At 41.7% G+C, this 64,889-nt stretch overlaps 3 protein-coding genes across 5 annotated transcripts in view; 2 read left to right on the top strand and 1 right to left on the bottom strand.

Moving 5' to 3' along the window:
* GOLGB1 (golgin B1) overlaps positions 1-11,158 on the top strand; it is an 85,080-nt gene extending 73,922 nt beyond the window's left edge. For 2 of the 3 annotated variants that reach the window (XM_005875366.2, XM_005875365.2), the window contains 5 exons: positions 4,366-4,509; positions 5,514-5,611; positions 6,070-6,204; positions 9,448-9,553; positions 9,840-11,158. In XM_005875366.2, the coding sequence (XP_005875428.1) occupies positions 4,366-4,509; positions 5,514-5,611; positions 6,070-6,204; positions 9,448-9,553; positions 9,840-9,974 (618 nt within the window). In that variant the 3' untranslated portion in view covers positions 9,975-11,158. Of the gene's footprint in view, positions 1-4,201; positions 4,289-4,365; positions 4,510-5,513; positions 5,612-6,069; positions 6,205-9,447; positions 9,554-9,839 lie in introns of all 3 variants that reach the window. The other variant, XM_014546993.1, reaches the window with a different exon arrangement.
* A 2,306-nt stretch (positions 11,159-13,464) lies between these two features.
* HCLS1 (hematopoietic cell-specific Lyn substrate 1) lies at positions 13,465-43,908 on the top strand. The gene is made up of 14 exons (XM_005875364.2): positions 13,465-13,596; positions 15,866-15,949; positions 16,507-16,580; positions 23,501-23,630; positions 27,379-27,489; positions 29,438-29,492; positions 36,854-36,964; positions 37,851-37,906; positions 38,557-38,626; positions 38,897-39,108; positions 39,834-39,944; positions 40,698-40,953; positions 41,098-41,160; positions 41,362-43,908. The coding sequence occupies exons 2-14, from the start codon at positions 15,866-15,868 to the stop codon at positions 41,496-41,498; spliced, it is 1,470 nt and encodes a 489-aa protein (XP_005875426.1). The 5' UTR covers positions 13,465-13,596; the 3' UTR covers positions 41,499-43,908.
* Positions 43,909-44,849: 941 nt separating this feature from the next.
* Positions 44,850-63,949, bottom strand: FBXO40 (F-box protein 40; the record flags this gene model as incomplete). The annotated part of the gene is made up of 4 exons (XM_014546947.1): positions 44,850-46,491; positions 49,135-51,048; positions 51,941-51,973; positions 63,824-63,949. Coding segments are annotated over 4 exons (2,289 nt in total), but the record flags the coding sequence as incomplete, so codon positions are not given.
* Positions 63,950-64,889: the final 940 nt, after the last annotated feature.

The following is a 64,889-nucleotide window of genomic DNA, read 5'->3' as shown; positions in this document are numbered from 1 at the left end:
ATCAGCTGCCTCCTGCACACTCCCTACTGGGTATGTGCCTGCAACCAAGGTACATGCCCTTGACCGGAATTGAACCTGGGACCCTTGAGTCCGCAGGCCAACGCTCTATCCACTGAGCCAAAAAGGTTAGGGCATAGAAATAAACATTTTAAAAAAACTTTTGTTGAGCCCTAGCTGGTTTGACTCAGTGGATAGAACATTGCCCATGGACTGAAGGGTCCCAGGTTCAATTCCAGTGAAGGGCACGTACCTCCATTACAGGCTCTATCCTGGCCCAGGGCCTTTGGGGAGGCAACCAATCTGTGTGTCTTTCTCACATTGATGTTTCTCTCTCTGTGTCTCTTCTCTCCCTTCCACTCTCTCTAAAAATCAATGGGAAAATATCCCCAGGTGAGGATTAACAAAAAAAAAAAAAATTTTGTTGATCCAAATGAATTGGTAAAATTGCAGACTCTTTGTTGGGGGAATTATGTCGGAGTTTTTAGAGGGGCTCCAGAGAAGCTCCTACCCAGTTCCCCTACCAGCTAGTCAGTTATTTCCAGAAAGTTCTACCCTTCAAAGCTCTGTAACACTTTTCCCCCCCATAAACTAGATCCTGCCTCAACCCAAAAAAAAATTTTGTTGATCCAAATGAATTGGTAAAATTGCAGACTCTTTGTTGGGGGAATTATGTCGGAGTTTTTAGAGGGGCTCCAGAGAAGCTCCTACCCAGTTCCCCTACCAGCTAGTCAGTTATTTCCAGAAAGTTCTACCCTTCAAAGCTCTGTAACACTTTTCCCCCCCATAAACTAGATCCTGCCTCAACCCTGTTATATTTGCTCTCCTGAACATTAGACTGTGACTCTCTCTCTGGGCATTTATCTTTCTAGGACAATATTTTAAACTGCAATTCAGTGCTATTAGTAGATTATGAAGTCATTTTAGTAGATAGCAAAGATTTTAATGTAAATGTTTTATTGAAGTAAAATGTGCAAAAAAAGCACTCAAATCATAAATGGCATGGCCTATTTCCATAAAATGAAGACACCTGTGTAATCAGCACCCCACTCAAGAGTTAGAACATACCAAATCCCGGAAGTCCTCGTGTCCAATTCACTGCCACACCCCCACCCCCTAGAGCTACATGTAAGTGGAATCATGTTTTCTCTTTCACATTGCTTCATTTATTTTGTGAGATTCATCCATATTGTTGTATATAGTATGATTTTTCGATTCTCATGTATTGCATTGTGGACATATACCATAATTATCCTATTCTACTGTTGAAGAAATTTGGGTTTCTCCATTTTGGAGCTATTATAAACAGTGCAAATAGTATTTTTTATTTAAAAAAAGATTGAAAATGTGTATATATTATGTAATTAAAAGTGTATCTTGTTTTCAGAAACTTTAGTTTCAGTTATTTATGGACTGGTTTCTAGCTCATAATCCAAGTTATGTTTTCTTTAACAGCTTTATTGAGGTATACTTCACATACCACTTAACAAAGTAGGAGAAACATTGCTTTAGGTCGCCATAATTCTGGGTGACAAAGTTCTTCCTTTAGAAATCAGCTCTAAGAAAGGTATCTTCATCTCTAGCATCATTCATTCATTTATTCATCAAGCAAATAGCTATTATTTGCCTTTTACGAGCCTAGCCATATGCTAGGTATTGAGGATACATATAACCACTTATGGAGCTTGCATTCCAGTGAGCTTAGAGCCTCACTGTAACTGGTCCTAGATAACTGGAAGAATTGCTTCTTGGGCCCTAGATTGGGATTGTAGTAGATGGGCTGTCAGCATAGAAAGGCTCCACTCCAAGGCATTGCCCTTTTCTTATGTGGATGCTCAGACTTCATATGTATTTGAACAAGCATGTTATATGTTTATATGTAATGCAAACTTGAAAACATGAGAGGAATGATTACTGCATACTGTAGTCTAGATGCTGTCCTCCATTTTTACAAGTACAGACATGATGAAATACAATAGCTTATGAGCTAGAGCAGAAGTCACAAACTTTTCCTTGCAAGCCCAGATATTAAATGCTCTGTCTGATAAAACTACTCAGCTTTGCAATTGTAGCACAAAAGCAGTCATAGACGATGCATAGACAAGTAGAGTGGTTATGTCCCACTTAACCTAATTCAGAAAAGGTAGTAGGCCTTGGATTGTGGTTTGTCAGCCCCTGTGGACCTCTGTAGTTTATTACAGACAGAATAATATAAACATTGTATAGGTCAGGGGTCCTCAAACTTTTTAAACAGGGGGCCAGTTCACTGTCCCTCAGACCGTTGGAGGGCCGGATTATAGTTTAAAAAAAAACTATGAACAAATTCCTATGCACAATGCACATATCTTATTTTGAAGTAAAAAAACAAAACAGGAACAAATACAATACTTGTATTTGCATGTGGCCCGCGGGCCATAGTTTGAGGACCCCTGGTATAGGTGGTTTATATGAGGGTAGCTTATTGTAAATAATTAGACTTCTTCAGTTAGGGGGTTTGTACACTTCTAGATATGTCAAAGAAAAGAGTGTTAGGATTTTTTCCAATGCTGAGGGATTTTGTTTGTTTCTGTTTTGGGGTGTTTTGTTTTGTTTTTTGGTATGGTTTGTCTCCTATGTTAGGAGAAAGTTACTCCTTGCCTCAGAACCCAGTAATTGTCATTATACCAAGCTATCTCTGTCTTCAAATTAGTTTGTCCTTTCCTTTACTAACTGTCTTTTCTCCTAAGAAAAGCCCATAACTTGTTTAACTTCCTTGCTGAACTCTCAGTTGGGGCACCATCAGGTAGCAGATAGAGCTCAAGAACATACTTGAGTCCTGGTCTGCCATCTACCAGCCACATGACGTTAGGCAAGTCACTGCTCATCTCTTTGTTTGTCATTTATAAATGTCTCTCTCAAATAAGAGAATAATTTTGAAAGTGCTTTGTAAACTGAACATTGCTCTTCAGAGGTAAGGTTATTATGGTTTTCATTCTGGCTATGCAGATGTTTTTGTTATACCATGTGGATTTGTTGTTCTAATTTTCCATATGCATCAAATGTCCTTGCAAGTCATCATGTTATCTCTAGAAAAGTATTATATTCTTTTCTCTGAACATTGATTCAACTATTTTACTTAAACATTAACCCAGAATACTGACAACAAGGAATCTCAGGAAGAGATTGAACACACAGCTAGGCACACCAGTCTCCTTTCACGTGGTAGACAGTTCTACAGTGGGTACTTCGGAGAGACATCTCTGTGGTTATTAATGTATCTGGATGTTAATTATTACTAAACTTAAAACTTGACACCTACAAGTGAGGACTTAGAATTAGAGTTCCAGGAGACCAAATTCAAATCAATAGGTAGAAGCTCCGAAGAGTAAATTTTTTGCTCAGTATTAAAAATAATTTTCTGTCTTTGACATGGTGGAAAAGGGATTACAGGAGACCAAATTCAAATCAATAGGTAGAAGCTCCGAGAGTAAATTTTTTGCTCAGTATTGAAAATAATTTTCTGTCTTTGACATGGTGGGAAAGGGATTGGGCTGCTTTGTCAGGTAGTGAGTGCCCCTGACACTGGATGTGTTCAAGGAAAGACTGAATAACTACCTGTCGTCACTCATGTAGCAGAGAGGAGTCCTGCATTGAGTGACTGAAATTTTCATACCTGTGAGAGTCTGTACTCCCAGTATAGTTTCTTACATGTATATCAGCATATTAAGATCTATTCTATTTCCCCCTCCTACCACATATTATAATTTTTTATTCTGTGTTCTTGGTCACTTGTAACTTTTTACAGCATTGAAAAATCTACCCAGAAATATTATTGTATGAATTTTTTTATGACAGCTGTATCTCCAGCCATCTATAACTCTAGGGGTTATAGTTATTTGTTAGTAACTTCACTTTGGACCCAAACTACTGCCCTTCTCTTATATACCTGGGATAGCCTCTATTAGGTTGCTTGTGGCTTCTGCTTCCTGGTTCTTCAGTTAATGTACTGGGCACCATAAATAAAGTTTCTTGCTACTTCCCCCAACTTGTTTTCCTTTCTCAGTCAAAAAATTATGAGTTTTCTCACTTTGAAGGAACACACAGTGTTATTGTTGCTATTATTGAAATAAAGGCCTTGTATTTTAAAAAAAAATTAAATCCTTTAAACTCAGGACAGCTAACCTAAGGACTGTTTATAATGAAACAGCCCCGTCCTCTGTTTCAGTTTTCTCAACTGCTCGAAGAGAAGAATACCCTTTCAATTCAGCTGTGCAATACCAGTCAGAGTCTTCGCGAGAACCAGCAGCACTACATGACCTTTTCCCTTTAAACTCAGGACAGCTAGCCTGAGGACTGTTTATAGTGAAACAGCCCCGTCCTCTGTTTCAGTTTTCTCAACTACTCGAAGAGAAGAATACCCTTTCAATTCAGCTGTGCAATACCAGTCAGAGTCTTCGCGAGAACCAGCAGCACTACAGTGACCTTTTCAATCACTGCACGGTCTTGGAGAAGCAGGTCCAGGAGCTGCAGGCGGTGAGTAAGGAGAAGTGGAGAGGCTGGGAAAAGTATTATGAAACTGAGTTTCAGTGAGAAAGTAAATGGGCAGCATTAACGAGGCTGCTGTGTGCAGGGTGAAGGTTAATTAGGTGTGATGGGAGAAAGTGAGAGAGAAGAAGGGAATTATTAAATGGGAATAAGTGGTAGGAAAAATTGAAGGGATTAAAAGAAAAAAGATGAGTGAGGTGGTGGAAGATAAAACGCGAGTGGAAAACAGTGATGATTGAGGCTTTTAGAATTCTGAAACTAGGAAAGTTTTTATTTTGTTTCAAGAAATAAGAAGATTTGGGCCTGAGGAACAAAATAGTTAGAGCTGCCCGGCCGGAGTGGCTCAGGGGTTTAGTGTTGAGCTATGAACCAGAAGGTCACTGTTCTATTCCTGGTCAGGGCACATGCCCGGGTAACAGGTTTGATCCCCAGCGTGGGGTGTGCAGGAGGCAGCTGATCAATGATTCTCTCTCATCATTGATGTTTCTATCTCTCTCTTCCTTTCCCTTCCTCTCTGAAATCAATACAAATAGATGTTTTTTAAAAAATAGGCAGAGCTGTTGGGGGCAGTGGACAGCAGTTCATTGTTGAAGTTGGCGGAGATTGAAAATCATTATGGAGTTAAATAGGGCATGGCAGGAGGAGAACAGGTTTGGGAGGGATTGTTGAGCAAGGGAAGATCAGAGTAGCTTCTGGAAAATTCGTGAGCCTCCACTGGAAGAAAGCAGATTCAGTGTTAAGCCTTTAAAGGTTTAAGAGAAGAGATTCAAGAATGGGAATCTGGAATAAAATTAATGAGAGTTTTATGTAGGAGATTAATGTATTAGAGCTGAAGATTCTCACTTCTAAATCTGTACTTGAAGAGAATTGCAAACACGTATTCCTCTCCAACATTTCTTATTCTCTTTGATGTTAAGTGAGTTCTCCTTTTGCTCATCTACAGGTTCTTAAGCACTTTCATCACTGAATTGCTAAGCTTATTCTTCTTCTAGGGGCCATCGAGTTTGGATGTTGCTCCAGGAGCTCCCCAGGAAAAGAATGGGGCTCACAGGAAGAGTGATCCTGAAGAACTGAGGCAGCCACAGCTAAGGTAGGGAGGAGCTTGCACCCCTGCAGCATGCATTACATACACAGAAATTGGACAGCCGTCTAGATTGAACTGAAGTCCATTGTATGGATCTGATATATCGTCTTAATCTTATTGGTCTCGAAGAATTGATGTGAGGATTAAATAGTAATAATTCTAACTAACAAATTAAGTATGAAAAGTTTGTAAAGCAAAAACAGTAGCACCATCACATACACACACACCCCACTAATTCTGTGGTATTCAAATGAAAGCTATTCAGTCAATCCCTAAAATCTCTTAAGATATCTTCTGCATCTTTATTTAATTGCTCTACATCTATGCTTTTAATGTCTTATTTGTGTTTGAACAAGCGTCTGTAAATTTTTCTGCTTTATAACCGTATGAAAACTTGGAATCCCTTGCATCAGCAACTGGGTTCTGCATCTAGTGATGCTGTTTGTTTTCCTTTTGTCCTGAAGTTTTTCGGAAGCCCAAAAGCAGCTGAGCAACACTAAACAGGAGGTGAACGAATTGAGGAAGCTGCTGGAAGAAGAGCGAGACCAAAAAGTGGCTGCTGAGACTGCCCTCTCCATGGCCGAGGAGCAGATCAGAAGGTAAAGGGCTGAGGGAGATACCTGTTTCCACCTCTGGTCCTTTCTGATCACACTCGTGTACATTCCAGCAGCTAGACTTAGGAATAATTAGGGTGTAATCCTCATCTCAAGATGGGTGCTCAGGGACTTTAGGGTCATTGTAGTCATGTGAGAAAACTACTTTCGGAATCTAGGAGGCCTGCACTTTCCAAAGCAGTTGTTATTAGAGAATAATAATAATATCATCTACCATTTATTGACAGGTTATTTCATGTGGGGTGAAATAAGGTATCTTTTATATCCTAACAATAACTATATGTCATATAGTATATGAGGTAGGTGTAGGATTCTTTGGAGAGCCAGTGAAATGGCAACCCCATTCCCTATCTAAGATCTGAATCAATTGAATTTTTTTTTTTACAAAGATTAAAACATATGGAAGATTAAGAGATCACTTTATAAAGCTGAAATAGAAGAATTAGCTTTTGTTTGTTAGCAAATGCACTTCCTAACCCTGAACTTCTCCTAGTCCCAGGCAGTGACAGGCCGGGGTAGACTTTCCTTGCAGAAGAAGAACCCACACTTGTGAAAGTAGAACATTACAGCACGTAGTGCTTCTTATGGGAAGTTTGTGCCAAGTGATTTGGAAGAACAGCTGTGTGTCCCCAGTTCCTTATTCCCAACTCACCAGTCAAGAGAATCACTATGCATGAGAGTAGAGTGGCCGCGATTATTTTGAGTGTCCCTTTCCATGGAAAGAAACATTAAAAGCAGGCACTTTGTTATAAACGGGGTCAGGGGGAGCCACCTACATATATTGCCTCTTCCCTCAGAGAGTAATATTAACGGCTTGCAAAGCTTAGGCGGCAGAGGCGGCAGTCCCAGTGAGCAGTTCTTATTTGAGATACCTTTCTTTCCCATCCAGCATATTCACAGCTTCTTAATTTTCATCACTCATTTGGGCCTTGGTGTGCAACCTTGAGGGTGGGCTCTTGAGGGATACCACACAGCCATACTGTCTGCAGGGCATTTTCAGGCCTGTGTACCCATGGCTGTTTCTCTGCCACTTGTTAGGGACTTGCTTAGATCTGTGAAACTCAGCCCTTTGGGGGAAATCTCTTCCTCAGGTGTAATTAACTGGTCCCAAGCCAACTTGAAACTGCATTGTTCAGGGTGACTCTCAAGTCTGTGGACAAGCCACATTAACCCAAGCTTAGCCCCTCCAGAATTTCCTCTTTGGTCCTGATGTAGAATGGAAATCGAGGTAGCCAATCAAGTACTTCTACCTAGGCCTGGTACTGTCAGATTAATCCTAAAACTTCTCATGCGTCTGTATTCGTGCCGAACTCAGTGGACTTGCAATTTAAAAGCAGCCAGTACTGCCGTAGCCGGTTTGGCTCAGTGGATAGAGCGTCGGCCTGTGGACTGAAGGGTCCCGGGTTTGATTCCAGTCAAGGGCACATGTCTGGGTTGCGGGCTTGATCCCCAGTGGGGGAGGGGGGAAGGTTGCAGGAGGCAGCCAATCAATGATTCTCTCTCATCATTGATGTTTCTATCTCTCTTTCCCTCTTTCTTCCTCTCTGAAATCAATAAAAAATATATTTTTAAAAATAATAAAAGCAGCCAGTACTCTTTGGCTCACCAGTACTTACATCTCATCCTTCCTCAGCCTTGTCTTTAGAAGTAGACAGACTGACTGTATAGTACCATAGACCATGCTGTTCCAGATTAAACCTGCCCCCGAAAAGTTTATCACATGGGAGTACAGACACTCAGCCTGGCTCTCAAGAGGAACAAGGCAGGATGGAGCAAGGCTGTGCTTTCCAGTTTTTCTTCCCAGACTCAAAAATCAGATTTTAAAGTATTCCTGGTCTCAGGGAGGAAAGTGTGTGGCCTGCAAAGTGAGGCCAGGAGTAGTAGGCTACTGGATAACCCTTCATATGGAGGAAAATCAAGAGTAAAGCATTCCATTCTCCCCACCACATTAAAGCATGTATCCCTATGGGCAACTGCTTGACCAGATGTGCTGTCACCTGCAGCCCCTTTGATACAACTCTTGTTTTTGTGAAGAAACCATGGAGTGGGTGTAAAGGCAGCTTTATTACATAGAGAAATTCCAGTATTAAATAAGGAAATCAGAAAAAAAAAAAGAACAGAAAGCAATAAAGGCTGCCAGTTCAGTTCAATTATGGGCCACTTTTGCTTATTAGCCTTTAATAAATGAAAAAAAATTAGTGAGTTTCTCTGAGTCGGGTGTGATATAGTGGAACAGAAAGCAATAAAGGCTGCCAGTTCAGTTCAATTCTTGGCCACTTTTGCTTATTGGCCTTTAATAAATGAGAAAAAATTAGTGAGTTTCTCTGAGTCAGGTGTGATATAGTGGGGAAAAAAGAGCATGTTATGATGGGGAAATGAGACATTTTTGGGGGACTAGCAATCTGAATCTGTGCCAGTAACCTAATGCCCATTCTTGTTAGCCTATAGTCTAATCACTGCCCCTTCTTTAATTATCTGATCCTGCAAGACCTGTTTACCTAAGTACTACTCCCACTTTAGAGAGGCCATAAACCATGAACAATACACAACCTCCAGACGGAGTTATCAGCACTGGCACCAGGCCAGGCCTTTAGATGTGGTCTCACAGCCCCCACCCCAACACACGGGGCTTTTTGCAAAGCCCTCGAAAGGTCCGGAAGTCCCATCCCATATTTTGGGGACAAGGAAACCAAAGGGTATAAAGGGAAAGCTTCCTCCATATTGGCTTGCTCAGGATTTGGAAAGAAACAGTCTCCCCTGAGTCCTGTACCGATACCTGGGAAACATCTAAAAATAAATGGGTTTTTCCTGTGCCTCTGGTACTCCTGCGTATTTTTGGGTCGCCTGGTAAATTTTGTAACTGTTGTTTAGAGATAGGTGTGTGTTTTGAATTCTGCTCTACCTCTCACTGGCTGTGCCACCATGGGCAAGTAATTTCACCTCTTCAAGCCTTACTTTGAAGGAAGTAACACCAGCCTCAAAACCTGAAGATTAAACCTGGGATATAAAGCACCCAGTCCAGCATCTGATAGGCAGTAGGCAGTCAGTTCCTGATAGTTTTTAATCACCTTTACTGTCTGCCTGGACATCCTTGCATGGGGACAGGGGTGTGAGAGCAGCCTTTGCTGCCAGTCCCTTGTGCTACATCACGTGGCAAGATGACTGAGACGACTTCTGATCACCTCACTTGCTATGAACCAATGCCATGCTGCTTCTTTCCCAACACAGGCTGGAGCACAGTGAATGGGACTCTGCCCGGACTCCTATCATCGGCTCCTGTGGCACCCAGGAGCAGGCAGTGTTAATAGACCTTCCAGGCAACAGCTGTCGAAGGGTAAGAGGGGAAAAAGGATAAAGAGAGAGTACTGTCCCATACTGCAGGGCTGCTGTGCTGAGGCAGGGGATCAAGGAGAAGGAATGTGCAGTTCCGGACACTGAACAGCTGATGGGGCTAAGACTGGAAGGATAGGGAAGGTTGGAGGAATCTGGTGGAATTTGCCTATTTGTTGACCTTCAGGAAACTTTCTCTCAGAATATCTCTTTTTTGCAGGGGTTGGGGAAGGAAAAGGGACATTATCTCTACAGGGTAAAACTCTCTGACTTTCCAATTTTTCTTTCAGTCACGGAGTGGTGCTGGATGGAAGCGGGTCCTACGTTCGCTCTTTCATTCCCGGACCCGAGTGCCTATGCTGGCTGCCATCTACTTTTTGATGGTTCATGTCCTGCTCATTTTATGTTTCACGGGCCATTTATAAACTTAGTTCTCACCTTTTGGAACACTACTCTTGGAATTTGGAATTCCCTCACCTCTAACATCAAAACCATCAATTCCAGTGGAATAGTCATCTTCCCACTTACAGGTCTTCTCTCCAAGTCTCCACAGAACGTGCCTGCAAAAACAGAAGTGGATGGAGCACAGGTCAGAGCTGCAAGGACCATCGAGTCTGCGTTTTTCTACTGCCCACGGCCAGAACCTTTTTGCATAGTCTGAGGAGGCCCCACATTTGGTTGCTGGGCTTAACATTTTTTCAGATTCCGTCAGGCCTTGATCTCTTGTGAAAGATGCGGAGGAATGTTTTCCAGCCAGGAGGGTGGCTCCAATAAACCTAATAATCTGAAGTCCAGTATCATTCATTTCTCCTGCTTCAGGGGGAAGGTGGATTCACTATAACAAAGTTCTGGTGAACATTATCCCAGGGCTATCTGACTAGGTCAGGTCTCCTGGTGGGAGCTGACGGGTTTTAGCTGTTGGATCACAGGAAAGGACATCTTCCCTGGCTGTTCAGACAGCATTGGAGTAAGACTTGTGATCCTGAACTGTAAGGATAGGATCCCATTGCTGATGCCCTCTATCACGTGTGTACCAAGGTACTGAGTGGCCCGTGCCTTTCCTTTCACTGAAAGGCAGGAAGAACTGATTATAGACAGCGGGATTCAGATGCTTCTCATTTTGTGTTACCCAGATATGCCTCGAATGTGGGCCCTACGGCAGTACACTAGGAGCCAGTCCTAGGTGAGGCACAGGCTCTCAACCAGGGGGATCTGGCTGCTCTGGGGACCACTCCTACTTTGCTGTTGGTAACAGTTATTCCACTTTTTCAACTTCATATTCATCTGCCCTCTGTGGTAACAGAGCTAAGGAAAACGGAGGGAGAATATGGAGAAGACCGAATATTTAAATCTAGGCCTGAGAGTGACAGCAGGATCAAATTTCATTTGTGCCTCTTCCCCAACCCCTCAACACCTACCTGTTGATTATTTTCTCATTGTACACATGATGTCTTCCTGACTTGCTCTCACCACCCAAAGAATAGAAAACACTGGTGAACTGACTGATCTGTTCTAATCATCTATTCTGTAGTGACCATATCTTGGTCACCCCAACCAGGAACTTTCCTGAATAAATGTAAAATAATAAAATTATTTTCAGAATGAAAAACTGGTGGTGGTGTGTGTACATGTGTTTGCATGTTAAGGGGAAGAGATGTAGGAGGGGGTAGCCAGGAATGGATACAGGGGTAAAAAGCTCTACATATTTCAGGTCTCCTGACTAGCATCAGTAATGGCTACATGTGTCCTTCCAGCTTAACCACTAGACTGCAGCCAGGGTAATGAAGTAGAGTGAGGAAATTTCATCCAAATACTGAACCAAACAAGCTGGGCCTTAAGGCATGAGATTGATGCAGGTTTGCACCTGGGCCTGGGAAGACTCTTACCTGGTGCATATAGAAAACATGGGGCCCCTAGGGGGTCCCTCTGGGCGGGAGTAGGGGAAGGAAAGTCTAAGGCATAGTGGATAGGCATTATTATGTTTTAAGCTGCTGCTTGAGAAAAGCTAACACTTTCTTAAGGTACAAACATTGAATCAAGTCAATCTGTCTTCAATGCCCATGCTGTTTCTATGTGCAACAACTCACTGCTTCTCACTGGGAGTGGACTTGGGACATTTGCTAAGTAGAGATGAGAATTCTTGGTGTCATCTCTAGTTAAATTTTATAGTTTCTCCAAAAAAGTACCTGGATGGTGTATCACAGCATCTAGTTGGATCATTCCTATTTTCAACACTGAACTATTATTCAGAATGTCTACAACTTTACTCTTTCTTAAAATAATTTCAGTGCTGCCACAATAAATAGGTCATGAAGTAAGAGAGTTCAATAAATAAAACTCTCCCCAGGCGTAGAATCCTTAGATTTGGAAGTGACTGAAGTCCTAACTTATTCCTAGTACAGAAATCCCCTCCTCGGTATCTTAGTTTCATCCAGTCTCTGCTTGAAGCTAGTGGAGACCTCATGACTGAGCAAATCAGGTCACAACTCCACCTCAATCAAGATTAAGAGAGGCTTGCCTGGCCAATGTGCTCAGTTGGGTAAGCATCGTCCCATGAACCAGGAGGTTATGGTTTCATTCCCATTCAGGGCATGTTCCCAGGATACCCAAGTTGTGGGCTTGATCCCCAAAGGGGGGCGTGTGGATGCTGCCAATCAGTGTTTCTCTTTCATTGATGTTTCTATCTTTCCCTCTCTCTAAAATCAATAATAATAAAAATACATATATTTAAAAGAGAAGATTAAGAGAGGCTAGGTCAGATACAATGACAAATACCTCCTAATTTTCAGTAGCTAAATCAACAAAGGATTATTTTCTAGTCAAAAACTCCAAGTCCCTCACACAATAGATTAAGTGTTGTCATTCTCAGGTGGGGACCCTCTCACTCCCCTACTGAGAATGGACCCACTCTGGAGAATTTGCAGTTGCTGGGCACTGGGCAAAAGGATGGCAAAGCTTACCCTGGTCTTAAAGTCTCCACCAGAAAGTGATGTATTTCATTACATTTCACTGGCCAAAACAAGTCACCTGAGCAAGAAGGAAGGGAGGGCCCAGCCAGCGTGGCTCAGAGGTTGAGCGTCGACCTATGAACCAGGAGGTCACGGTTCGATTCCTGGTCAGGGCATATGCCAGTGTGGCGCGTGCAGGAAGCAATCAATAAATGACCCTCTTTCTCCTCATTGATGTTTCTATCTCTCTGTCCCTCTCCCTTCCTCTCTGAAATTAATAAAAATATATTTTTTAAAAAGGGAGGAGCAGCCAATCTTGATGAACAGTAATACAGAATGCCACAGATCTCCCATCATCTGGTACCACCTACTTCTTTCCGACTTCTTCCTACTGTGCGGAACCAAATCTCCCTACCGGTTAGCTCAGACTCCTCACTGTACCCTAAACAATCGGAATTTTTCTCTTTCCATGTATTTATTAACTTTCCCCTGTGACTTATTTCCTTCCATAATTCAGTTTATCAGTATTTATTTGAACACCTACTACATGCAAACCCAGTTTTGTGGGTAATGTGCTGTGGGTAATGTAAAGTTGAGTTTCTGTTTAAACCTTACCTTGCAAGATCCTTTTTCTCATTAAGCCTTTCTTGACTACTTCAGCCAATACCAAACGGTTTACATTCCTTTACCATAACACATGCAACTGCCCACCTATTTAAGACACAAATGCTGTTCTACAGTGTTCTGTTATGTGTTTTCTGGTTGAATGTTTTGCTTCCCTAACCAGAAAACAATGTAAACTGGATATAAACTCAAGAATAAGAGCATTTTTTTTAACTTCCCCATGACCTCCAAAACCTTGCAAAAGACTAGGCATAGAAACATTTAGTCCTTTTTTGTTTAAGTGCCTAAGCAGAAGTAAGTGACTCAAACTTCAGGAAGTAGCTGCGAGGACACGGTGGCAGGAAATGACAGAAAACCTGAACACGGAACTGAAGCAGCAGCTCATTTTCTTGCTCAGAAGTGGCAACAGCCAGAGAGGGAGCCAAGTGTGGCCGTGAGGAGCTGGGAGCCCCGAGCCGCGCTAACACTGTTGAAGGTGGGTACTCTGAGCAGTGGGAAAGTAAGGGAGCACAGGGCAAGGGCTGAGGTAAGAGAAACCTACCTGGCTCTTGGTCCTTCTGAGAGAAAGTCACTGCTAATAAGCTTTTCACCTTTTATGGCCAGAAGGCCTGGGTGGGAGTGGTTGTGGATAATGAGCATCTGGGGAAAGAAACAGAAGTGGGGTCCTGGAAACCAGGGAACATGATGCAAAACCATCATCCCAAGACCCCTGGTTTCTGTGGACACCAGTGCTGAGAACCAGGTGCTGATGGAGGCAAATGGCATGATGGTGCGACTAGGGCTAGTTTTCTGTGACTGCATGATCACAGAATCTCAGAATGCCAGAGATGGAGGGGGCTTTATAGATTAGCTAGGTTAACCTCTTTGTTTATTTTTTCTGAGACATTCAATGATTTACTAAATTGTTGAAGTTAATATTTGTAAATTGCCTACCCTGGTACCTGGTGAATGAGTACATACTCTGTCTATGTTGATTCCCTTGCCCATGTTCCCACAGGGGCTTAGTGACAGAGCTGGGTGAATTTCTGACTCCCTGTCCATCTACTTTACTGATGCTAAAAGGCAGCCTATGATGAGGCCCTAGGAACCTGAAGTTCTGAGCACCATGTCTCACCAAGTTACTCTCCGGTTTCCCACCTCTAGATAGTACATCTTGGCTTCCCTATTTCTGGCCAGTAGCTCAAAGATATTCAATTGTCTCTGTAGCAGAAACTTTCCTTTATTTTAAAAATACACGAGGAAGGGAGATTTAGGGGAGAGTCAGGCTGAGGCCGCAGAGGAAGAGCAGGAAAGAACAGGACCATCGGTTTTCATTGCTTGCTTATTGCTCACAAATATTGCAGAAATGTCTCCTTTCCAGTTTTTTGTGTGAAGTTCTTTTGTTGCAGAGCAGCCCCGGAGCCAGGACCTAGGTCTTGTGTCCCTGCCCCACCCCCATCCATAACTGTGGCCCCACAGGGGGAGGTGGATCTGGTCTCAGCAATGACTCATCCCACAGTGTGCTGACTTAGTCAAACTGACTCCAATTTGGGCCAGTCAATACTTCTTTGCATCTCTAACCAATCTGCCACAAACTTTCCTTGGGCTGGTTGCCGAGGCATTTTTCAAAGATCAGGGGTTTTCAAGGGGAAAGGAAAACCAGAGAGTCTGAGAGCCTGGGAAAAGGCACTGCAGAGTCCTAGGAGTGTTGTAAGAGGGACTCTAAGAAACAGTGAAGAGCATGAGGAGAGACACCAGTGGGATGAGGAGTCTGAGCCGGGAAGGATGGGCAGGGGAGTCACCAGCCAGCAAGTGGTATCAGGGTTAAGAAGTCTCAGCAGCCATCAGAGCAGGTGAGCATTGTCTGTTTCCTCTTTCCACCAAGATCCAGAGCAACTGTGCAGCTCCTCTTCAAGCACAATTGGCAGGGCCAGTGGAAAAACAGGGGATTCCCAGCAGAATAACAGTTTGGCACCCCTTCAAACTGGTGTTCTCTAAATAGTTCTTTACCGTTTATGTAGTTAATGAAAATCCAATAGTGTCTAATGTTCAAATGAGGAACTCATTACATGCAATTTTGAGTCAGTTATCTTCTTTTGAAATGTAATTACTTGTTTTTAAAAATGGAAGAATAAGTGACTTATTCCCAACAAATAATACTTCCCGTGCATTAACCAGTGTAGGAATTTCAACCCTACTGACCTCATGCCGCCGTTCAGTGGCTGGTCTGAGTAGAGATGGAACACCACTTGAACTGGGGGTTGGAAAATTGCTTAATAGAGTTAAACAGGTTGTAGAGTGGAGTGTGTAGATGTTCACTTATCAAGAGATGGACCAGTATATGTTTTGATAGCTATAAAAGGAGTATATGTAGAAACCTGAGTGAAATGGTGCAATAATTCTAGCGATGCTCTAGCACCCCTCAATTGATTACCACTTCAAGCCACTGCCTGGCTGCTCTCTTGGCAAATGAATGATCCCAGCAGTTTTGACACCCAGGTTATTTAGTGTTACCTATACCCATAATGACTTCTCTCCAGACTCAGGTGTGCCCAGGCCATGTTAGTTTATCTCAAATAATAATAATAAAAACAAACAAAAAACAGAAGTACTTTTCTAAAACTAATCCCTGTTGCCTCAGCTTCTATTATCTTCTAACAAAAAATGACAAGAAACATTGAGCTGCTATATCATTGACTTCAGCATTCTTGTTTTCCCATCTCTTGATTTTCCCCCTAATTATTGCCATCTTCTGTCGCCCTCAGATGTGGAAGTCTGTAGTAGGGCATGATGTATCTGTTTCCGTGGAGACTCAAGGTGATGACTGGGACACAGACCCTGACTTTGTGGTGAGTTTGGAAATAGCTTTGCTTGGATAATGAAAAATAGAGGGGTAACATTTGGGCCATTCTGTAACGTTTCAGTGGGCTTAGAAGGACAGTCTGGGGCTGAGATAGACCCCACGGTGGAACTGACTAGAAGGGCAGTTGGCTGTAATGAGTGGAGCATGCATAATATCTGAGGTTGAGACTTGAAAAGACAGGTGAGAAGGAGAGAGGAGTTTGACTTTGTGATTGATGGGTTATGACAGGCTATGCTAAGGGAGCAGGTTAACCTGGGTCTCCTTTGGCCTATGAGCCAGGATTTGGACTGGATATTTGTAATTTGGGGGGATTGAGAAGTAATAGGAGACCTGAAGAAGAAAGTGTGAGGGATGCAGTAGGAAAGGGGTTTCAGAGCCCACCAGTTAATTTAACATGGGGGCTAGGGTGTGTGCACAGAGAAGCATCTGGCTGAAGGAGGCAGCAGATGCAGGGGACGTAGAGGTCACGGGTGTCAGCTGAAGGCCTCTCTCAGTGTGGCACAGCTCTTGCCATCACTTACCGCTGAGTGCTGTCTTTTGCAGAATGACATCTCTGAGAAGGAGCAACGATGGGGAGCCAAGACCATCGAGGGCTCTGGACGCACAGAACATATCAAGTAGGTGCCAAATGGACTAGGGAGTGGAAAGGGGATGTGAGAAGAGCCCAAGGAAAACTCATAGTCTCAGGGAGAAAGAAAAGAGAGAAGGTAGTTTGTGTCCACGAGTCCTTGTGTTTTTTTCTTGAATCTGTCCTGTGTGTTCCTATGTGTGTGTCATTATGTATTTTTATTTCATGTCTCTCCTCTTATTCTCCCCCCCAACCCTGTTATTTCTCTTTTATTTCTAACTACTAGCTGATTCCCCAAGTGGATCTACCAGTATTATAATGAGTTCAGAGAGGAAGTGGCTCAATTGTGGAGGTTTTATCACACTTTATCATCTACCTATCTATCTATTCACATAAATATAATTGTGTATAGGGTGATTTCAGATGGGCCAAGGAGGAGTCAGTAAGATATCAAGGTTAAAAAAACTCAGAATAAATATTGTAAACATAGGACATCAGGTTGCACATCTAGTCTGAATGATTTTTTTAATTAAAAGTTTGTATTTGGTTACTTGATAGAAGTTGGAAGCTATGAAAGGTGATATGAAAAAATGTGGCCCTTGGAAAACCTGTTGAGTAAAACTATTTTAGTGATGGTGTTTAGGAGCCCTAAAGATTATGACCCAATATTTTACAAAAAACAAAACAAACAAACAAACACACACACAATATTCTGATACCATAAGAGAGAAGTTACTTACAGACATAACTAAGGGTTTCTGTGAGATATAGTATATACTTGGATGGAGAGATTCCCTCTTCTCTTCCCTGGATTATTCAGGGTTATCTAACCAGAGCTGTCTGCTTTGGATAATATCAGAATGTCAAATATTAGTAGCAGGGTAGGTACAATCTATCTATACTAATAAAAGGGTAGTATGCTAATTAGACTGGACGTATTCCAGACGACCATCGGACATCCTTCCGGACAAAGCCGCAGTGGCTGCCCGAGGCTCAGGCAAGCCACAGATGGTGGCTGCTGATGCCCAGGGCTGGCCTGAGGCTCAGGGAAGCTGGCCATGGCAGTTGCCCAGCCGCCCAGGGCCGGCCCAAGGCTTAGGCAAGCTGCCGATGGTGGCTACCCAGTGGCCTGAGGCTCAGTTAGGGGGCAATCATGCTGGCAGGGGAGTAGTTAGGGGGCGATCAGGTCAGCAGGGGAGCTGTTAGGGGCATCAGGCTGGCAAGCAGAAGCAGTTGGGGGCAATCAGGCAGGCAGGTAGGCAAGTGTTTAGGACCCAGCAGTCCCGGATTGCGAGAGAGATGTCTGACTGCCGGTTTAGGCCCGATCCTGTAGGGATCCGGTATTCAGACATCCCCTGAGGGGTCCTGGATTGGAGAGGGTGCAGGCTGGACTGAGAGACATCCCTCTGTGCACAAATTTCGTGCACCGGGGCTCTAGAGAACAATATAACAGGAGCAAAAATAAGAAGTAAAAATTGACAATTACACACAAAGTGGCAAAAACTAATACAGCTCTAAGCTCCATTTTAACTCCCTCTCCCAACTGTAACAACAGTGTTTTTACTTCTTTTCCCCCTAAATTTAAAAAATGTCAGGGGATAGCCACACTACAAAATCTTGGCACATTTTTATATACTTTGATAATATTGAGTTATATGCATTATTGTTTAATCAGACAGACATAAATGGTTTATCTTAAGTAATTGTAATGAATATTATTCTTAAACAAATCAAGCAATTCTGGCAGCAGTCGAAGAGATGTAAAAAAATGGATGAGAGTCATGCAGGAAGCTTCTTTATGCCCTCTGTAGGCTCAACAGGCCCCCTGTCCCCTCCCCCCAAAAGTACCCCTTTTCTTTTCTGGGTAAAGGCCATTCAGCCCTGGTGTCTGAGAACTGTTAAGATTAGAATACAAACTCCCCTTGTTCCTTTTCCTCCCAGTGCCTGTCTCGTAGTAGGAGCAGAACATTTTAAGGAAGACTCCTAATCCCTGCCCTGATCTTATGAAAGAGCTTGAGTTTGGATTCCCAGCTCTGCCATTACCAGCAATGTGAATTTACACATATAACCTCTCTGAATCTCAGCTTATTTGTTTATCAGATGGGGATAATAATAGCTACACTGCAGAATTCAATGAGTTAACATATATCTAAGTCTAGAGCAGTACTTAGCACGTCTTAGCAGCTCAATAATTTGATTTCTCTTTTCTGTTAGTATATAATGGTTTAATCAGACTTTATTTCTAAAAATCTAACACAAACATGTAAACAGATGACAGTCTTCCTTCCTCCTAAGTGGTGTTTATGTAGACTATTGTGTTGCACAATCCAGCACATACATTATGCTGACTGGAGACCCTTGCAATTGTAAAATTTGGTAACCCTAGATGTTCCCTTATTAGCTTTACTGGATCTGCATAAGATAGAATAAATAGTGGAGACATTTATACAAAACCTACTCCCCTCCAATTTTCCCAGGCTACCAAGGTGTAAAAGCCCAGTCTCTGCTAGTGACTGGCCAAGTGACCTTGGACAAGTCGCTTCTCAGATTCTCGGTTTTCCCATTGGGATAAATAAGTCCTCTAGAGGACCTCCCAGTAGTAAGTCCTCTAAGATTCTCTATGGCTAGTGTGGGCTAAGCCAATCTTTAAGATCAGATGGGAATCAATAAGGTTCGTGGGAAAGAGGGGGAAGTTGGAGAGAACAGTAGCTACAGAACTGAGATGACTCAAAGCAGGAAAAGGAAGTGATTGTGGTTCAGACTAATCTTACTACCTCCCCCCACACCATGATCTTTCTTTTTTAGGTCTGTCTAAAATAAATTTAGCTTGGGGAGTGTTTGGTAATTTGGTGAATAGCTCAAGTAACCATCCATCCCTCATCTACGTTCTGGTCCAGGCAGCTCCAAGCAGCCTAATATTTCCTAGGAGTTGCTTGGTTTTCAAGGGCTGTTGCCCCTTTACTCCATCTTCTTCTTGCCACTCTTGACCACTCATACTTGTGTGCCTCTTTACAGTCAGTACACCCCATTCCCTCTCCTGGTAAACACTGATCTGCTTCTTACCACTACAGATCAGTTTTGCCCATCTTAGAATTTCATATAATGGAATAATAGAGAACTTACTCTTTTGTGTCTCTTTTCTTTCACTCAGCATAATGTTTTTGAGATCTATCCATGGTCTTGTGTGTATCGGTCTGTTGTCCTTTATTATTGCCAAGTAGTATTCAATTGTATGAATATATCACAATGGTTTTACCTGTTACCCTGTTGGTAGACATTTAGGTTATTGACAGTTTAGGGCTATGACAAATAAAGCTGTCATGAACATTTGGGTTCAGATCTTTTTGTTGACATATATTTTTATTTCTCTTGAGCAATACCTACCAGAAAAATTGCTGATTCATATATTAAGTGTGTGTTTAATTTTTAAAGAAACTAACAAATTATTTCTGATAGGAATTTACAATGTTTCATTCCTACCAATAATGCATGGTTTTTAAGAGCTCCACATCCTTATCTACACTCATGTGCCTATGTGATAATTTTAATTTGCATTTTTCTGATGATTAATTTTATTGAGCTTCTTTTCATGTGCCATTCATGTATCTTCATATCTTCCTTTTGGTGTCTGTTCAAATCTTTTTTCTCACTTTCAAAGATCAACCATCTTTTTATTCTTATTGAATTTTAAGAGTTATTTATATATTCTGGATACAAGTATTTTGTGAGATATGTGTTGTGCAAATATTTAGCCCAGAGTGTAACTCACTTTTTCATTTTATTAATGGCATCTTTTGAAGATCAGAAGTTATTCTGATGAAGTCTAAATCATAAATTTTTTAGAATTAATCCTATATGTGCCTAAGACATTTTTGCCTATCTCAAAGTTGTGAAAATTTTCTTCTAAAATATTCATAATTTTAGCTTTTACATTTAAGTCTATGATCAAATTAGGTTTTGTATACAGTGTGAGGCAAAGATTAAAGTTTATTTTTTGCATATCGATAGTTCACTATTTCAACACCATTAAAAGACTATTCTTTCCTCATTGATTTACCTGGCATCTTTGGCCATATACATGGGGGTCTATTTCTAGATTTTATATATATATATATATATATATGCCTTCCCTGACCCATATGATACTGATTATTGTATTGACAAGTCATGAAATCAAATAGTCCTCAAATTTTTCTCTCCTTTATAATAACAAAACTTTTAATATTCCAGGATTTTATGTTTCCACATACATTTTAGAGTAAGCTTGTGAATTCCTACAAATATGCCTGTTGGTATTTTGATTGGGATTGCATTGAACCTGTAGATCATTTTGGAAAGAACTGACATATTGAGTTCTCCAATTCATGAATGTGGGATATCTCTCCATTTATTTAAGTCTTTAATTTTTTTCAGAAATGTTTTTATGTGTTCAGGTCTTGTATATGTTTTGTTAAATTTATGCTAAAATGTTTTATGTTATTTCATGTGATGGTAAGTTGCATTTATTTTTAACTTTTAATTTCCAATGTCTGTGGCTACTATGTAAGTAAAATTGATTTTGATAGTGATCTTGTATCCTGTGACCTTGCCAAATGGACTTAATAGTTCTAGTAGCACTTTTTTTTTTGGTAGATTCTTTAGGATTTTCTATATCTGTGATTATATTGTTTGTGAATATAATTTTATAGTCTGAGTTACTCATCTTTGTGCTTTTTACTTTTGTAATAAAAGCAAGATCTCCTTTTCTTAGCTCATTTTTGAGGCCCTCAATTTCACTGGTTCCCAAAAATTGCATTGCTTTATCAATTCTAAGGTATTTTAACTTAAAATAGGCATCTGAGAGTTAATGTGTCAAAAGTTTTATAAGTATGCCACTGAGCACATTGAATTGTAATTTTTTGTTTTCTTCTCTATTACTTCCACCTGACCATAATCTCCATACATTAATCATCTTGGTGTTGTCCTCAGGGCCTAATAGTATCTCACACTCAAAATTTTAATTACTATTTAACTAATATTTATTAAATGAAAGAATGATATAACTAAGACCTACTTAAAGTGGCTTTGGCTATATTCTAAAGAATTTGATAATCTAGTCTTCTTTGACTCCATCATTTTCACTCAAATTATATTATCTATTGGCATGATCCTCTGAGTATCCTTGCTGTCATCCATTAGGTGATATACATGAATCTCATTTTCTAATTCCTTTTAAAAAACTTTTTTCAGCTATCATATCTTTATGACCCATGTAGCAATCATTGCACTCATTAAAACTTTGCAGACTTTTCCCATTTAAAAGTAATGTTTAGTTCCATTTTCTTTGTTCTTCATCTGAGTACTCTGGTTGGGAAGTATCAGTCATTTATGTGTTCTTGGAACCAATATCTTCTTTGACACAGACAGTTCTAAAGTGTTGGTGTTGTTGAGCTAGCAACAAGGATCTCTGCCTTCGCTGCTGCCAGAGGGTTTAGAGCAGGCACGGGAACAGAGGGTTCTTCCAGCACTTAATTTAATTTCATCTGGTTCAAAGCCAGCTTTCTAAAATTAACTGTGACTAAAGCTGAGCAGACTTTGTAAAAAGACCTTTGATGGCCTTATACTACAAGGCCACCAGATGGATCTAGTCTTCCATGAAAGAGGAGAATTTCTGCTGTGAAATGGCCATTCTACCGGTAACCAATGTAATCTGGTTTTCCTGAGTGAGTGAAGTTCCAGTGACATCACTATCTCAATTCCCTAAGTGTTTATTTGTTGCTGTAGGAAGTCAATTATTTTATTTAGGGTTCTCTCGCCTAAAAGTTTCTAAGAATCCCCAGGGGCCTTTATATGTGTCCAAGTATCATTCCTGATTGTCACATATTGGTGCTAGTGCTGAGCTACCACCTCATATCCTCAGACCAAACAGATATGCAGAGGTGCTCTCCACCCCTATGGTAAAGCTGGAAGTGAAGTAAGGAGAATGCCTCCTTTTGGTGTTACATCCTTTAGTGATAGAGGTGTCCCAAATCAACGTTATTTGAGCCTCAGTGTTGCAACAATTAGTGATAACAGTGAACTTTACTAGTTTTTATTCGTTTTTTGTTCTCTTAGTGATTATCAAAGTTAGGAATGAGGGTGAAGGGCATTCGTTTTTTACAAGAAAATACAAAAAATGCTTAATATGTAGATAAATTTCCCAGTGCTACATTTTTCATAACCATCCTTTTAAATGACTTCCTAGTATGCTATTGAAAGATAATAATGCAGTTTACTTACTATTCTTCAGTTATTGCCATATAATTTGTTTCTGGGTTCTTGCTTTACTATATACAATGTTTCAGTGAATATCATTAGACATTAAGCATTTCCATATTTAAAATTATTTCCTTAAGGTAGACTCCCAAGACTAGATTGTATGGGTAAAAGTCTACATGAATATTTTTGTGCTTCTTGAGATAGAGTACCTAATTGCTAGAAAGTGAATTAATTCAGAGGAAAATAATTCCCCAGTTACTAGAATATAGGTATCGATTCCTGGTCAAGGGCATGTACCTGTGTTGCAGGTTTGATCCCTGGTCCCAGTCAGGGCATATGTGGAAGGCAACCAATCGATGTGTCTCTCTCACATCAATGTTTCTTTCTCTCTCTCTTCCTTCCCCCCTCCCTTTCACTCTCTCTTAAACTCAATGGAAAAAATATCCTGGGGTAAGGTTTAACAACAACAAAAATTGGACTAAATATCAGCAGGTTATTTAGTGAGCAAAATTACAGACTAGAGAAAAAACTGTTGGCTTATGGAAAGCTTAAATCAGGCTATGGTATGCAAACCACACTAATCTCTTACTCCCAGACCCAACTCTGGTATACTTTGGGGGCAGGTTATTGCTAAAAATAAATAGGTCACATCTGAAGATTTCAATTTTTCAGGGAGGAGGGTTTGTTGGCTTCTCTGTGTTATACAAATCTCTGTCATGTGGTTACTTCCAGCATCCACCAGCTGAGGAACAAAGTGTCAGAGGAGCATGATAGTCTCAAGAAGAAGGAGTTGGAATCAGGGCCCAAAGCATCCCATGGCTACGGAGGTCGGTTTGGTGTAGAAAGAGACCGAATGGACAAGGTGAGCTGAAAGGGAGATATTTGCTTCATTTTTTAAAAAAAAGATTAATTCATTATGTTGTTTCACTTGTTATTTGTATCATTTTTCCCTATATCAACACATAAATTATAGGCAGCAAAAAATAGATGCCAAGCCCTAACCAGTTTGGCTCAGTGGATAGAGCGTCAGCCTGCGGACTCAAGGGTCCCAGGTTCGATTCTGGTCAAGGGCATGTACCTTGGTTGTGGGCACATCCCCAGTAGGGAGTGTGCAGGAGGCAGCTGATTGATGTTTCTCTCTCATTGATGTTTCTAACTCTCTATCCCTCTCCCTTCCTCTCTGTAAAAAATCAATAAAATATATTTTTAAAAAAATAGAAGCCAAAAAATTGAGAAGGGCTGGCCATAGTAGGTGCAGCTACACTTTAACTCCTAGACTGAGGGGACAGGGAACACAAGTAGAGAAGGGAAAAATGTGTTTTAAAATAAATTACTACTTTTAAATGTTTGTGTTTTATATCTATACTAGAGGCCCAGCACATGAAATCATGCGTGGGTAGCAGCCCTAGGCCTAGCCTGCGAACAAGGCCTTCTTCTGCCTGCTTGCCATTCCCCAGTCCCACCCTGCTGCCATGCCCTGGTTCGCCGTGGTTCCCTGATCACAGCATGGTTCTGGTTCCCCGGAGCCTGTGGGCTGGGAGGAGGGACCAAGCGGTTGGCTGTTCCACCTGCTCGCCAGTCCCGCCCTGCCACCACTCACCTCGGTTCCCCATGGTTCCCTGTTTGCCATGCTATGATCAGAGCCTGCGAGCCGGTGGGGGGAGGGACTGAGAGGTGGTCAATGCACCTCATGGTGACTGGTCGAGTGGTCGTTCCAGTCATTACGCTTATGGTCGCTGGCCTTTTATTATATAGGGTTACAACTTCTCTTATTTTCTTTATTATATATTTAGTATTGTTATGTACTATATGTTATATATCATATAATATGCACATAAGTGTGAAAAATATTGATGTGAATTTATCCATGAGTAGCCTTCCAGTATGAATAGTTGTTATTTTATCAATTAGATGTGTAAATCTAATCTAATAAAAGAGAAACATGCAAATTGACTGTACCTCCCCTATACCCACAAGCCACGCCCACAAGCCAATCAGGAGTGAGTATGCAAATTAACCCAACTAAGATGGCAGCGGCCATGAAGCTGGAGCGAACAGGAGGCTTGGGTTGCCCCCAGCAATGAAGGAAGCCAAGCTTCCCGCCTGCCCTGCCGGCCCTGAGCTCCGCTCAAGGCTACAAAGTTTCAATTATAGAAGATAAATAAATCCCAGATACCTGCTTCCAGCCTGCCTGCAGGCATGGCCAGCCTGAAAATGGCCATCAGCCCCTCACCCAGGCTGGCCAGGCACCCCAGTAGGGTCCCCTACCCTGAAGGGGCTGTGGCCAGCCTGAAAACAGCCCTCAGCCCTTCACCCAGACTGGCCAGGCACCCCAGTGGGACACCCACCCTGATCCAGGACACCCTTCAGAGCAAACCAGCCAGCCCCCACCTGTGCACCAGGCCTCTATCTTATATAATAAAAGGGTAATGTGCAAATTGACCCTAACAGCAGAACGATTGTGAATGACTGGTCACTATGACACACACTGACCACCAGGGGGCAGATGCTCAATGCAGGAGCTGCCCTCTGGTGGTCAGTACGCTCCTACATGGGGGAGCTCTGCTCAACCACAAGCCAGGCTGACGGCTGCCAGCACAGCGGTGGTGGTGGGAACCTCTCCCGCCTCCTCAGCAATGCTAAGGATGTCCTACTGCAGCTTAGGCCTGCTCCCTGCTGGCAAGTGGACATCCCCCGAGGACTCCCAGGCTGCCAGAGGGATGTCTGACTGCCAGCTTAGGCCTGTTCCCCCAGGGAGCGAGCCTAAGCCAGCAAGTAGACATCCCCCGAGGGGTTCCAGACTGCGAGAGGGCACAGGCCGGGCTAAGGGACCCCCCCCCCAGTGCACAAATTTTTGTGCATCGGGCCTCTAGTTTGTAATAAAAGGATGCTTGTATATTGAATCATATTTTCCATTGATTTGCCTAACCTCAAAGATAGAGATATATTTCTATAAGAAAAATGGTTTACTTTTGAGGAGAAAAAAAATCCAATGAAAGCTTTTAGTTCACCTTTAAGAGGTGTTTTATTTTGTCATTGTGTCAAGTGCAACATAGGCATTGTATTCTCCCATGAAATTCCTAACAAAAAAGCAGTCATGTATTCTTAAATTCAACAAGCAAAATTGACCTACACAGACCCCATAATAAAAGCTTAATATGCTAAATGTTCGGTTGTCCGGTTGGCTGTTCAACTAGTCAAAGTGTAATATGCTAATGATATGCTAAGGCCACTCAACAGCTTGCTATGATGTGCACTGACTACCAGTGGGCAGACACTCTGACTGGTAGGTTAGCTTGCTGCTGGGGTCCAGCCAATCAGGACTGAGCGAGATTGGCCGAACATGCCCTGGAGCCTTCCTGCGGCCCCTCCCCAACTGGCCAACTTCCCATCTTCCTCCCTGGCCCCATGCAGGAGCTGCCCCCTGGTGGTGAGTTCACTCCCATAGGGGGAGCGCTGCTTAGCCAGAAGCCAGGCTCATGGCTGGCAAGCGCAGCAAGTGCAGCAGTGGTGGCAGGAGCCTCTCCTGCCTTGGCTGCAGGCGAGCAGTAAGGAGCGAGGGGTCCCAGACTTCGAGAGCCCCAGACTGTGAGAGGGATGTCTGATTGCCAGCTTAGGCCGGACTGTGAGAGGGTTTAGGCAGGGCCGAGCAACACTCTCCCCCGCCCCCTCCAGTGCACGATTTTCATGCACCGTGCCTCTAGTTCATATATAAATATTAGAAGATACATAACTCTTAGGACCAAATAGAAAATAAAACATTAGATGGAGTAAAAAGTGGAGGGGAATAGAAAAGATTTAAGTGACATGCCATCTTGGACTAGTCCCAGTATTGTCTGTCGACCTCCTTTGGGAAAGAGTCAGTCACTGCTAAATATTAGGGCTCAGGTGACATTTCTGAATTTGATGCTCATACAGGAGAAAAGATTCAAAACAAAAGCACCTGGCTGTTTGTGTGAATATTCAATCCTGACTAAGGCATCCAGTCAGTCTCCTTTGGTCTCTCCCCAGTAACCACCCTCATTTCTGTTTCGATTTACAAAGCCTTTGTTTTAGCTCTCTTTTTGTTTCTGGTTTAACCACAGCTCTGTTTTCCTAGTCTCTATCCTTCTGGTTCCCAGCCTGTTCTATGTGAGTTTCCTGAATGATGGGATCTTTTTTTTTTTTTTTGTAAATATATTTTTATTGATTTGGAGAGGAAGGAAGAGGGAGAGAGAGATAGAAACATCCATGATGAGAGAGAATCATGGATTGGCTGCCTCCTGCAAGTCCCCAACTGGGGATTGAGCCCACAACCCGGGCATGTACCCTTGACCAGAATCAAACCTGGGACCTTTCAGTTCCCAGGCTGACACTCTATCCACTGAGCCAAACCGGCTAGGGCTGAATGATGGGATCTTGATGGTGTTAGAGAAGAATCAGGATGTGCAAGGCTCCAGAAGTCACTTTGCTCTCCCATCCTTGTCATCCTTGGCACCACTGGCAGAGGCTAAAAGTCTGACCCAGAATGGAATTTCCTGTATTCTTACATCCCAGCCTGTCTCTGTATCATTTTATTTCTTTAGGGTCATTTTTATCTTGTCACTCATTCCGTCCTTGATTTTTCTCAGAGTGCTGTGGGCCATGAGTATGTTGCTGAGGTGGAGAAGCACTCTTCTCAGACTGATGCTGCCAGAGGTTTTGGGGGCAAATACGGAGTTGAGAAGGACAGGGCAGACAAGGTAAGTAACTGTTCTCTCCGCACACCACCCAGCTCAGAGCCTGAGGGACTTACCAACACTCCCCCTTGAACGTGGGTCTATGGGTCTTCTGTGAAGAACAGGGCAGTGGACTCAAGGAGAGTCCAGCACGAGGACAGCTCCTGTGACCTCCCTCAGCAAGTTCCTTGGTGCCACTGTTGGAGGCCACATACTGAGCTGAAAGGTAGTAATTTAAATGAGATAAAGACTCTCAAACTTTGTTTGAATAAGGAATCCCTCAAACCATTGATTTTTGTTATACCTTGTCTACATGAAGAAAGAAGAGGGAAGTTCCAAAGCTCCTCTTTTGGTCAAACATAAACACCTTATAAATATAGGGTGTCCCCCCAAAATGTATACACACTTTAACAACTGATAACTCACTTAATTTTGAAACTGAACTGTATGTTAGTAAACACTGACTGTATAATCATTCAAAATGTGTATACGTTTTTGGGGGACACCCTGTATATTAATGCCTTTAAGGAAAATAGAGATGTCAGCTTAAATGCTATTACCATGGCAGCAAATAATCAATTAAAAAATAATCAAGTAAAACAACTAATTAGGGTGACAATGTTTTAGAAGGTAAAGGTTACTTTTAACAAGACTTAGCACCAAATCTCTGAAGTCCAGGTGTTTAAAGATTCCTTTGTACAAAACATACAAACAAAAAAATAGTTTTAAAGAGAGAAAAAAGGACGATTACAGATGACAGAGTGGTCACAAGAGTACAATTGATAACTCATTGATGTTGTCAGTTTCACTCCTTAGTAGATCAGATTCTTTGGTCTTGCATTGTGGTGGGTGCAGAATAGTATGTTTCCCCTGCAGCAACACAAAGAAGACATCTCCTTCATAGCTGCTGAAATTCCTTTCTAACCTTCAGTTGTTTATTCGGTGGGCCTGAATCCTTAAAGCTAAGTGTTAGATGTTATTTTACTGTAGATGGGAAAAACACCAGAAAAGTTAAAAACATACTATAAAGGAAAGGAAATATGCAGAGGGCAATGTTTTAAGGCAGTAATGGAATATGAAGCATGTTATGGTCTCCTCTAATCAGGTTGGAATTTTTCTTCCATCTTGGCCTCTTCCTAACATTTCATTGTTCTTTCTTTCATCTTGTGCCTCACAGCCACAAATTGAATCACCTAAACAATCAGTGTGTCATGTAAATCAAGCAACATTACATACTACTAGCTTTACGATGCAAAATCTAGACTCACTTAGAGACCCATAGTTACTGAGCCAGTTGGTGATGTTAGGTGTTGGTCAATACTTATTTACTTATATCCAGTCCCAGGAGCGGTGAGGATCCAGACTCTCCTGGTTGCCTCTCATCCCACTAAAACCCACATCTCTGTGTAGAGAAAGAGAAGAGGCACAGCGTAATTAGTTAGGAATAGGATGCTATTTCTTACATGTCTACAGTGTTTTATAGTTTTTAAGGAATTATTGTCCCATTTTACTGTCATGAGGGTTAGGAAGCAGAGCACTAATTTACTGGGTAACCCAATGAAAACACTTTACATACTTTGCCCCATTTAGTTCTCACAACATCCCAAATGAAGAGGGATCGTTTCTTCCATTTTACAGTTGAGGTTAATGAAACAGGTATATCTATTTTCATTTTATATTTGAAGAGATTGAGGCTCAAATATTAAAGGGCATGTGTAAAGTTAAACAACTCTAAGTAGGGGAGGTGGAATTTGAATCTAGAACTGTCTGTGTCCAGAGTCCATGTTCACTGATTTGTAGCACGCTGCCTCCACAGTAGCCTGTCAGTACTATCTATTTCTACATTAAACCCCCATACACAGGCCTGAGCCACTATAAATGAACCTCTGGGCTAAGCTGGGAGCAAGGATAAATGAGAGAGGGGAAGCATTGTCAGCTCCGACTAACCAATTTTCTCTCCTTTTCTTTGTAGTCAGCAGTTGGCTTTGATTACAAAGGAGAAGTGGAGAAACACACATCTCAGAAAGGCAAGGACCCTGCTGTTCTGCTCAGACTTCAAATAGCCACAGCTGTCAACTCCCTTTTAGTTCCATAACCCACTTCCTCACTATTTCATTTATTTTAAAATCCAACTGTGTACTTGCTTCTTCCTTTCTCCACTTCTTCCTTTCTTCCTTTGCCACTTTCTATGAGATTGATCAAGTTTTATTTAGTCCCACTTTTTTTTCCCTAATGGATTAAAAATAAGGTATTTTACGCCTTTATTTTAGGAGGTTATCCTTAACTTGTAACATGCATCTTTGACTTAAATTTAAACATTATATCTTCCTGCATAATATAAGATACATAGAATATTTTAATTACATTCTTTTTGCATTCTACATTCTTTGTACCAACTGGACAGTTATTATTACCTAGTATATTGATTCTATGTGTTGATAAACCCCACAAAATTGAATCATAATTATTACCTAATAAATACTTATTTAAATTGGTCCACATATTTACCAACTCCCCCTCATCAGTTTGCTGTATTTCATTGTTTCCTCCTGGCTTCTTCTATTTTCTTCTTGCTAAAGTATACCCTTTGATAATTCTTTCAGTGAGTCTATGAAGGAACTCTCAGGCTTTCTTTTAAAAAATCTTTTATTTTCTTCCACTCTTCATTATTATTTTCCATTTGTCACTTTGCAGATATTATTTCTTTCTTTTTTTTGATGGTATGTTTAGATTTGTAAGAAATTACCAAACTGTTTTCCAAAGTATCATTTTTCATTTCCACCAGCAATGTATGAGTTCCTGTTACTCCACTCCTCACCAGCATTTGGTATTGTGAGTGTTCTGGATTTGGGCCATTGAAATAGGCATATACTTAATGTCTCATTTCAATTTACATTTTCCTGATGACATATGATTTAGAGCATCTTTTTATATGCATATTTATCATCTGTATATCTTCTTTGGTAAGATGTTTGTTAAGATCTTTGGCACATTTTTAAAATTGTTTTTTTAATTGTTGAGTTTTAAGAGTTCTTTATATATTTTGGATAACTGTTCTTTATCAGTGTGTCTTTTGCAAATATTTTCTCCCAGTCTATGGCTTGTCTTCTCATTTCCTTGTCATTGTCTTTCACAAAGCAGTTTTTTAATTTTAATTATGTCCAGGCTTATCAATTATTTCTTCCATGGATTGTATCTAAAATATCGCCATACCTAAGGTCATCTAGGTTTTCTCCTTAACCACCCAATGATATTTTTTCTTCATTTTTTTTAGGAGAGAGTGGAAGGGAGGGAGGAGGGGTGAAGAGAGAGAGAGAGAAATATTGATGTGAGAGAAACACATCAATTGGTTGCCTTCTGCATGTACCCTGACTGGCGCCAGGGGTCAAACCCACGATCCTTTGGTCCAAGTGCCAACGCTCTAACCACTGAGAAAACCAACCAGGGCAAGGAGTTTTATAGTTTTGCATTTTACATTTTAGTCTATGATCTATTTTGAGTTAAATTTTGTAAAAGGTATAATGTCTATATCTAGATTCGTTTTGTTTTGCATATGGATGTCCAGTTGTTCCAGTACTATTTGTTGAAAAGTCTAACTTCGCTCCATTATATTGCCTTTGCTCCTTTGTCAAGGATTAGTTGACTATATTTATGGGGTCTATTTCTGGGCTCTCTATACTGTTTCATTGATCTATTTGTCTATTCTTTCACTACATTGTCTTAATTACTGTAACTTTATAGCAAGTCTTAAAGTCAAGTAGCATCAGTCTTCCAACTTTATGTTGGCTACTTTTTCAGTATTGTGTTGGCTTAGGGTCTTTTGCCTCTCCATATAAACTTTAGAATCAAGTGTCAATATCCAAAAAATTACTTGCTGGGATTTTGATTTTGATTGCATTCCATCTATGAATCAATCTGGGAAGAACTGACATCATGACAATATTGAGTCTTCCTATCCATGAGCGTATAATATATCTCCATTTATTTTGTTGTTCTATGGTTTACTTAATCAGGATTTTCCTTATATAGATTTTGTGTATTTTTAAAAGTTACACCTGAGTATTTCTTTGTTGGAGTTGCTAATATAAATGTATTGTATTTTAATTGCAAATTTTAGTTGTTCATGGTTGGTATGTAGGAAAGCAATAGACTTTTGTATATAATCTTATATTCTGCAACCTTACTATAATCACTTATTAGTTTCAAGAATATGCTTGTCAATTCTTTTGGATTTTCTACACAGACCATCATGTCATCTGTAAACAAAGACAATTTTATATCTTCCTTTCCAGTCTGTGTACCTTTTGTTTCCTTTTCTTGCCTTATGGCATTAGCAAGGACTTCCTGTGCAATGTTGAAAAGAATGATGAGAGGAGCCCTCCTTACCTTGTACCTGATCATAGTGGTAAAGATTCAAGTTTCTTACCATTAGGCATGATGTTAGCTGTAGGGTTTTGGTAAATTGTCTTTATCAAGTTTAGAATGTTCCCCTCTATTTCTGGTTTACTAAGTTTTTTTTGTTTTCTTTTTTTTTTAAATCATGAATAGATGTTGGATTTGGTCAAATGCTTTTTTTCTGTATCTATTGAAAAGATCCTGTGGTTTTATTTTTTTTAGTCTGTTGATAGATTACATTAATTGATTTTCAAATGTTGAACCAGCCTTTCATACTTCGGATAAATCCTACTTGGTCGTGGTGTATAATTCTTTTTATACATTGTTGGATTCAATTTGCTAATATTTAGTTGAGGATTTTTGACCCCATGTTTTTGAGAGATATTGGTCTATAGTTTTCTTTCTTATAATATCTTTGTCTGATTTTGCTGGCCTCTTAGAATGAGTTAGAAATTATTCCCTGTGATTTTATTCTTTGAAAGAGTTTGTAGAGAATTGATACATATTTTTTCCCTTAAATGTTTCGCAGAATTCGCCAATGAACCCATCAGGGCCTGGTGTTTTCTGTTTTGGAAGATTATTAATTATTGATTCAATTTCTTTAATAAATATAGGCCTACTCATATCATATGTTTCTTCTTGTGTGAGTTTTGGAAGATTGTGTCTTTCCAAAAATTGTTCTATTTCATCTAGATTTTCAAATTTGTGAGCATAGAGTTGTTCATAGTATTCTTTTATTATTCTTTTAATTTCCATGGGATCTTTGAGATGTCCCCTCTTTCATTTGTGATCTTATTAATTTGTATCCCCCCTTTTTTTATTAGCTTGGCTAGAGGCTTAGTGACTTATTGACCTTTTCAAAGAACCAGCTTTTGTTTTATTGAATTTCTCTATTAATTTGCTGTTTTCAATTGTATTTATTTTTTCTCTAATTTTTTTTTCTTCAGCTTACTTTAAATTTAATTTGCTCTTCTTTTCTAGTTTCCTAAGGTGGAAACTTAGATTACTGAATCTTACTTTTTCTTTCTTCTTTTCTAATATGCATTTAATGCTGTAAGTTTTTCCTTAAGCACTGCTTTTACTGCTTCTCAAAATTTTGGATAAGTTATGTTCTTGATATTTCTTAATTTCTCTTCTCTATTTCCATTTATTTATCTCCTGGTTCTGCATTCTGAGTAACTCCTTTGGATTTATATTAAGTTCACTAATTCTCCCTTCAGCTGGCTTTAGTAATTATTTAAGCTAACTATTAAGTATTTAACTTTCTATCAGATATTTTCATTTCTGGAAGTTTCCCTTGGTTCTATTTTAAATCTCCTGATTTTTTTCCATAATGTCCTGTTTCTTTCATTTTTTAAAATTTATTTTTATTGATTTGAGAGAGAGAGAGAGAGAAACATTGATTTGTAGTTTCACTTACTTATGCATTCATTGGTTGTTTCTTGTATGTGACCTGACAAAAGATCAAACCCACAACCTTGGCATTATCAGGACAACACCTCTAACCAACTGAGCTACCTGGCTATGGCCTGTTGCTTTTATTATATCTCCCCCCGCACCACCACCACCACCCCACCACTTCTTTAAGCTCTTTAATCATTTTTTAAAAATATTTATTTTATAGTTTATTTTATATTGTTATATTATTTGCAGTTCTTGGGGGTGCCAATTCTTCTATTTGGTTATTTTATTTTCCTCATGGTTATTTATTTTGTTGAGGGTTGTGATTTTTGTTTGTGAATTTATTTCAGTGGGGGAGAGATATTTGTTTTATGAGAATTTCATGGGCTGTGGTTTGATTAAGTTTCCCATACAGAGAAATCTTGCCTTTATGTCTGGCTGAATTTTAGAAGTCTTAATAGTAAAGGACCATTTAAAATATATTTTTCACTATAAATTCGATTTAAATAGATGTAGGTCTATTTAGTCTTTCATTAAAAAAAAATTTTTTTTTAGTCAGTTATGATATACTTAGAGGCCCAATGCATGAAATTTGTGCATATATAGGCTCTGCTTCATACCAAGGGGCTCGGCCCTTGCAGCCCTGACCTCACAGCCCCGGCTTCATCCGGAAGGTTGTCCAGACAGTCCTTCTGCTGTCTGGTCTAATTAGCATATTAGCTCTTTATTATATAGGATGGTGTTTTCAAGGAAGTTTTACATTTATCTATATTGTCAAATTTATTTACATAAATTTATTTATATTCTTCCTAACCTCTGCAATATCTGTAGTGATGTGCTCACTTTCATTTCATATTATTAATCTGTTTTTTTCTCTTTTTAATTGATTATTCTTGCTATAAGTTTATCAGTTTCTTTTCAAAAAACTAACTTTTCAAAAAATATTTTTTTAAAAATATATTTTATTGATTTTTTACAGTGAAGAAGGGAGAGAGATGGAGAGTTAGAAACATCGATGAGAGAGAAACATCGATCAGCTGCCCCCTGCACGGCCCCTACTGGGGATGTGCCCGCAACCCAGGTACATGCCCTTGACCGGAATCAAACCTGGGACCTTTCAGTCCACAGGCCGACGCTCTATCCACTGAGCCAAACTGGTTTCGGCTCAAAAAGTATTTTTATTAAATTTATTGGCATGACATTAGTTAATAAGATTATGTAGGTTCCAAGTGTACATTTCTATGATTCATGATCTGTATATTACATTGTGTGCCCATCACCCAAAGGCAAATCATCTTCTGTCACCATGTATTTGACCCCCTTTACTACTCCCACCCCCTTTCCCTCTGTTGTCTGAGTCTATGAGTTTTTTGCTTGTTTGCAAAGAACTAATGTTCGACTTTTCTCATTTTCTTTATTGTTCACTTGTCTTTAAAATTGCATTGATTTCTGCTTTTATCTTTATTTTTTCTTCAATTTAAAGTGAGTTTAGTTTGTTCTTTTTCTAGCTTCTAAAGGAATAGACTCAGGTAATTGATTTTTAAGCCTTTATTTCCTGTATGTGCACTTGAAACTATATATTTCTCTCTAAATACTGCTTTTGCTGCATTTCACAATGTCATGTGTGTTTAAATTTTCACTCATTTTCTTTATGATTTCTTCATTGACCCAAGAGTCAAAGAAGACTCTTCATGTTTCAAGTATTGGGGGGAATTTTCTAGATAATTTTATTATTAATTTAATTCTATTGTGATCAGAGAATATGGCATCTACTATTTCAGTCTTTTGAATGTATTAAAAACTATAGATCAGCATATGATCTAGGTGAATGTACCAATGTACATTAAAAAATGTATATTTTGCAGTTTGGATCTATAGTGTTCTGTAATTGTCAACTGGGTCTTGTTGATAATGTAATTTAGACCTATAATTTTAGATTCTTTTGTCTAAGTTTCTGTCAATTCATGAGAGAAAGGTGTTAACATTTTCAACTATGATACGAATTTGTCTCTTTTTCTTTCTGCTTCTGTCAGTTTTTGCTTCATGAATTTTGATTCTGTTAATAAGATTATGCCAGCATTCATATTCCTGATGAATGATGAATTATTTTCTTATTATTGTACTAGAGGCCCAGTGCACGGATTCGTGCACCAGTGGGGTCCCTCAGCCTGACCTGCAGGGATCAGGCCGAAACTGGCTCTCTGACATCCCCCAAGGGGTCCTGGATTGTGAGAGGGTGCAGGCCAGGCTGAGGGACCCCACCGGTGCACAATTGGGGCCAAGGAGGGACCGTGGGATGGGTCCAGGGTGTGTCTGGCCCATCTCGCCCAGTCCCCATCAGCTGGACCCCAGCAGCAAGCTAACCAACGGGTCAGAGCATCTGCTCCCTGGTGGTCAGTATGCGTAATAGCAACTAGTCAACCGGTCGAACGAACAGTCGAACACTTAGCATATTAGGCTTTTATTATATAGGACTAGAGGCCCAGTGCACAGATTCATGCACCGGTGGAGTCCCTCACCCTGGCCTGTGCCCTCTCTCAATCGGGAACCCTTAGGGGATATCTTATAGCCAGTTTCGGCCCGATCCCCGCAGGCCTGATCCAGACAGGAGGGAGCCCAATCCTGTGCGTTGAGTTTCTGTCCCCTGTTGGCCAGTGCACGTCACTCAGTCATTTGGTCATTTGGTTGCTTAGGCTTTTATATATATATATATATTGTCTCTCTTATCTCTTATAATGCATTTTGTCTTGAGGTCGACTTTGCCTCATATTCGTGACATCTTTCTGATGCTTACTCTTTCTGTGGTATATATTCTCTTAGATAAGTATTTAAATTAATTTCTCAGCTTAGAATTCACATATAAGCAGTGTACAATTAGATATTTGTGTTCCATACACTCAGGTGTGAGACTGTAGTTTCCAAGTCTCTCAGGTAAATTTCCCCCCTATAGTTTGTTGCTGAATAAACTACAAGCCCCCTCACCATTTCTAAAACTCTTTTATAGCAGTGGGCAGAGAATCATTTCCTGCTCTTCAGCCCTCTGTTTATTTCTAGAAATCAGACCCTCAGATCCTAGATTCTAAACCTAAGCAATAAGTTTGGGACTTAAAACACCCTTGAGTTTTCTGTGCCATTAGCTCATAAGTACCCTCAATCTACTGCTTTGATTTATCTATTTGTTTTTGTAGCCAGGAATTTTTTTTAGCTTCACTATTAACAACAACAACAAAAATTGTTATATTTTAGCTGACATTTCTAAATTTTTTATGGAAATAGGAAAAGGCAGACATTTCATATAGATATGCCTCCCCCCTCCCCCCCCGCAGCTTCTCCTTATACTCTTTGTACTTTTCCCTTCCTTGAAGAGAGGAGAATATTGAAATGATCGTCTCATCTTGGCAGGGAAGTAAGAGAGAGAAGATAAAAACAGTGAACAAAAGATGGTTTAGAATACCGTTTCTCTTTAATTCACCTATATTTGAGCCTTGCTCTCTTCCCAGACCCCAGTCACTCATTCTTCTTGACTTTTCTTTTCAATGGCTCTTTCCTGTGGGCTGAGAGTGGGCTCTTATGACTGCTCCTTCCATCACAGATTACTCTCATGGCTTTGGTGGCCGTTATGGAGTAGAAAAGGATAAACGGGACAAGGCAGCTCTGGGATATGACTACAAAGGAGAAACAGAGAAACACGAATCCCAGAGAGGTAAGTCGGAACTGGAGAGGAGGGAGGTCACAGAGTACCATAGAGCCTTAGCCCTTCCTCTCTGTTCTTATTTATTTTTAATGTTTTTATTGATTTGAGAGAGAGAGGAAGGGGGAGAGGGAGAGAAATAGAAACATCTATGAGACAGAAACATCAACATTGATCAGCTGCCTCCTGCACACCCCTACTGAAGATAAAACCTGGAACCTGGGCATGTGCCCTGACTGAGAATTGAACTGGTGACCTCTTGGTGCATGAGTTGATGCTCAACCACTGAGCCATACCTGCTGGACCATCTTTCCTTTCTGGAAGCTGACACAGAGGACCCAGAATATAGAGAGGCAGATGTGCAGTGGAGGTGGTGGGTGAAAAACAATGTGTATGTGTGTGAGGGTCAGTGGAGGTAAACCAAAAGTGGTAGAGAGAAAAACCGTAAGATTAGGGGCAGGACAGAAAAGGGAGGCTTAGGAGAAGGGACCGCTGAGAAAAGGATGAAGACAAACAGGATGGTGATGATAGGAGTGTGATTTGCCTATGATTCCTACCGGCCCCTCTGCCTCACAGAGGATAGAGAGGTCTCCTTCCTCTCTGAGATGCATAGGGGATGGCTGGAGGGCTGTCCTTATTTTCTTCTGTTTCTTCCTTATCATCTCCCCCTTTTCTTTTTATGTTTTCCAATTCTCAGCTTTCTCTTCTCCATTCTCTTCTAAGTTTCTTCTTCCAATCCTTTTGCCTCTCTTCCCATCTTTGCATCTCTCTAGCCTCTGATTCTCATACTTCCTCATCCTCCTCTCTGTCTTCTGGTCTTTCTTCCCCCTGCTCCCTCTTCGCACCCATTTCCAGCATTTTAACTCCTGTATGACTCTTAGACCTTTCTGTCCTGCAGATTATGCCAAGGGCTTTGGTGGTCAGTATGGAATCCAGAAGGACCGAGTGGATAAGGTAAAGTACCAGAGTACCAATGTCTTGAGAATAGTTTCCCAAACTGCCCTGGACGTGCATGGAGAAGAGAAGCAAAGCTGGAAAAAAGGTAGAAAAAGCTAGGTGTACTGGGCTGTCCTCCTGGTGTCCTGCACTCCCCATGGACTGCCCTCAGCGCCTAATGAGCATGTCTTCTGAAGCCTGAGCTTTAACTGAGGCGAGGGAAGGGAGCCAGAGAGAGACAAGGAGACAGATGATGTTTAAAATTTCATTGATTGCTTGGCATTATTTATCCCAATCTGCAGTCTTTTCCCACTCCATGTCACTGATCTCCCCTGCACCAGTTCCTCTTCATAAATTACCCAGGGCCTTGCTGCATTCCATGCAGCTGGATTTGGAGATGTGGGATTCTAGATACACTGCACATTAAAAAAGGGAGCTGAGCCCACCAGTTTAGAACTTCTTTCCCCTTTTCTCTGCCACAAAACAACAGTATTAGAATACCCTGTCCAACTGTTGAGGATCAAATGGTTAGGATACTTCCTACAGTGGCCTCAATCCCTAATATTGCTTTCTGAGTAACTACCACTTCCTTACCACCACCACCACCACCCTCATACCCCCCCCCCCACCCCCCCCCCCCCACACACACACCTACTGTTCTTCTGCAGAGTGCTGTTGGCTTCAATGAAATGGAGGCTCCAACCACAGCTTATAAGAAGACGACACCCATAGAGGCTGGTGAGTGTTAACAATTCCCTTTCTCTATGCTCCTCAACTGCTTCTCCTTTCTCACTCTTTCTTCTCCCCAGACTACCTCCTCCATGCCTTAAACTACCTAGATTAGCTGAGGGACACTTGGCCCCTATCCTCATATTCCCAGGTTCTTTCTCCTAGAAAAATTAGGTTAAAAGGATAAAGAGACAAATGTCTCTTTTTCCTTAAAGTGCTACACTTCCATCCCCTCTCCCGACCCAAGAGAGCCCTAATTCTTCTTGCCTCTGTCTACAGCTTCTAGTGGTGCCCGTGGACTGAAGGCAAAATTTGAGTCCATGGCTGAGGAGAAGAAGAAGAGGGAAGAAGAAGAAAAAGCACAGCAGATGGCCAAGAAGCAACAGGAGAGAAAGGCCCTGGTAAAGATCAGCCACGAGGCTCAGCCACCAGCAACCACTGTGGAAGAGCCAGTGGTGCCGGCCCCATTGCCTAAGAAAATCTCCTCACAGGTGAGTGCTTGGTGCTCTGGGATCCATATCCAGGACCCCTGCCCAAACAGGAGCCTAAAGGTTCCAAATCTTTGGTAGGAAATAAGGCACAGGCTTCCCCTGTGTTAAGCAAATTCTATATAAGTGCTGTCCCTGCCTTCAGGAAAATTTCATTCTGTTATTGGGCCTCATATATACAAGAATGTTAGAAAAACGGGCAAGATTTACACAGTATAATAGAAGCCTGGCGGGCATAGCTCAGTTGAGCATTGATCTATGAACTGAGAGGTCACAGGTTTGATTCCCGGTCCGGGCACATGCCTGGGTTGCGGAAAGACAGGTCACCAGCTGTATACCCAATGGTCGGCAAACTGCAGCTCACGAGCCACATGCGGCTCTTTGGCCCCTTGAGTGTGGCTCTTCCACAAAATACCGACTTCTGCGCATGGGCCACAAAGTTTCAATCGCACTGTATGTGCACGCCCGCACGTGGTATTTTGTGGAAGAGCCACACTCAAAAGGCCAAAGAGCCGCAGGTGGCTCACGAGCCGCAGTTTGCCGACCACTGGTATAGCCAATCATTGCTGCAGGAACTGAGAGGAAAGAGCCATCACTACAGATTGGAGCCCATCTTGATGGATGAGTTGGATTTGGATTGGCAGAGGTAGGAGGGGGTGTTGCAAGTCAGTATAAGAGAGAAAATGGAGGCTTGCTTGCTTACTGGAGAGATGCTTCATTCTCCCCAGGTCTGGCCTCCAGCAGGGAGTTGCTCTTCGCCAGAGCCTGAGCCTGAGCCTGTGAGAACCAGCAGGGGACATCCATTGCCTTCCTTGCCCTCAAGGCAAGAACCCCCAGAGGTAAGCAGAGCCCCAATGATTCTCTGTCCCTTCCCCATCTCCTCATGTCCTAGGAAGATGGGCCATAGAGTATGACCAACCATCCTGGTTTGTCTGAGACTGTCCTGATCTCAATACTGATAGTCCTGCCCAGCCGGTGTGGCTCTGTGGTTGAGTGTTGACCTATGAACCAGGAGGTCACCGTTTGATTCTCAGTCAGGGCACATGCCTGGTTTGCAGGCTCTATCTCCAGTAGGGGGCATGCAGGAGCCAGCCAATCTATGTTTCTCTCCCATTATTGATGTTTCTATCTCTCACTCCCTCTTCTTCCTCTCTGAAATCAATATATAGATTAAAAGAGTCACTTCTTTTAAGAAGAAAAAAAATTTATAGTCCTACATTCTGGGACACAACCCAGTTCTGGGAAGACAAAGAGAGCTGGTCACCCTAGCTGTGGTATTCCCAATAATATGCTTTTGCTTCAACGTTTTCTTGGTCTTCCAAGGAATCTGCTTCCAACTTCCCTTTCTTCAAACCTTTTACATTCCCCTCCTATCATCTGTTTTGAGTGGGTGGGTAGATGTGGAGGTTGAGGAATGAAGAATGGATGAATGACTGTGTATCCTAGGAGAGGCTGTTAAATGGAAGCGAGGGTAGAGGGTAGAAGTGGTAGGATGGTGATGGGTGTGGTCTTAGCAGTCCTCCAATGGAAGGTTTTAGAGCGGCAGCTCCTGGTGAATTCAAATTACCCTGCTCCACACTGTCTCTCCTCAGGATGATGAGGAGGCCCCAGCTTTGCCTCCCAGGACTCTGGAAGGCCTCCAGGTGGAGAAAGAGCCAGTGTATGAAGCAGAGCCTATATATGAAGCAGAGCCTGAGCCTGAGCCTGAGCTGGAGCCAGAGCCAGAGCCTGAGAATGACTATGAGGATGTTGCGCATATGGACAGAAATGAGCAAGATGATGAACTAGAAGGGGACTATGAGGCTGTGCTAGAACCTGAAGATGCCTCATTTCCCTCCTCCGTGGCTGGTGAGTGGTAGAAGAGAGAATCAGCTCCTGAATTTGGTCAGGTCTTGGGGGGGTGGGTGTAAAAGGAAGCATTGCCCCGTTACCCAGAAGAACCTATTTGTTTTGCATGTTGGTGAGACCATGTTTATGTTTCTGATAATGCAGAATCATCAGGCTGTCCGGCTGGGGCTGGGATCTCAGCGAGAGCCCTGTATGATTACCAAGGAGGTAAGTTGGGAGTGACCTGAGGGGTCTGGTGTCTGAAGGTCCTTGAAACAAGAGAGAGGGATGAATTCTGAGGGTCACAGAAGTGTCCAGACTTGGCATCAAGAAGACCAGGGCTATTTCTCTTCCTGAGGTTTAGAGTGGGTATAGGGATAAAGAGATTCCTGTCTAACCATCCTAATATCCTGTCAATTTCCTCTCCAGAGGGAAGTGATGAGATTTCCTTTGACCCAGATGACATCATCACTGACATTGAGATGGTGGACGAGGGCTGGTGGCGGGGACGTTGCCATGGTCACTTTGGACTCTTCCCTGCAAATTATGTCAATCTTCTCCAGTAAATGGCCCAGATTGTATTCTGCACTGTGACTTCCCATGATCAAAGTGGCTCTGCCTCCACTTCCTCCCATCTGCTGCAAGTGTCTAATAGGATGTCATGAGTTGCCTGAGGTTCTAGATAGATTTCTCTCTCCTCCTCCATTAGGGTTTGGGGCAGAGATAGCATGAAGATGCAGCTCTCCTTCATTGTCCTCTCTATCCTGTGTGAGCTCATAGACATGTATCTTGTTGCCCCACCTCCTTCCCCATGAGTGTTCCTTCTAACACCTCAAGCTCTGCCTTCTGCTTTTGTGAGCTCTGAGCTTCCTGGTTTGCTTGCCTAGGAAGGTATGTCTAGACTGCCTGGTTTACCTGGTTGTGCTGTTTGCTTACTTTCCTTCCCTGCAGAGATACCTTTTCTCTGCTCAGTCTTAAAATTGGAAATAAAGTGGGACTATGTTTCACCTCTAGGCTGAAGTACATCATACTTTTTATGCATCTCTCAATGGCCTTGACTCTCATGGCTCCAATTGTCCTTCCCCCCTTCAGGCATATCCAGAAGATTCCCTCCTACCACTGACCATCCTCCTGTGCCCTGATGTCTAGCCTTTTCCTTAGGCTATACTTAAACCCAGTCCTAACAGATCAGCCTGGGGAATGGTGGTAAGGTGGGGAACAGGAGGCCAGGTAGAACTTCTACTGGCTTCAGCAGTTGTGAGAGGCCAGCCACCTTCTGCCTGGGAGTAATGACTACACTCTTCTAGGAGATGAAGATTCTTGAAGAAGCAGCACAAATTAGAGATTAGGAAGGAGGAAAAGGGATATTTGGCAACAACAAAAAAAAAGACAAAAGCTAAAGGAACACAGGCTTCAATGAAGTGATAGAGGATTTAGTCAGAGACAGTGTCCTCTACTCAAGAAAGTTTCAATTTCTTTGTAGCTGGATGACTGAAATTGATGGCCAAGTAAGTGGGTAGATGGGAAAAAACTCATGAAGCTTCTGTGTGGTTCATGGATGAATATGATATGAAAAACAGTGAAGACATTTAGGCAGCCAGTGATGGGCAACAAGCAAATCACTAGCAAAGTATGGGGATGAGGAGAATGAGGACAGGGCATGGTGGGTTTATCCTGGCCCAGGCCATTGTGCTCCTGAAGGCCAGAGATAGGAGATGTGAGGCAAAAATCAGAACAAAATCTAAATCAAAGCCAGAGAGTTGGTTGGTGTAGGGAATCTTGTTAGTAAGACATAGAAGTCTGTGCTGTAACCAGTATCAGAAGTTGGGCCCAACTTTCAAAGATGAAGAAGAGAGTGGCAGCTAGGATTAGTGACCGAGATCCTCAGATGCTCCAGGACTTCCTAAAGCTGTGAGCTGCCCACGTGCCGGGAGCACTATGTCCCTCAGGCTTATTCCCTGGCTTTTCTTTAAGACACACACTCCTTTGTTTTCACAATGACTTCTATGCCAGTGAATCACAAATCTATCTCTAGTCCTACCTTACAAGATTCACCCAGTTAGCCTTTCAGAGTGCAAAGCAGCTTTTATTTCTGCTTAGAGAGACGTTGGGATTTCCAGTACACAAAGGTAAGCCATCATAGATATACACAACCCCCTTCTTCACTTCAGTTTTATTTACCATCACACACAGATCAGAATTTTACAGTGCTTTTCTGGTTACATCTCCAAGTCCCTCCTTGCTTTTTTCACTTTTCCCTTTATTTTAAGATAGAAACTTCTTTTCCAGACCCCTGTGCTATTAAAGCAACAATTCTACAGAACTGCCTCAGTTCTCCAGACCTCTCCCTCCACTTTGGCTGATTTCTACTCTGAACTGATTATCTTGGTGGTGATACTCATCAAGGGCTCTCCTCATAGACATCTTCCATCCAGGCTCCTATTCCTGGGTACACTGTCCCTTTCCACTCCCCTCAGTGCTTCTTAGTCTGAAGCCATGTCTAACCGTCTTGCCTCTGTCAGATAACGCTTGCTGCCCATGCTACTCACTACAGCCTTACCTCACTAACTAAATCATCTTCTGCCTAATTCAGTCTCATAAAAGGTTTTCCTTTTGCTCCAACTGCCCTCTCACCATAAAATGTGCTTGTTTGTATAAACCAGTGCATATACTGCGGTATCCTGCTTTTCTGCAATATGTAAAATTAGATATCTTACAAAATGTGTTTGATGATGTTGATTGATTCAATATTGCTGTGAAGGCAGCAACAAGGAGAGCAAAGTGTGACAGAAACTGTGCAGCCCACAGAGCAGTGTGGCACTGTCCTGATTTCTCCCTGAGCCCTGCCTGCCCCCACCCACCCAGATGGCAAAGGGAAAGCCCTCTGCTCCCTTCCTTTCTCTATACTTCTCTCTCATCTAACAGTAGCCCCTAATTTGTACCTCCCTTGGCTCCCCTTTCTTTCTTTTCTTCTAGTAAAATGAAAGACCCAGAATGGACTTTAGGAGCTTTCTTTTTTCATATAAGGACTTGAGCCAAAATACATGGAACTGATACTTGAAGAAATCTCCCTTTTCCTACCCTTCCCACTTTAGTGTTTAGTTGTTTCTAGTTACTCATCTTCACTGAATAAAATCTTAGCTCACACTCTATATTTTTAGAAAATGTTGCCTTATATACAAATGTGCAATATAAACCAAACCATAAGAATGAGTTACATAACCAAATAGTATCAAGTGGCATATTCTAATGAAAAGTTGAGCATACTTCTGTTCTGGGACTTGCTCAAATGCTTCTTGACTCTTCTCAGAGGTGCCACCTACTTCATCTACACCAGCTTCAGACCATGTTCAGAGAGAGATCCAGGCAACAACAAGCATCCAGATCAACTAGCCTCATTTTTGTTGTTATTGTTGTCTAAATTCTTTGTTCTCTACTTGCCCACAGTGTCTGACTTCCTTTCCCTTCTTTCTCACTTGTTTGAGGGCTGCTAGGACTGAGAAAATGGCACCAATTACAGTGAGAGGGATATAAACACAAGATAAATAGCTTAACTTTCCTGGCTCCAGCTACACTAGGAGAGAGCTGAAGGAATCTGCTTTTGAACATGACCCCAGGGCATACAGGCACACCAAACAAACCAGCTCCACTTAATTCGATTCACAAGTTAATATCTCCATGTGTCTAGAACAGTGATGGCGAACTTATGACATCTTCCATCCAGGAAGATTACCTTATCTCTGATGGCTTACTAGTGTCAGAGGTGTCACGCGAACTCATTTTTTTGGTTGATTTTTCTTTGTTAAAGGGCATTTAAATATATAAAATAAATATCAAAAATATAAGTCTTTGTTTTACTATGGTTGCAAATATCAAAAACTTTCTATATGTGACACGGCACCAGAGTTAAGTTAGGGTTTTTCAAAATGCTGACACGCCGAGCTCAAAAGGTTCGCCATCACTGGTCTAGAACCTACGTAGTAAATACGGAGCTGATGAAGTCATCACCATTGTAGATAACTATGTGTGAGAGAAGAATTTGCTGTACTAAACAGCTGATCCTAACTTACTGCCACTGGTATGTCATCTTTTATGTCATCTTTTAGTCAACCAGGAGTGACTCAGAGGATATTTAACAATGTCTGGAGACAGTTTTGGTTGTTCCAGCTGTGGGTGTACTATGGCTAGAGGCTAAGGATGCTGGAAGATGTCATATGACACACAGGACAGTCCCTAATGACAAAGATTTATTCAGTGCACAATGTCAGCAGTTCCCAGAAACCCTGCTTTAGGGGAAGTCAGTTTCAATTGTGTATTTTTCTTTTAGTTTTGTTCTCATGAGTTTCACTGTTTGTTACCCAAAACTAGCAGTGTCACCCATTTTTGACACCTGAAGACGACCAATAATATGTAGGAACAATGACAGGGAACCACTATTGTTCCGTGACTTCCTTCCTAAGATCCCTGAGTTACTCAGGTGGTGTCTAGGACCTGGTGACTGGTGCCGCAGGACCTGCAGTGGGTGCTGGTGCTGGGCTATGCAATGTTCTTCATAATCCGGACCTATCGTTTTCAGAAGAAAAGAACCTTGACTCTTAAGTCATTATTAAAATGTTTAGATGTAGGCTTGAGGCTTTTTGCCCCAATTTTCTCCATGAATATTGTGTCTTATGGACTCTTCATTTTTCAAGGTTTTCTTATATGTTGCCAAGATTCTGCACAACAAACTCTCTGACCTAATTTCTGCCTTTTATCCTTTGGTTTGTGGTCTCTTCAAGGCTGCTGTGCTCAGCCAAGGTCTCTATTCTGTAGGGCTGTGTTCGGACTGTCTTGGCTTAGGGGCAGTGAGGCAACTAACAACAGCCCTGAGCTTGAATGTCAAGACAACCTCAGCCCCAGAACCTTCAAACTGTGAGCCCTTCACCATGGAGGACCAGCACCGTAGTCCACATCCCTGTATTGCCTGCCCCACAAATCTGAATGTGCTTCTAAACTGACCTCCCACCCCCAATAAAAGCACAGGCCTATACTGGTTATGGAATTCATTGCTCTCTCATTTCTAAGAAATGGGGCTTATCTTCCTCAATGACCTCATTACCTACTTTCTCTTCAACCTGATTTATCTTAGAAATAAAAAAGGAAAGGAAGTAAGTCATCAATATGGTACTATAGCAATTGTACAAGGCAGGGCTTAGGGAATTCTTAGACCTTGAAGGACAATGCATGTTCTAATACACCCAGATAAGCCTATATGCAGTTTACAGAGGGAAGTTCCCCAAGCCACGCTCTGTCCTACTTTCAGTAACTCCAAGGAGAAATTCAAGAATGATGGTATCTGAATCGTTAGTTGGTTTGTCTTCCTTGTGGTCTGGCTCTAAAGGTGGTGACCAAGCTCTCTCGGGCCTGCTCCTGGGGCTGACACATGCTGGTCAAAAGAATTGGGTCAGTCTTGTGCTCTACAACATTGAAAGGACATGTCTTCAGGTGCTCGGACATGGAGGTGACTTCATTAAATTCCCAGCTGTTGATCTTAGAGAAGAGGCTGCTGAATTGCCAGATCTGTTGGGAAAGACAGAAGCTCAAAAGTGAACATTGGGGCAATACCCTCAGGCTAGCTTTATTTGAAGGATGTAAGGAAATGCCTTTCTGTTTTTCCTGGTCTCAGCTTCCAGGGGGTGGTTAGTGGCTGCTGCAGACACTTAGTTAGTTTCTTCTCTAGCACCCAATTCCTAGTTCCTCCTTCCAACTGATAATCTTCCTAGCCAGTCATGCAGTTGTGCTGGAATGACTAATATTAATCTGCATATTGACCCCCCATCCCCACACACACACACACACACACACACACACACACACACACACACACCAGTTCCACAATAGACAGATAGTTCAAATCAGTACAATTAGTTTCAATGAGACTCAACTCCAGAACTTTTTTTTATGTTGAGATATTAAGAAGCAGATTCTTTTTTTTCCTCTGCACTTGAACTGGGAAACAGCAGTTTTAGAAGTTGCTAGCAGCCACCAAGGAACCCTATGTCTTAGAATGGAGCCATTATTAAGAAAGTAGAAATTTTAAAAGGAAAGAAAATCACCATTTGTTTTTCTTGAGCTGCTAGATCAAGCCTTACCTGAAGCTATTCCCTTTGGACTTTTTAGTTATTTGGGGGCCAATGAATTCCCTTTATTGTTTACATCACTTTAAGTTGGTATTCTGGCGTTTGAAACTAAAAGTATTATAACATATAAGAAAGCTTAGAACAGAAATCTTAGTAGAAATCTAGGTGTCTGGTACTCAAACATCCTCTGGCCTTTCTACCTAGAATGTGGTGGCAAAGTCCCTAGTTTTAAAATCTGGCTACGTGAGTAGGCATAACGTGGTACCATTTCAATCTGACCACTTCACCCCCAGTTTATTGCCATTGTTCCTATGTAAGAAAAGTGCTTTCTAGAATCTTAGAACAATTTCCCTTTTACTTTAAAGAGCCATTTTAACTCCAGAAAGAGAATTTAGTTGGAGTTAAAGGATGCTCCAACTAAATTCTCTTTTTTTCTTTCTGCAAGGAAATTAGTTTATCCCAAATGATATCCAAGAATGGGCAGTAATCATTTAATTGAGAACAAACATGGGCCAAAAAATAATGGAATTTCTAGTAAGTAAATGAAATTATTTGCATCTGATTTTACAGAGGAAGATATTAGGCAATTCTAGAGTATACAATTCCCAAAGGGCAGGGCTTTAGACTCATTTGTGCTTATTTCTAGCACATGGTTGGGTGGCAGTCAGTGTTTATTTAACACATGGATGTAGGCATGGGTATATAGGAAGAAAGAATCTCAATTTTTGAAGAAGACTGCTCAGGGAATAAATAATAGTAAATATACACAATGTTTTAGACATATTTAATAAACATAGATGTAAACAACTCTAACTCCCCAATGCCAGTTTGCACACACCCACATATTGGGAAGAAACTCAACTGTGAAATTATGAAATTATTCACCTCAATGGGCATATAAATTTGTGGTTCATATAACCAACATATTTACCATGAGAAAGTATGCTAAGGTCATTTTGGATACGATGAACTAGGAGTTTCACTTCTGTATGGAACAAGAAGTGAAAGTAAGGTGATAGAAGTTATAATAGTTAAGCAAGTATAAACTGACTTATTTACCATGAGAAAGTATGCTAAGGTCATTTTGGATATGATGAACTAGGAGTTTCACTTCTGTATGGTACAAGAAGTGAAAGTAAGGTGATAGAAGTTATAATACAGTTAAGCAAGTATAAACTGACTTGGGGGGGGGAAAGGAACACATTTGATATATACAGCAGGTTGTTGTTTTTTTGAAAACTTCAATAAGCATTTGAACTAGGGGAAGTCATGGAGCAAATTATTTAAGAAATTATTTATTTTCAAAGTGCCTTAACAAAGGCATACATTGTTTAAAATATAGTTGACATGGGACTGAGGGGAATTTGTTGGCTACTGTGTCAATCAGAGTCCAGGCAGGAAACAGATGGCACATTCAAATGGGGTCATTTTGAAGGGTATTTTTTAAAGAAATAATATACAAATTGTGGACATGGTTTAGGAAAGCCACAAGAAATAGTGCAGTACCCAGACTTGAAAGGGAAGAAGAAGGGAAATCACTGGACCAGAATGAGTCATTGTGTGGAAAGAGCCATCTGACATAACCACCTACAGTGGAGAGACATTTCCACTGGGAAGTGTCAGGGAGGGAAAATGCATGCAGGGAGGAAGCCAGAAGAATAGAAATGTCAACCTCACTCTTCTCCCTCCCTCCTGCCCGTCTCCTGCTGATACACGCCCATTAGGTTAACCTAACTGGAAGCTGAAATGCAAGGGAACCAGTTGAGGCAATCTATAGAGATAAGCCTCCTGTGGGGGAGGCGGGGAGCGGGCAGATCTTGGTGGAGAAGGTTGGGGAATGGATCGTGTGAGCACACAGACGATATCCAGGACACATACATAGAGATAAACAGGCACTGCCATTTGTATTGCCATTAATATATTTATCAGTCTGTCTTCCCTGGTGGACTGACCTTGAGCTCAGGAATTATGTCTTATTCCCAGTAACTTAGTAGAATCCCAGTGTCTAGTACAGTGTTTGTCACATAAAAGGCTCTTAAATATTTATTGAATGAATGAATGAATGAATGAGTAGTTTACTTGCCTCTTTGTGAACTCTCCAGGAGGTGCCTCCATGGGAATACTTCTTCTTCTTCCATTGCAGGAGGACCATCCCTCTCTCTTGTAACAAAGTGGCACAGATATTCCTCATCAGCACAGACACCTGGGAGAGCTGGGACAGGCTGATGCTGTCCAAGAACCCAGCAATGTACTGCAAAATCTCCAAGGGCAGGCTGGTTAGAGAGTTCTGGCCTTTCCCTCTAGGGCCTGAGAGATGGTTGTTCTTCCTTCCCTCATTCAGCTCTGAAGCAACCTCCGGCTTGATGGCAAAGGTCTTGAGCTCTTGACTATAGATCAATTTTGCCTTTTGCCCTGGGGGACGGAAATGGTTTTGAATAAATGTACATCCCAAGTAGGCGAGGGGGCACCGATGCTGGAACCAGCCATCGAGACATGACTGAATGTCTGTGTGGACATTCTTGAAATGCAGGGGGAATTCATCCCTCCTGAAGAATTTGTTGCAGGTGAAAGTGAAGGCAGAGCTGCTCTTGTTGTGTCTCCTGGTCACACACTCACTGTGGAGTTCCACATGGAGCCCCTCTGGGTTGGCAGTGGTTAGGAGGTCAGCCAGCACTGTTCCAGAGGAAAACTGTTCTGGCTCAAAATTGTATGTCTGGGTAGCAAAATCCATGAATAGCCCGTCAATGCTCCTGGATTCAGAGATGACGTGACCTTTGAGTTCTCTTTCCAAAGCACACAGGAGGGTGGTCTTGATGAGATCTGATTTGGGCAGGTCCTCCACAGTGATCCCTAAGTCTGAAGTGTCTACTGCCTTGTGTTCACTTGGCTTACAACTCAACATGGCATCTCCAACACGAGCCCGCTTCCCACAGTAGCTCACAGGAACTTTGAAGGTATATACAGTCTTCACTTCCTGAGCCTCTAGGTTGCCATAAACAAAATCTTTCTCCTTAGGCGTACAAGCAGGCATCTGACCAAAGTGGATAAGCATCCTCCCATTGTGCACCAGATACATATTATAGTCCTTTGCATCCACAGCCGATTTCAGTCTCTCCAGAACACCATCCTGCCAAGGGGCAAGCCCTGTTGTTTCCATAGCTGCATGGTAGTCCTGCTGTCTCTGGTCCTCCTGTGATTCTATCTCTTCGGCACTGGCCTCTCCTATCATGTTATTGGTGACGGAAATCTGTTCTTTCCCTGGGCCATTACTGTTCTTGTTCTCACAGCTCGCTGATGAGTTTGTTAAAGCAGAGGCTGCACGCTCTTTGCTGAAAATATTTTCCCACTTGTTAAACTTGTCCAGGTCCATCCCTTCTTTGGTTTTGGCCAACACCTGGAGTTCTTCTTGACTCAATTCTGCCATCTCTTCTTTAGTGGCCAACTGGGAGCTATGTGGCACTAAACCAGCATTTGCTCCACCCATTGCTCCTCCCATTTCTTCCCAGCTGGCTTCACCATTCATAGTAGGTTCCTCCTCCGTGGGCTCTCTAGTTTCTGGGAAAAGTTCTACCATTTTCAAAGATCTGAAAAGGACCTTCTGGTCCTGGAGGGCCAGGGCTGTGTCCAAACACTCCTCACTGGGGGTCTCTTTCATGATGTTCTTATGAAGGGGTGTTTCGGAGTCCACATTTGGCCAGCGGTTCCACTCCATGGAGCAGCAGACCACGCTGGCGGGACACACCTGCAGGTGCTTGGCCAGCTTGTGGCGGGACATGGAAAGGGGGCAGCCATATTCAGAGTTGAGGCATGGAACCTGCTCTAAAGGGCAGAGGAGCTCATGCTCTGCCTCTTTGCACATGTGGAAGGTGGCACCACAGGACAGGTGGCAGTTTATCACCATGCAGGAGACATTGGGCTCCACGGGCATGTGGCAGTGACGGTTGAAGCATCTCTCACAATGCCTGTGCTGTCCTGGTGGAGGCCTGCGTGCCTTGCCCTGGAGAAACCAAAGGCCAAGGGGAAGAGAAGACAAATGACTGCTGGGAGAGAAGCTCTATGTGTGACTGTGACTGTGTTTTTAATGGACTTATTTCCTGTTTATACGTGCTTCTTATAGGAACCTTGGAAAGTATAGAACATCATAGAGAAAAAAGCAAAAAATCACTCATAATCCCACAATCCAGAAACAATAACTATACTGCTCTTTTCTGTATGTTCATTTTATGTATATAATAGAGGTGTTTAGAATAGGAAATAAACCAGTGCTAAATGCAATGATGTTCAATGTTGACAATTATTATTTTTAAGTTGTGGATTATGGGTGATTTATAGTACACAGTTAATACTGTGAATGCAATTTTGCATCCTGCTTTTTAACTTGCTATTATAACATGAGACTAGGCTGTTTTATTAAATATTCTCTACAAACTTTCTTCATAATGGCAGTGTACATTCCAGAATGAAAGTGCTGTCATTCATTTAACCAGCTACCACCAGGGGACATGCTGGGAGGACAGGGCCATGTCTGGTGTTGTCTACATCTGCATCTCTAGCACCTGTCACTGGGCTTGGACCATTGTAGGTACTCAATAATACACTGAATGGAGAAATTGTTAGTCACTTACATTATTGCTGCATTTTTTTTGCTTTTTTTTTATTTTTAAAGGTTTACTAAAAATCTTTGCTACAAATCTTTCTTAGCTCTCTGCTTTTCTCCTGCTCCATATCCATTTCTTCCAGGTTCTGCTCTAGCAGCCCTGGTTTGGCAAAAAGCCAATAAAGATCATCAAACCATAAGGACAAGTATGCCAGCTGCTTAGGCTACAGGCTAAAAAAAGCCAGACCTGGACCCCTAATATGTAAAGATCCAAGAAGAACTTAATACTTACCATAGCTTCCGAATTTCTTCTTGCTTTGTAACTCTAGGGGAAAATATAAAAATACAAATATGAATGATTAGTAAGAATTTTGGTTATCAATATTAACAGGGGCCAAAGGGACTTCACATACTCTCTCTAATTTAATTCCTCCCACCACTCCAAAGGTGTCATTGCCTCATTTTATAGTCAAGGAAATGGAAGCCAGAGAAGTTAAATAGCTTGTCCAAGGTTGTCTAGCAGCTAAGTGATGGAATCAGGTCCCAACCCAGGCCACCCTAATCTATGCTCTTTTTGCCCTCTGATGGGGCCTTCTTGCCAACCATGTGGTGTGTAACTTATGTTTCTTGTAACTTTTTTCCACTATCTACCAACAATTATCCTGACATTCCACTTCGACACCATCCAAACCTGTTGCACATACACACATCTGGTACTTGTAACTAGCCTTCTCATGAAACTGGGGCTTCGTGTCCACGTAGAGGGTTGCCTGACATCTGGCTTATTCTGGGCAGTGCACAGGTGAAATATCTGTCACGTGTCACTCACTGGTGTATTCAGCTGTGCTGTGGCTAGAGCAGAGCCAAACCCCTAAGACCCCAGAAGCAGTGGGGACTGTTGCAAACAGAAGTTACCCTGCCTTCAGGGGAATGTAGCTTTAGGGCTCTTGTCAGTTGGTCCCAGGTGGGAATGTGTTTCCAGATCTTCTGATTTTCCCAGAGAAATGAGGGGTGCAGATTTTTGAGTGGTGGTATAGTGTAGTGGTTATGAGGCAGATAGCATGGGATTTCACCCTGGCACTAGAAGTCATAGCTATGAGACTTTGGGAAAGTTACTTAACCTCTTTATTCATCAGTTTCCCCATCTGTAAAGGGACGAAAATAATAGTACCTACCAATTGTGAGGAACAAATTAATTAAATACAGTACCTGAAACTCTTAGGATAGTACATGTCCGATAGGAAGTTACCTATACATGTTTGCTATTGTAAGTATTTTATATTTTATTATGTTACAAACATTTTATTACATAATATGTCAAGATAAAAATTCTTGAAATTTTAAATGTTGGCAACTAATTTTTTTAAAACCTCTATTTGGACCAAGGAAAAACATGTATGCAGCCTACATAGATCTGTGGTTGCCACTTTGCAACACCTGGCCTAGAGAATTAGTAGCATAATTTCAGTACTGTGTCATTCTGGGAAGGGGTTAGCACCCAAAAGTCATGTTACTGGCAAGACGAGGAGACCTCAGTTCTTGTCTTCTTGAAGGAAAGATTTCAATCAAGAGACAAAATGTAGAAAAACAAGCAAGAATTTATTGGCCTCAGCAAAAACACACCTAGGACAGTGAAACTGGGAAGGGCATAGAACAGTGATGGCGAACCTTTTGAGCTCGGTGTGTCAGCATTTTGAAAAACCCTAACTTAACTCTGGTGCCATGTCACATATAGAAATTTTTTGATATTTGCAACCATAGTAAAACAAAGACTTATATTTTTGATATTTATTTTATATACTTAAATGCCATTTAACAAAGAAAAATCAATCAAAAAAATGAGTTCGCGTGTCACCTCTGACATGCGTGTCATAGGTTCGCCATCACTGGCATAGAAGAAGTAGCAAGGGAGCCCAGGCTGGGCTGCTTTGGCTCACTGGGAAGTCAAAGAAAAGGGGGCCTTCGAGACAGGTTCAGGGATTAGACCAGGATGAGCTGCTGCTGCCTATTGCTCCCCTGGTTTCAAGTCTCATGGGGTTCCTTAGAGGTTAAGGGATATATGCCTGTGGGGGGAGGTGAGGGGAAAGGGAATGACCCAGGCTTGCTCCCTGGAGGGAGAGTGCCCTGGGACCTCCATTTTCAGGGGTTTTAAAGGCTGGGTGTTGAGAAGAAGTGTTAGGGGAAGATCAATAGAAAATTCATCAGCTTTATGCTGATGTGCCAGGATGAGATTTATTCTCTTAATTTGTCTATCCTTGGGTGTGGTTGGCAAATGACACTTAATTGAATTTCTGTTTCTGTCTCCCCGAGTAGAGTGATTTAAGCTATTTATCCTCTACTTGGGGAGGAGAAGTAGAAAGCATTTACTCTTAAGTGTCCTTGGTTTAGGAAAGACAGGATTTACTTGGCAGCTGCAAACTGCTATTTAACTATCTGTCTTAGTTTCCCTATTCCACTTGTTTTGGAATTTTCTTAGCTTCTTACTATGCTATAACAGTCAGAAGAAATGCAGTATTTTAAATTTTTATTTTTTTAGGATTTGCCAATTCATTGTGGGTGAATTTTCCTTCAACCTTAAAATTCTTTTTTCAAATATACAGAAAGAATCTATACTAATAAAAGCCTATGTGGTCATCATGCCCTCACGCCTTGGTGCCCTCATGCCCTCACACTGTAACAATCCATTACCAGGAGGCCGTGTGCACAGCGGGCACATGCAGGTGGGTGGGGACTTGATGCTGCATGCGCAGCACAGAGGCAGGTCCCGGTGGTGCCACATGGCAACGCCAGGGGCAGGACCCCCTGCTCTGGCCTACCTCTTTGGGACAATCCATCAGGGAGCCCCGGATGGGTGGGCGGGGCCTACCTCTTTGGGGAGATCGATTGTGGGGCTTCCGCACTGTGAGAGGGCACAGGCCAGGCTGGAGAACCAAGCCCCCCCCCAGTGCACGAATTTTGTGCACCGGGCCTCTAGTATATACAATAAACACCCAAGTATGCTCCACCTAGATTCAATAATTGTTAACATTTGCCAGTTTTGCTTCCTCTCTCTCTCTCTCCATACACACACAATCAAACATTTCTGGCCAAAGCTCTTGAAAATAAGTTGCTGATATCATTTCACATCATCCCTAATTATCTCAGCATATATTTTCTAATAATAAAGACATTTTCCTTTGTAATTGTAATAACATAATTTTACCTAAGAAAACAAAATAATTTTTTAACATCACCAGATATCCCCAAAATGTCATATATATATTTTTTAAATGTTTGAACCATGATCCCTTTAAAGTCAATTTATTACATTTTGTTAGTGTTTTTAGTCTCTTTCATCTGGGAAAGTTCCCCTCAACTTTTTCAGAAGAGACAGATTTAAATTTCAAGGTAATTATATTCTGGTTCTTTTAGGTATTCATTTGTTCATCCATTTATTCAATAAGCATTTGTTGATTACCTACTATGTGCCAACAAGTGAGCATAAGGGTCACCTGGACTGTTTGTTAAAGTGGTTGTTAAACACTGTTGCTCATTAGAATCAGTGTTTTTTAAATTATAGATCTGCATTGTTCAATATGGTAGCCACCAGTCACATGTGGCTATTTAAATTTAAATTGATAAAAATTAAATAAAATTAATAATTTAATGCCTTAGGAATACTAGCTATATTTCAAGTGCTCTATAGCCACATATGGTTAGTAGCTACTCTATTGGACAACACAGAATAGAGCATTTCCATCTTCATAGAAAGTTCTATTGAACAATACTGCTATAGATGCTGTCTATACCTCTGACCCGAGTGAGAGGTGTGTTCTGGAATTTACATTCCTAACACATTCCCCATCTGACTCTTGGGCACTGGGAGTGCTGAGTGTGAAGGAGGGATCATGCCAGAGTGCTCTATACCCCTAATAGCTAGCCTGGATCAGGAGGCAGATCAGAAGTTGAAAGCCAGAACATCAACCGGGTTCAGGGCCCAGTAGAAGATACATGAAGGTGTTAAATCCAGAGAGGAAGTTAGAAGAATGAAAGACTGTGATGATTGAACTGAGATGGAGCAGAGTAAGATCGGGCAGAGGATATCTTTTGGATTCAGGAGTCCAGCTACTGGATCTTTTAACACACAATTTAACATTCAGTAGGCTCCTGCTATATTCCAAAATCACTCTTGGGGGGAAATGTCCATTGTGGACTTATTGTGGAAATTCATAATATTAAGCTAAAACATCTGTAATTATTTGGTACTTAATAAGGAGTCACTTAACACTGAAATTGATGTGTCAACTCATAGCGGAGGGATGAAGTGGGAGGACCTAGAGTTAGAAACTGCTACGTAGAGGATGTGAGGGACGCTTGGATGGAGAAGACTGATGACAGTATAAATAGGTAAGATGAAACAGGTAGGAGACATTACAAGGGAAAATTAACTCTTTTTTTCTGGCTGGAGATGAGGAAAGAAGAGGAATCAAAGTTGATTCCAAGATTTAGAATCAAGAAGAGAGAATATTGGCTATAATTCTGAGAAAAATAGAATTCTGAAGTGGAAATTGTTTTGGGAAGAAAGATAAATCCAGCAAGTTTTTAAAAAATATTTTATATGTTATTATTGATTTTGGAGAGAGGATGGGAGAGGGAGAAACATCAATGATGAGAGAGAATCATCAATCAGCTGCTTCCTGCATGCCCCCTACTGGGGATTGAGCCCACAACCTGGGCATGTGCTCTGACCAGGAACTGTGACCTCCTGGTTCAGAGGTCAATGCTCAATCACTGAACCACACTAGCTGGATGGTTCCAGCAAGTTTAACTCAAGTTGCTTCAGGTGCTGACAGATCTCATTGATGAGAAGATGAGGTGTTAGAATGTAGAGATGCAGATTTGAGAATTATCCACTTAGAAATGAGAGAGGCCCTGGCCAGTATGGCTCAGTTGATTGGAGCACTATCCCTTACAACAGAGGTGGCAGGTTTGATTCCCAGTCAGGCACATATCCAGGTTGCAAGTTCAATCCACAGTTGGGGCGGATTGAAAGGCAACCAATGATGTCTCTCTCTCTCTCTCTCTCTCTCTCTCTCTCTCTCTCTCTGTAAAAAAAAATGGAAATAGAATTTTTTTTGAAAAAGAGACACAGAGAAAGCTGTAAATGGGGAAGTAACACAAAATAGAAATCTGTGCTTTGAAGTACATAGCTAAGTATGACACTTTGGGGACATTAGGAAGAAGTAGAGCCAGAGAAGGAGAGACCAGAGAGTTAAGAGTCAGCAGTACGTGGCCCAGATATAAAGGAAAGGGTGAGCCATAGTCTCGAATGCTGCCAGGAGGTTAGGAATAATGATGACAATGCAGAGCTCTTGCCAGAGCAAATGTGGCATTTCAGCTGTGCTGTGGGACCCTTGGCCATTCAAAATATGGTGTTTGCTGGGAAGGGAGGGGAAAGCCATTAAGCACACACTCCAGTGTTGGCAAGTCCTGGGCCCCGCCTGGGAGAATGTGACCATCTGCTTTCTAGTCATAAAATATATGAATTAATAAGAATGGAGTCTGAATGAGTCAAAGTCCCCTGCCGGATTTTAGGCGGCAAAGAAGAGGCAGATCACAAATGGAATAAGGCTATATGAAAGAAACTACAAGGAATGTCCAACTTCATATCTGCTTGCCTGGTTCTACCACAAAGTGGAGCCCAGTTTCTGGGAAGGGAAAATAGTTCAAAGATCCACACAGAACTACACAGTTCCATGTGTATAGTGAGCATTTTGCCCCAGTAGCAGGGATGTGTCTGGCTGGCAGGACAGTGGTGATGAACTCGAAGCCCACTCATTTCTTATCCTTCAGCATGATTCTTTATAAAGCATGATTCTTAGGAACAGTGATATTGAAGCAGGAAATATTTGTGGTTGGAGTCTATTGCTCTCCATCTATTTGAAGTTATTTGAAAATATCCCTTTAAAAGAAAAGAAAAACAATTGCATGTAGACAACAAAGATGCTACTGGTGTGTGTGTGTGTGTGTGTGTGTGTGTGTGTGTGTGTGTGTGTGTGTGTGAATGCTGCTATTTAAAGATCTTCCACAGGTTCTGGAGCTACACCAGATAAGTGACTTTGAGAGAGGTCATGTGCTGAGCACAAAGACACAGCGAGTAGAGATGACTCTTTGGAGAAGCTTGGCAGGTAAATATAAAAAGGTAAATACCATCTAAGAACATACAGAATCACATCTGAACCTTCTGTTGTATATCTGGGGGAAACTTTTCTCACTGAGATAAAGGACAGTCTAAAATTCCTGACAGTCTAATTATTGCTGGGTAAGCTGAGTGACCAATGGCCCTGGTTTGCCTGGGACTCTCCTGGTTTTATCACTAAAAGTCCCAAGTCCTAGGATGCCTCTTAGTCCCAGGCAAACTTAAGCAGCTAATTGATCACCTGATTTGGAGCCAATTGTTGTTGCCCCAAGTTGATCACATTAGATATATCATTGGTTGTCTTGGGAGATAAGATGCCCTGTTCTCCTAACCTCTATGTCAGTGCAATGACTGGATCCTTGTCCTCCAGGGTGTTTGTCTGACTTCTTAGATTGAGTAATTTCTTTGCATTTTGGATGTCTTGGAGAAGGAGAAACAAGATTCTAGCTGCACCTAACATGTACTTTTACATAACCTCTCACTTAATCCTCACAATGACCCTGTGAGATGGGTATTACCATTTCCAGTTTACAGACAAGGATTCTGAGGCACAAAAATCCCTAAGTTTATCTGGCTTCAGATTCTGTCCTGTTTGCTAGATCACACTGTGTCTGTCCCTTGGAGATCCACAGAGACATGATGTGGTCCATCCCATGATTTGGAAGAAAGCAAACCCAAGAGTAGGGCCTCTCCTCCTCCATTTAGGACACAGAAAGGTACCTACAGATATAATCTTCCCAAATCATAGTGGAGCCAGATGCTCTTCATTAAGAAGCACTTTCATCCCCATGAGGACTTTTTTTTTCCTTCTCTGGACCATGCCCATCCTGTGCCCCATCTGAATAGAGGAAATAAGAAGACTATCCAGGTCCCATGGATTTGTACTACAGGGACTACAAATGTAAAAGTGAAATGTTTAGGGTTAAAAATCTCTACTGCAATATGGATTCTGAGTTTTAAAATGAAACACCTACTAAATCAAAGCATATAGATCATTGAAACTCTTCACTGTGAAAAAGTTGACAAAATTCTATGCCCGAAACAACCTAAAGTTATCCAGGTGCCATTTCCTCCTTAAGTTTCTGTGCCCTTCTGCTCACCTTTAAATTCTTGCTTCCTCTCTGAAAAGTCAGTGCATTCCCTCCTCTTAAAAATGAGCTTCAATCAAGCCTATGGCCCAAACACTGCCCTGAAAATGTTTGAAAATTCTCTTGTCTAGAGGAAACAGTAGTCAATATAATTTAGACTTAAATAGTTCAAAGATCTACAAAGAACTAGATTTTGCTGGTTGTATTGGATGCAGTTTAAGTGGAATCTGAGTCGTTGAAAGGACCTGGTACATGAGTGTGAGGGATGGATATTTTTTTAAAAAAATAGGGATGTATTTAGAACCTGACAGGGGAGCAGAAACTTTATTTGATGCAGGCTGTGGTGCTGTATGGACCATTCAGAAAGCAGTAACTTAATAAGACAGGGTAGGTCAGCTAGAATAGTGGTCCTTAAAGTGTGTACTCAGATCAACAACATCATCATTACCTGAGAACTGGTTAGAAATGTAAATTCCTGGGCCCTACAAATCAGACCTATGGAATTAGACCTACTGAATCCAGCTGATTCTGTTGTAAGCTCAATTAGAGAACCACTGAGCTATTGAAAATGCTTGATACTTTGCACCTAATACCAAAGGAACTATTGCCCAGTTAGATAGGAAGGCCTTGGAGAAAGATCTGAAAAGGCAGTGAGCTATTCTATCTTCTTCTTTTCTTTCTTTTTCTTTCTTTCTTTTTTCCCCCCTCATTTCTACCACCACTGCCTGGTCTAAGCACCATCATCTCTTATCCAGTCTGGTGCAACAGACTGATAATCAGTTTCACTCCTCCCATTTTGTGCCCCAGAATCTATATTCACCAGCAGAGAGAGTGATTTTAACAGCTTTTAACACTAGGTTATTACTGCCACTTAAAATCTCCATCACAAGGAATACACTCTGAAGTCCTTATCTTGGCCCATAAAACCTAGTGTGCCCTGCTCACCTCTTTTTTTTTTCTCTCTCTCTCTTTCTCGAGTGCGTAGCTCAAGCCTGTTGCTTAATTCCACGTAAGGCCTTTCTACTTGGTCTTTCTGACAAAATTCTCCCCTTTTTATTTCTGTTATTATGGGCTCCTTCTTGCCATTTAAATTTCACCTTACATGTTACCTCCACAAAGAGGCTTTATCTGAAACCCCCAAATAAAATAAATAAATGAACTCCCATATATTAGCTAAGTAATTTTTAACAAGTTATTTAATCTCCCTAAAACTAACTTATTCATCCATGAAATGGGGCTCATAATAACCCATAGGATTGCACAAGGATCAAATGAGATAAAGTAGGGAAAGTGTCTAATACAAGGCTCACTCAGTTGTTAGCCATTCCTCTACAGAAAGGTCATCTTCCTTGTCCAGGCCTTTATTTCTTCCCATTGCATCACTCCCACAGCTCTTGGTTGGCCTTGCCACTTCCAGTTCTCCCTCACTCCGATGTATCCTACATACCACTGCCAGATTAATAATCTTTTTTAAAAAAATCTTACCTTACTCCTTTAAGAATGTGAGTTCCCCCAAACACCTTCCCCCTTTTGGTCTCTGGTCATCACCACAAAGCATTTATTCCTTAAGCACTTTAGGAATTCACATAGTACACATCCAGGAGCGCCTTTTAGATGCCACAAAGGCAAGTTGAGGGCATCTTTTTTCCTAGGTTGAAGTTTGTAATTTAATTGTTTGCCACATTATGCTGCTCATTCAGTTAAAAAAAAGAAAAAAGAAAAAAAGAAGGTGTCAACTGAGACTCCATTTCTTTCTCACGATTGGTTGTGGGAGTCAGTACAACCTGAGGGCAGTGTTGCTGTGACGGTGTGAGTGGGGAGACAGCCTGACGAAGGCCAGAGATGGAGAACATTTTCCTGCAGCAAAAGGAGCTCTGACTGGAATATCAACAGAACGTGGAGAGCAAATGGAATGACCTCAAGGAATGTGTAAACTGGTTTCTGAGGGACAGAGAGAGTATAGCTAACACTGCTCCTAGCACTCAGTTAACATTTACTAAATAGGATTGACTAGAATGCCAAAGAAGGTGGCAGTTTGAAAGAGCTACCTCTTTCAAAGAGTAGCAGTTTTTTTTTAATCCTCATCTGAGGAAATGCTTCTATTGATTTTAGAGAGGAAGGGAGAGAGAGGGAGAGAGAGAGAGAGAAATATCAATGTGAATGATTGGTTGCCTCCCAGGCCCTGACCAGAATTGAACCTGCAACCAGGTACATGCTCTGATCAGGATTCGAACCCACAACCCTCTGGTGCACAGGATGATGCTCCAACCAACTCAGCCATAACAGTGAGGGCTCAAAGGTAACAATTTGTAACAAATTTAGGAGGCAAATATAATGATGTCAGATGTAGGTGCTTTTTTTTTAAGTAAGAAAAAGAAATATTTTCAACTTTATTAGATTAATGTAGCCTTAACTGAATGGAAGAGACTTCAGAGGACTCAGTTACCACAGACATTGAAATGATGCCAGAATTGTTGTCAGGAGCTATGGTACCTGTTCTAAACCCTGCAGACATAAATCAGAAATCTGAATCAGGCAGGCAACCAGAAAGCCTCTATGTGCATTGGCATCACCTGAGCAGTCTTTTTAAAATGCAGATTATGATCTGGTAGGACTGGGGTGGGGCTTGAAAGTCTTCCCTTATAATAAGTTCCAGACAATGCTGATGGTCCCAGAACCACTTTGAAAGAAAAGGGTCTAATTTAACCTCTTCATTTCCTACAAGAGCAACTGAGGCCCAGAAAAGTCAAGTGTCTTGCCCACCCTCCTCACATTGAGTTTTATTTGAGAGATTCTGTAGAAACCACAGTGCCACACCGAGCTACCCATGTGTGGAGGCTAAGGGCATGTGGGCAACTTAGATTGTACCAAGGACAAAGTAGGACAGAGCGTGGAAGAATGAGGAAGAGGTGGTGTCTGAGTGCCCTTGGCCAAGAAAGTCATGAGAAGGCATTTGGCAGGTATATTTAAATCACTGACTCAAGGAAAAAGAGAATGGGATTAACAGATAATGGTTTTAACATTCTTTACTATAATTTTAAAGTTAGTAGGTAAACAGGATTGATGTCAGGGAGATATTTTTAGGCAAGGGGCCCTCTCTGCACCCCTCACATGTCAGTGACTAACTATTTTGCCTCCACATATGGTAATAATTATTTATTCCCGAGCTTTAACTCCTGTAGAAATGGCAAGGCCAAAGGGTAAAGGTCAGAGATATTCTTTAACTCCTAAAATACTAACCAGTCAATTCATTAATTACTGTAATTAAACATTTTGAAACTGTTTCTCCACTATGGAGATACTTAATCCTAGGGAAAGAAAATGTATAAAGTTAAATTAAAGTAATCCCTTTCCTCTTGAGATTTTTAACATCTAACCAGTTCCCCGAAGGTAATTTCCATGTCTAGTTCCATATTCCTGGGCTTTGGGCTATGATTCCAACAGTTTCACTGTACCCCCAAAACATGACCATCCTTTTCCAAATCTATTCAACCTCACCGTCTGCAGTTCACCTGTGCTATGGATCTCTCTACCTGTAAACACTCTAGTTATTTAAATAGCTAACTAATTCTCATATCTGGCGCCTGTATTATTAGTATCAGTATTTTAAATGACCTTTCTTTTTCTTTTGTATTGGCTAAGAATGGATTACCTAGGGGTAGCTATAAGTCAGCCTGTCTTCTTGGATACTCCTAGGCCAATACTCTCCAGTCTTCCCAGGAGAGACCCCAGCATATACCTTGAAGACCTTGGTGTCAGGGAAAACCTGACAAGATTAAGTGCAGTTATACGCACTTATGCACAGCAAACAAGCATAGTTATAGCCGAGACACTGAGAGCAGAGTTATGAGCTGCACCTGGAGGTTACAGAGGCAGGCAAGCAGGAACCCGGAGTTAGGGTGTCTGGGTAGATCTCCTTTTACTTGACATTGGTGGCTCTAGCTTGTGTTCTTCAGAGTTCAGAGTGCACAGAATCACTTTTGCTGCATAAGCCACTTCCCAGAGTGTCCTTAGCTGAACTCTAAACCATATAACACCAAAGCAAGGCTCAGAGACAAGACATGAAAGTAAGCCCTGCTCCCTTCTCCCTGCCAGTTCTATACAGTTATTCCGAAAGGTAAATAATCTAAAAATAATCTAGCTACATTTTAAAGCTTGCAATACCTCAATTATCATTAATCATTTTACATTTGTCCCTCTGTATGTGCAAGTTACAAGTCGGTAATAATTTATAGTTTGTGTGCAAAAGTCTGTATAAATTTTCCAACCCGTAAAATACTTTCACTTCTATTCTGGGGATGCATATTGGATTCAAGAGCTGTGGGCTGGAGAGAGCCATATCTAGGGAGTATTGTTAGGGAAAAACAGGTTTTAAACTCTGAGTTTAAGTAATACATGCAGTATATACAACTGTGCTACATTAACCGGTAGGGAGACACAGGGGATGGAATTTAAACCACAGAGAATGACTTGCACTTAACATAGCAAATGCTGATTGGGAAAAGATCACAGCATTTGGACTTTAGAAAATCCTAGGGGTTGGCCTTCCATCTATTTCCTCACCACTTCCTGCCCTCAACCCTGCGACCCCTCATCAGCACTGTGTAACTTCAGGGACATTGCATAACCACTTTGGTTGATTGCAGAAGAAAGAACCTAAGCTGTCAGAAAGCAGATAATCTCTTCTTGCTCTAAGATTTTAGATTTCAAAACAGGAGTTTACACATGGCTGGGTCTCATTCTCAGCGCCAAGACCCCCACCTCTCACCCCCAAAGGCCCATATGTAAGTAACTGGCTGGACAACCCTCTTGCTCAGAGCAAAAAGGTGATGTGCATCTCAGCCTCAGTCTCCGTGCTCACGACTCCAAATGTCTCCTGGGTGCTCCAGCTCAAGCCTGAAAAGCTTACCTTCACGGCATGGACTGCATCGGCATCTGCTGCACCTGTGTCCCCTGATTGTGAGCCGGCAGGTCCTGGGAGGCAGAGGAAGGTGCATCCGCTGCACAGAGCAGAGTTCTGTCGAGGAGGCTGGGAAAGGAAAGTTCATCAGAAATAGTCCAAGTATTTCGAGGTTAAAAATAAAACTATATCACAAGGAGCAATGTGAGGCTCAGCTTTTCGAGGTTAAAAATAAAACTATATCACAAGGAGCAATGTGACCAGGCTCAGCTTACTGATTTTTTCTTTCCCCTGTATTTATCAACACTCGATCTCTACTGGAGTGGCATTTAGCAGGGGAAGCCGGAAGGGAAGTGAGGCTTTATATCAATGGGTTTTCTTTCCCTTGAGGAAGGAAGAAAATCCTTTTAAGGATCATTTTCAAGGCCAGAGCAGCCGCCCGGAGTCCTGTGCGTGCAGTCGGCAGATCCAGCTGTGCTCTCGGTGGCTGGTGGAGCCCTCAGGCTGCTGCTCTAATTATAACCATGCTTTTCACCTAAATCCACAACTCGCTGACACAGCAACTTGTGCAAGTAACATGCGGTCTTGTTTTGGTTTCTCCTATTTCTTGTCATGACAAGTAGGTGGCTGTCCTCTTCTGGCCTTCTTCTTTCCCTGGTGGTTGGAAAAGGGAGAGTTTGTAACTCACAAATTAGGCCTGAGTAAGTCCAGTGTGAGAGAATTAGAAGTGGTAGGAGGCTTAGGTTTGGCTTAATCCAACTCTCTCTTTTTACAGATGAGAAGACTGAGCGTTAGAGAAGGTAAAATTGTCCAATGTCACAGAACTTGCTCTAGTGGAAGAGCCAGAAGAATCAGTTAGTCTTACTCCCAATCTGGTGCTCTTCTTCTTCTTTTTAAAAAATATATTTTTACTAGAGGCCCGGTGCACAAAATCTGTGCACTCGGGGGGCGGGGGGAGGGGGGTCCCCCAGCCCGGCCTGTGCCCTCTCGCAGTCTGGGACCCCTCAGGAGATAATGACCTGCTGGCTTAGGCCTGCTCCCGGGTGGCAGAGGGCAGGCCCAATCCCTAAGTGCA

The sequence above is a fragment of the Myotis brandtii genome, unplaced genomic scaffold, assembly GCF_000412655.1.
Source record: "Myotis brandtii unplaced genomic scaffold, ASM41265v1 scaffold46, whole genome shotgun sequence".
Taxonomy (NCBI): Eukaryota; Metazoa; Chordata; class Mammalia; order Chiroptera; family Vespertilionidae; genus Myotis; species Myotis brandtii.
The sequence above is the reverse complement of the archived record's forward strand: the minus strand, read 5'-3'. Positions and strand labels throughout refer to the sequence as shown.

Excerpts from the sequence above, each read along its gene's own strand:
- HCLS1 (XM_005875364.2), top strand. The coding sequence starts at position 15,866 with ATGTGGAAGTCTGTAGTAGGGCATGATGTATCTGTTTCCGTGGAGACT. Across the intron at positions 16,581-23,500 it reads GGACGCACAGAACATATCAA|CATCCACCAGCTGAGGAACA; the intron begins GTAGGTGCCAAA and ends GGTTACTTCCAG. Across the intron at positions 27,490-29,437 it reads AGAAGGACAGGGCAGACAAG|TCAGCAGTTGGCTTTGATTA; the intron begins GTAAGTAACTGT and ends TTTTCTTTGTAG.